Source organism: Anolis carolinensis, unplaced genomic scaffold (genome assembly GCF_035594765.1).
Source record: "Anolis carolinensis isolate JA03-04 unplaced genomic scaffold, rAnoCar3.1.pri scaffold_17, whole genome shotgun sequence".
Classification (NCBI taxonomy): domain Eukaryota; kingdom Metazoa; phylum Chordata; class Lepidosauria; order Squamata; family Dactyloidae; genus Anolis; species Anolis carolinensis.
The window spans coordinates 4,266,384-4,328,407 of NW_026943827.1; the positions used below are offsets into that span (position 1 = coordinate 4,266,384).

Below are 62,024 nucleotides of genomic sequence, written 5' to 3' on the forward strand. Positions count from 1 at the left end.
CCAGCCCGTTTAGCTTGGATAAGTGAGACTCTACTGTATTACTATACTGAACTATACCACTATACTGTAATATTATATGTAATATATAACATATAATTAATATTATTATATGGTACTAGCTGTGCCCGGCCACGTGTTGCTGTGGCAAAGTGGTGGTGGTATTGGTTAAAAATTGTTGTGTAATTTTTATTTGACGTTATTTGCATTTTTTATTAATTTTATTGTAAGTTATATTTTTATTTATTATATTTTATTATTTTCTTGTATTATTTTTAGTTATTTTCTGTTATTATAGTATTTTATTGTATTAATTTTTAGTGTTTTTTATTATTTTTATTGGGTTGCTAGGAGACCAAGTTGGAGGAGCTTAGCCTTCTAACTGGCAGCAATTGGATAAAAGCAATTATTCCTCTCTCTCTAATTAGGACTTTATTTTTCTTTTCTTTTTGTTGTATCAACCTAGAGGCGTGGATGATGGGTCGTGTTGTCAAATTTCGAGGTTGGGGGGCCTGTAGTTTTGTTGTTTTGTGGGTCGCCGTGATGCCATCACTCTTTTATATATATAGATAATTATTAGTATTGTATAAAATGATAATATTATTATCAATATCATATGTATATACAATATATTATATTATTAAAACTGTTATAAAAATATTATATTATAAATGAGGGCGGGGGCCAGGTAAATGACCTTGGAGGGCCGCATCCGGCCCCTGGGCCTTAGTTTGGGGACCCCTGGCATAGAACAATATTAGCATTATATATTACTATATTGAACTATACCACTATACTGTAATATTATATGTAATATATATCATATAATTAATATTATTATATGGTATTATTAATATTATATTGTATAACATTATAATATTATTATCAATATTATATGTATATACAATATATTATATTATTTAAAATGATATAAAAATATTACATTATAAAACTGAATATATATTATAAATTATAAATTATCATTTATATCATAAATGATCTTGGAGGGCTGCATCCGGCCCCTGGGCCTTAGTTTGGGGACCCCTGCTCTAGACTGTGCCCTGACTTACAAGAAGCACTGCTTGAATATCAAGCAAAAAGTGGTGCTGGAAAGAATATCATATGAAAGCTGACTGACACAACCTGGGGATCACAACGAGACACAGTGAAGACCTCGGCCCTTGCACTCTGCTACTCTGCTCCTGAATACGCGTGCCCAGTGTGGAACACATCTCACCATACTAAAACAGGGGATGTGGCCCTTGGTGAGACATGCCGCATTATCACAGGATATCTACCCCAACACCACTGGAGAAGTTATACTGTTTAGCTGGTACTGCACCACCTGACATCCGTCGGGAAGTAGCAGCCAGCAATGAAAGGACCGAGGCAGTGACATCTCTGGCCCATCCTCTGTTTGGATATCAGTCAGTACGCCAACACCTTAAATCAAGAAAGAGCTTTCTAAAATCTACAGAGATTCTCACAGGAACACCTCAGCAAGCGAGAGTCCAAAAGTGGCAGGGCAGAACCCATAACCTCAGTCCATGGCTGATACCAGATGAGGGACTCCCTCCTGGGCACGTAGAAGACGCTGAACAGATTGCGTTCTGGCACCACGAGATCCAGAGCTGATCTTAAGAAATGGGGCTAGGAAGTGGAGTCCGCGACATGCGAGTGTGGAGAAGAGCCAACCACAGACCCCTTACTACAATGCAGCCACAAGCACATTGGGGGGTGCAAGGCTCACTTCCAAAAAAGGCACAAGAGTGGCTTCTCAAACAGGCAGGGGGAAATCTCTCTTTCAAGATCCCAACCACTGCCACCATTAAATGTGGGACACCCTGCCCACAGCTCTTTCCATTTAGGCCAAGGGAATCTTCCTCTTAATATCCCACGCCTTTTCAAGATGGGATCTCTCAAATCCCACCATGGCAGGGGGCCATCCTTCTTTCAGGATCCCAGCCACTGCCAGCTAGAAACCCTTGAGTCTGTGCTGTGCGTGTATGAGAGGATGTGACACGGAGGGGAAGGATGAGAGACAAATCTTCCGCTGACTCTAAGTAGAGCAATTCACCACTCAGGAACACTGTCTTTATTACAAACAAAGAATTATTTATTTATGGTTTCTTTAGTCCAAAAAGCGTAACTGGTTGCAAAGGTTTACTTCTTCCGTTTCATTTGTACATCATATAGATAATATCTTTCATTCTGTAACATCAACCACTTGACTGGAACTTTGTCTCAACAGTATTCCTTTTCCTCAGCTCTATCTCACTGGAAACTTAAACCTAACTGACTTCAGACATCTTCTTTCTAGCTCACTGGCTAGAGAACTTCACTAACTCACTCTTTTTAAAACATTCCCTCCTTTTTCATCCAGCTAGCTCCGCCCCTTTCGTGCTAGCTTCGAAATAGTTGCATTTCTACGTTACCATGGTGACACATAGCCAATCAGCAGTAGCCAACTCCTGCCCACCTTGACCACTGAATCAACATTACATAACATAGACAAAAATCCCCAATAAAATAGGGCTTTCCGTTACAGGGGACCTTCTCACAGCGACACCAGAGGCACTCCAAGCGGCCACCTTCTAGTCAAAGGAAATCTAGTATCATGCCAAGTTTTAACTTTGTGTTATTTTATTTTCCGTGTCAGGAGCAGCTTGAGTCGCTTCTGGGGAGAGTGCGGATGAGCTCCCTCTATCAGCTCCAGCTCCATGCGGGGAAATGAGAGAAGCCTCCCACAAGGATGGTGAAACGTCAAAACATCCGGGCAACGTCCCCTGGGCAACGTCGTTGCAGACAGCCAATTCTCTCACTCCAGAAGCAACTCAGGTTGCTCCTGACACGAAAAAACAAAAACTTTGTGTTATTAAAATACATTATAACTGTACTCTCAATTAGTTTCTGACATGATAGATCAAATAAAATCACTGGGCTTCCACCGTTACTGAGGCTCAACCAACTCAGATGCTCCACCATCCTGTGCTTTCCAAATTTTATCTTCTATTTTTAAAGGTTATTAACTTAAAATCTGCATGAACCAAATCTTCTAACCTTCCCATTTGTGTGAACATGTTTGTACGATTTCCCAGCAAAGCGACCAGACGTGGTCTCTGAAAGCCTCATTCATCTAACAGACCTCACTCTTCCCTGAACACTCGGCATCAAAAGAATAGCAATCCTTTGGGTTCAGAACAAAACAAGCTGACGACCAAACTTGGAACACAGAACGTGGGAGTTGTAGTTCACCCTGCATCCAGAGAGCATTCGGAAGCCCACCAATGACGGATGTGGACCAAACTTAGCACACACAACCCTGATGACCAACAGAACACACTGGAGGGGTTTGCGGGATAGACAAGGCAGTGAAAAAGAATCAATGGTGATCAAAGCAGTGAATACATGTTGTATAAAGCATAATAGGAATAATAATGTCTGAATCAAGACAATTGAATCCAAACCCATGCCACCAACACAGAGGAAGGGAATGATGTTCAAAGGCGCCCTAAATTAAACATTAAACCCCATTTTGGGCTAAAACCAGGTCTACCAACCCCTCCAGTTTCAGCCGTTTTGACCCTTATAAATCCCCTTCTTTTTTTGCAAATAAAAAATAAAAAAGAGATTAAAAGCAAGAATACAAAAAGGCAGAAATTATATATAATGTTTCAACTACATTAAACTAACTACTAACTACATGAGATACAAACTAAATCAGAAACACGCACATTAACAAACAATTACCTACATAGACACACAACTGAACTAACAGACAGACAGGGATACATGCCTAAAAGCCACATTCTATCTGTTAATTTTTATCTCTCATTATTCTACTCCCTTTAGATAATATAATATAACCACACTTCTATTTCCGATTAACACTCTTCCAATGAATAAATATTACAACTGACATCTGCCCATCTTGTTTTGGCTAATTTGCAGGTCTTCATAAGCCATTCTTTTTTGCTTTGGAATAAAACATTCCTTCCATCCCTGTGTGGTGTTTCCTCACTTACCGCGGGGATTACGATCCGCAAAGTAGGAACAATATTTTAATTTTAATATTTATACAGTACATTATTTTATTTACCCCATTGCTGCTGCTTCTCCTCCTCCTCAGGGCTGCCCCCTTGTGGCTCTGGTTGCCTCTGCCAGGGAAAGAACGACGCTCTGTGAGGGAGCGAAGGAGGGTGGGCGGCAGTGGTGGCGGAAGGGCCTGGAAGAGGCGGCCACACTCCTCTCCTGCCACCGCTCCAGACGGCCGTGCCGCGAGACGTGGAGGACTCGGAAGAGGAGGGGACTTGTCCTCTTCCTCCTCCTCTCCTTCGAGAGTCAGGCTGCCGAGGGAGAAGAGGAAGAGGATCGCTAGGAACAAGCAGCGGGGCACCCTCCAAGCCTGGCTCGTCCCTCAGCCATGTGCCCTCCCTCCCTCCTTCCCAGAGCGACGTTCCTTCTTCCCTGGCAGAGGCAGCCAGAGCCGCATGGCAGGGCCAAAGCAAGGAGGCAGCCCTGAGGAGGAGAAGCAGCAGCAGAGGGCTAAATAAATAAATAAATTTCCTGCGAAACAGGGAGTCCGCAATAAGTCCACTGTATAGTCAATTCATATTTTAGTATCTCACAGTAACTATCCATGTTTTCATTCGAAATTGATCATCCAACATTCTCAACATATAAAACTATAGTTTCCTATAATCTTAATTACTTCCAGAATGGAAGGCATTTTAGTTCGATCTTTCTACAAAACATCACATGTGATGAAATGTCACAACTCTGAGCTTGCATTTCCAAAATTTGCAAGTCTTGCTTTTGACACTCTGGTGTCAATTAACAACATTCTCTCCAGGGTGAACTCTATGATGTCTATGTATAATGTTATTCCGTGAAAAGCTCTGTCCACACACCATGCATTTCTACGGTTTCACCCCATGTGAGTCCTATGATGTGAACGTAGACCTGAACTACGAGCGAAGCTCTGTCCACACTCCAGACATTTATAGGGTTTCTCCCCACTGTGGGTCCTTTGATGTGAACTTAGGTTTCCACTTTGAGCGAAGCTCTGTCCACACTCCAGGCATTTATAGGGTTTCTCCCCAGTGTGAGTCCTTTGATGTGAACGTAACTCTGAATTGTGAGTGAAGCTCAGTCCACACTCCAGGCATCTAAAGGGTTTCTCCCCAGTGTGAGTTCTTTGATGTGAATGTAAAGTTGCAATCTGAGCGAAGGTCTGTTCACATTCCAGGCATTTATAGGTTTTCTCCCCAGTGTGAGTTCTTTGATGTGAATGTAAAGTTGCAATCTGAGCGAAGCTCTGTCCACACTCCAGGCATTCATAGGGTTTCTCCCCAGTGTGAGTCCTTTGATGGGAACGTAAGTTTCCCTTCTGTGTAAAGCTCTGTCCACACTCCAAGCAGTTATAGGGTTTCTCCCCTGTGTGAGTCCTTTGATGTGAAACTAGATTTCCCCTACGAGCGAAGCTCTGTCCACACTCCAAGCATTTATAGGGTTTCTCCCCAGTGTGAGTCCTTTGATGGGAACGTAATCCTGAACTATGAGCAAAGCTCTGTCCACACTCCAGGCAATTATAGGTTTTCTCCCCAGTGTGAGTCCTTTGATGGGAACGTAGTCCTGAACTATGAGCAAAGCTCTGTCCACACTCCAGGCAGTTATAGGGTTTCTCCCCAGTGTGAGTCCTTTGATGTCTACGTAGAGTTGAACAATCACTGAAGCTCTGTCCACACTCCAAGCATTCATAGGGCTTCTCCCCAGTGTGAGTCCTTTGATGTAAACGTAGCCCTGAACTATGAGCAAAGCTCTTTCCACACTCCAGACAGTTATTGGGTTTCTCCCTAGTGTGAGTCCTATGATGTGAACGTAGACCTGAACTACGAGCGAAGCTCTGTCCACACTCCAGGCATTTATAGGGTTTCTCCCCTGTGTGGGTCCTTTGATGTGAACTTAGGTTTCCACTTTGAGCGAAGCTCTGTCCACACTCCAGGCATTTATAGGGTTTCTCCCCAGTGTGAGTCCTTTGATGTGAACGTAAGTCTGAACTGTGAGTGCAGCTCTGTCCACACTCCAGGCATTTAAAGGGTTTCTCCCCAGTGTGAGTTCTTTGATGTGAATGTAAAGTTGAAATCTGAGCGAAGGTCTGTTCACATTCCAGGCATTTATAGGGTTTCTCCCCAGTGTGAGTCCTTTGATGGGAACGTAGTCCTGAACTATGAGCAAAGCTCTGTCCACACTCCAGGCAGTTATAGGGTTTCTCCCCAGTGTGAGTCCTTTGATGGGAACGTAGTCCTGAACTATCAGCGAAGCTCTGTCCACACTCCAGGCAGTTATAGGGTTTCTCCCCAGTGTGAATCCTTTGATGTGTCTTCAGCTTTCCATGCTGACTAAAGCTCTTTCCACAATCGATACATTTATATGCTTTCTCCTCCATGTCAGCAGTGTTATGTATATTTAATTCCAATAAGAACACTTGATTCTTGTTTTTCCCTTTCTGATTACTCACAGCAGTGGGTTCAAATTACAGGAAAGTAGATTCCATCTGAACATTAAGAACTTCCTGACTGTTAGAGCTGTTCAGCGGTGGAACTCTCTGCCTCAAAATGTAGTGGAGGTTCCTCTGGAATCTTTTAAACAGACGCCAGATGCTCATCTGTCAGGGGTACTTTGGATTTTCCTGCACGGCAGAGGCCTGGACTGGGTGCCTCATGCAGTCTCTTCCGACTCTATGGTTCTACTCTATAATCTGAAGTGAATGTAGGAATTCAGCAAGATCAGACCCTTGAGAGGAATCCTTTTTCCTAGAGGACTGGTTTCCTTACTACACTTTGGTTTCCAAATGCCTTAATATCGACTAGAAGCTGGTTCGTTTCCCATCACGGCAGGGGTGGCTCCAGAGAACTCTCAAGTCCTGGTCAAGAAAGAAGAAGCCAAAGGTTAGACATGAAGCCGCATACCTCTGGCTCAAGGCAAACAAAGCGAAAAAGGAAAGAAGAAAAGGAAAGATGGAAGGGAGGAAACACAGAAGGACAGGATAAGAGAAGGAAGGAATCATAGAAGGAGAGAACTGAACCCTTTTCCAATATTGGAGGGCCACACCCATTTCATTGGGTCAAACTCAAACGTGGTTAAAGGAACACAAGGCAGGCAGGTAGAATCCCATCCAACATTCAAGGGTGTAACATATTCTGGATCATGGGTTTCCGTGAATTACCAGGATTGTGCTAAATGCTCAAAGGAACAAGGATTTCTTTATTGGTTGTGCCGTTATCTCCCCTGCCACAGGGACTCCCAACTCTGCTTCCTCAGCATCTCAAAGGGTCACTCCGGCCACATTTCCCAAATGAATCTTCCAAGCTAACAAGGACCTGCATTCCCAACTGGCTAATTCAAAGCCACGTTGAGATTGACAAGGAGGAGGAGCCGGGTGCTTCTCCCTCAGCGCATCTGCCAGTGGTGAAGCATGAGCTTGCCCTCCCTCAACTGCAGCCTTGTTGCCTCAAGGAAGCTTCTGGCCCTCCCCACCCCTGTGATCCCGGCCAGAAGGAGAAGGAGGAGGAGAAGAGAGAGGAGGGAACAGGGCAGCCTGAGAGGGAAGGAAGAAAGGAAAGAAATGGGGTTTTCATGCAGAAAGGCCTTTGAACCCTCTCCTGCCCAGCCCACATTCCTGGGACTAGTGCCCACCCTGCCCACTTTTTGTAAAGACCTAAAATCTTGTTTGTTCCAATGTGCCTTTGATTGATTCAGTTCACTAAATGACTGGATCTCTCTAGCCATAACTTAATTCTCGGCCCCTGCACTTTACTATTGTCCCTGCCCTGGATTTGTACTGTACTAATCTGATTGGCCCTTCCAGCCTTAACTTATCATCTGCTTTGCCATCAGCCCTGCCCTCTCAGCTGTATTGCACAGGCCTTTCCCTTGCCCCAGCTCGGAGTTTCAGGGCCAGAAAAGTAGATGGAGGAGGCAACAGAATGGTTTGCCCCAAGGCAGCATTCTTGCACCGACATTATTTAACATCTTCACGAACGATCAGCCACTACCACCACTCAAAAGGGTGCTGATGACCTCCAGCTACTACAAAGAGAACCACCTGAAGCCTAACCACCTGAAGCTTTCCACCTACGTAACCGTGAAGCCAACAGGATACTGAAAGAACTCGAACACTGTTTCCATCCTAAATATCTTGGTGACACCTCAGATCAAACACTAACATATAGGAAACACTGCATGAACACCAAGCGCAAAGTAGCTGCACGCAACAACATCATGTGGAAAAGTAAGTACTGTCAGTGCATGGGGTGCAGACCCACAAGTAATAAGAACATCAGCCCTGGCCTTGTCTTTCTCAACTGCTGAGTGAGCCTGTCCTGTCTGGAACAAGTCTGCCCATGCGAAGCAGGTGGACATAGCACTGAACGAAACATGCAGAATCATCACAGGATGCCTTAAACCAGGGGTCCTCAAACTTTTTAAGTGGAGGGCCAGTTCATGGTCCCTCAGATTGTTGAGGGGCCAAATTATCATTTGGAGAAAAAAAAAAACAAATTCCTATGCACACTGAACATATCTTATTTGTAGTGCAAACCCCACCTAACAACATTTATTTATTGATTTATTTGCTACATTTATACCCCCACCCTCTCTCAACTCAAAGGAGACTCAGAGTGGCTTACAAGTTGTATGTACATACAATATATTATTATTATTTTTTGTGTCAGGAGCAACCGGAGTTGCTTCTGGAGTGAGAGAATTGGCCGTCTGCAAGGACGTTGCCCAGGGGACGCCCGGATGTTTTTGATGTTTTTACCATCCTTGTGGGAGGCTTCTCTCATGTCCCCGTATGGAGCTAGAGCTGAAAGAGGGAGCTCATCCACACTCTCCCCGGGTGGGATTCGAACCTGGCAGCCTTCAGGTCAGCAACCCAACCTTCAAGTCACGAGGCTTTTATCCCCTAGGCCACCGGAGGCTCCTATATATTATATTATTAGCATAGTACAATATTAGCATTATATATGAATATATTGTACTATACCAATATACCATAATATTATTAGTAATATTACATTTAATATATAATATATAATTAATATTATTATATTATACAATATTATTATATTGTATTATTATTATTATTAGCCGCCCTGAGTCCCCTATTGGGTGAGAAGGGCGGGGGTAGAAATACTGTAATAAATAAATAAATATTATATTGGATTACATTATAACATTATTATCAAGATTATATGTATGCACAATATATTATATTATTACCATAGCACAATATTAGTAAATGAAAGAACAATACAATATTTAAAAATAAAAACAGTTTTAACCAACATACTGAAAACCTTTCAGGATTTCAATAGGAGGTTTGCCTGCTTCTGGGCAAAGTTAAGTAGGATTGTTGTTGTTGTGTGCCTTCAAGTCATTTCAGACTTTGGGCGAGCCTAAGTCTAAAACTGAGGGCAGGGGCCGGGTAAATGACCTTGGAGGGGCGCATCCGGCCCCCGGGCCTTAGTTTGGGGACCCCTGCAGTAGAGTCTCCCTTATCCAAGCTAAACGGGCCGGCAGAACGTTGCATAAGCAAATATGTTGGATAATAAGGAGGGGTTAAGGAAAAGCCTATTAAACATCAAATTAGGTTATGATTTTTCAAATGAAGCACCAAAACATCACGTTATACAACAAACTTGACAGAAAAAGTAGTTCAATACGAAATAATGCTATGTAGTAATTACTGTACAGTAGAGTCTTGCTTATCCAATGTTCTGGATTATCCAACACATTTTTGTAGTCAATGTTTTCAATACATCATGATATTTTGGTGCTAAATTCCTAAATACAGTAATTACAACATAACATGACTGCCCAGAGGACACCCGAGGGGGGTCGGGGAGGAGGGGGGAGGGACCGGGTTGTGGTGCAGATGGTTAAGAGCCAGACGCAAGAGATCCCTGCTGAGCGAAAGAAAGAAAGGCCGAGGGTTCGAAGCCCATGTCGGATCCACCTCCCTTGTCCTTGACCTTCATCCAGAGAGCACTGTCGACCCAACCAAGGATGGATCCGGATCAAACGTGTCGCTGATGATGGGACTTGCAGTACCTTCACTGACACTGTGACCCACACTGAGAATGCACTGGGACCAGACTTGGCCCAGAGAAGCCCCTTGACCAACAGAAGACACTGCAGGGGTCACTGGGAATGGGCCTTGGTTCTGGGAGTCATAGTCCACCCACATTCAGAGAAACTGTGACCCACATGGACAATGGACTGGGACCAGACTTGGCCCAGAGAAGCCCCTTGACCAACAGAAGACACTGCAGGGGTCTTAAAATCCCATAAACAACAGAGCAGATGGACAATGTAAACACAACGGGATAAACAGATGAAGAGAAACCACTGGAGCAGGCCTTCAGGCCCGTGAGGCGTCCCGTGGAGACCCGTCTGGGGAGGAGGGCATCCTGGGAGTTGTAGTCCTCCCTCCCTCCGCCAGCCGAGGACGGGCCTTGCCGACAGTCCCGCCGCCAACCGGGCCCCTCCGCCTCCCCCTCGGGCACCCCAGGCGAGCCCCCCTCCCTCCCTCCCTCTCCCCACAGACCTCTCTCTCTCTCTCTCGGCCTCTCCGTCCTCTTCCTTCCCGCCTCACAGACACAGACCAGGCCTCAGGCCAGGCCAGGCGCCGCCATCTTCCCCCTCTTCGTCTTCCTCCTTCCCCGGAGCCCGCCCCCGCCCCTCCCATTGGCTGAGCCCGGGACGCCCCGCCCACCGGAGGCCCCCATTGGCTGCGTGCCTCCCAACCCTCCTCTGATGGGCGGAGATGGAGAAAGATGGCGGCGGCCGAGAGAGAAGGCGGCGCCGTGAGGGAGGGAGGGAGGGAGGGCCGTGTTCTCGGAGGGCGGGCGGGCGGGCGGGCGAGCGAGGACTCCCAGGCCTTGGCCGGTCACCCCGGACCCCGCCAGGCAGGAGCTGCAAGGCCAAGAGCAAGCCAGGAGAGTCAAGACAAAGATCCACCCAGAGGAAAGGTGTTCTTACCAGACATCAAGGGAACCACTGACCGCATAGGCAAACTGATGAAGAAACACAACCTACAAACTATCTACAGACCCACAAAGAAAATTTTGTATCTCATGCAGTAGTTAGTTTCCTGTGTAGTTGAAGCATTATATATACAGTAGAGTCTCGCAGATCCAACCTCTGCTTATCCAACGTTCTGTATTATCCAACACAGTTTGCCTTTTAGTAGTCAATGTTTTTGTAGTCAATGTTTTCAATACATTGCGATGTTTTGGTGCTAAGTTCATTAATACAGCAATTACTACATAACGTTACTGTGTACTGAACTGCTTTTTTCTGCCAATTTGTTGTAAAACATGATGTTTTTATCAATGAATTCTCTGAGTGCCTTTTTCTCTGGCTCTGACATTACACATAGTTTTGGTTTTGGTAATTTGGCGTTTGGGTCTATTTCAATCGCACAGTCAGTTTTCCTATGGGGGGGGCGGGTAATTGGTGACTCTCTCTTTCGCTGAAAACATCTGCAAAATCCTGATAAACTTTGGGGATGTTCTCCATTGGCACATCTTGTTCTCCATTGGCACATTAGCACCCCTTCCGGCTTTAATTCTCTTATGCGCCTCAGAGAGCTCTCAAAGTTGCAAGTCCCATCCCAGAATGTGTTTACGGGCGTTCAAAACAGATCTTGGCCATTTCCCGATAGTTCCAGCCATTAAGGACAGTTTTGTACTTCCCTGCTACTTGTAGATACTAATTCAGTTACTACTGACAATGTTGCGAAGTTTTGTGCATCCAGGGGATGACTGGTCCCAAAAGTGACCAATGTATCCAGTAATCATCTCTCTTGATAGACCTCTGTGTTGTATGTTTTTGCCCTGTTTCCCTTTCCGATCCCCCCCCCTGTATTGTGCTTTTGTAACTTTATATTTTAAATGTACTAAATGTACCAAGTTTGTATGTAACTGTGACCTTTATTTCCTGTGCTGGTCTATGACCGAAATAAATGATTGGATTTGAAATTTGGTGCAGATCCATTGTTGTTCGCATTGACAGTGCTGTCTGGATGGAGGTGAACTATAATTCCTATAAATCAAGGTGACTTTCCCCCAAAGCCCTCCTGCATTTTTGTTGGTGATGGGGGTTCTGTGTGCTAAGTTAGGCTCAGGGCCATCCGTGGTGGAGTCCAGAGTGCCCTTTGGCTGCGGGTGAACTATAAATCCCAGTATCTACAACGGCTATAAATCAAGGGGAATTCCCCCACAAACCTCCCCAGTATTTTCCTTTGGTCATGAGGGTTCTGTGTGCCAGTTGTGGTCCAGGTCCGTTGTCAGTGGGGGTCACAGTGCTGTGTCTTGATGCAGGGTGAACTACAACTTCCCTCATGTGGAGTCAGTCCCAAACTGTGGACCTGTGTCTTCAGGCGAAGCGTAACCCCATCTAGCACAGACTGTAACCCTATAACCTCTTTGGCCTTCTGACTGACCAGGAGGACCTCCGTCTTGTCTGGATTCAGTTTCAGTCCATTCACCCTCATCCAGACCGTCAGAGCTGCCAATCACCAGTTCAGGACCTGAGCAGCCTCCTGAGCGGGAGGAGGAAAGGAGGAGCGGAGGTGAACGTCATCTGTGAACAGGTGACATTGAACTCCAGAACTCCGGATGATCTCTCCCAGCGGCTTCATGTAGATGTTCAACAACATGGGGACAAGACTGAACCCCACGGGACCCCACAAGAGAATGGCCGTGGGGCCGAGCAGGTGTCCCCCAGCAACACCTTCTGAGAGCGACCTTCCAGGAAGGAAAACTGCCTCCAAGCCCTATTCCCGTGAGGCATCCCAGAAGGAGACCGTGGTCTATGGTATGGAAGTCGGAAGTGAGGTCCAGGAGAACCAACGGGGACACCCTCCCCCCGTCCAGTTCCCTGCTGAGATCATCTGCTGAGGAGACAAAGACTGATTCAGTTCCATGACCAGGCCTGAAGCCAGACTGCGCCCGATCTAGACACTCACTGTCTTCCAAGAACAACGGGAGTTGCGAGGCCACCACACGTTCCGTGACTTTGCCCAAAAAGGGGAGATTGGAAACTGGCCGGAAGTTGACCAATTGAGTGGGGTCCAGGGATGGTTTGTCAACAGTGGTTTCATTACAGCTTCGTTTAAGCCATTGCAAGGAGAAGATGGGGTGATGGCGACAGGGGACAGGGAAAAGGCAGAACTACTTAATGCCTTCTTTACCTCAGTCTTCTCACAAAAAGAAAGCCATCTTCAACCTCAGCAACATGGAATGGACGAAGGATTGGGGGAAATCCAACCCCAAATAGGGAAACAAGTTGTCCAGGAACACTTGGCCTCTCTAAACGAATTCAAGTCCCCAGGGCCAGACCAGCTATATCCAAGAGTACTGAAGGAACTAGCGGAAGTTATTTCAGAACCACTGGCAATTATCTTCGAGAGTTCTTGGAGAACGGGAGAAGTCCCAGCAGATTGGAGGAGGGCGAATGTGGTCCCTATCTTCAAGAAGGGAAAAAAGAACGACCCAAACAATTACCGTCCGGTCAGCCTCACATCGATACCAGGCAAAATTCTGGAAAAGATCATTAAGGAAGTGGTCTGCGAACACTTAGAAACAAATGCGGTCATTGCTAATAGTCAACACGGATTTACCAACAACAAGTCATGACAGACTAATCTGATCTCTTTTTTCGATAGAGTTACGAGTTGGGTCGATACAGGGAATGCCGTGGATGTAGCGTACCTGGATTTCAGTAAGGCCTTCGACAAAGTCCCCCACGACCTTCTGGCAAACAAACTAGTAAAATGTGGGCTAGACAAAACTACGGTTAGGTGGATCTGTAATTGGCTAAGCGAACGAACCCAAAGGGTGCTCACCAATGCGTCGTCTTCATCATGGAAAGAAGTGACAAGTGGAGTGCCGCAGGGCTCCGTCCTGGGCCCGGTTCTGTTCAACATCTTTATTAACGACTTAGACGAAGGGTTAGAAGGCACGATCATCAAGTTTGCAGACGACACAAAACTGGGAGGGATAGCTAACACTCCAGAAGACAGGAGCAGAATTCAAAACGATCTTGACAGACTAGAGAGATGGGCCAAAACTAACAAAATGAAGTTCAACAGGGACAAATGCAAGATACTTCACTTCGGCAGAAAAAATGCAAATCTAAGATACAGAATGGGGGAAGCCTGGCTTGACAGCAGTGTGTGCGAAAAAGACCTTGGAGTCCTTGTGGACAACAAGTTAAACATGAGCCAACAATGTGATGCAGCAGCTAAAAAAGCCAATGGGATTCTGGCCTCATCAATAGGGGAATAGCGTCTAGATCCAGGGAAGTTATGCTCCCCCTTATTCTATTCTGCCTTGGTCAGACCACACCCGGAATACTGCGTCCAATTTTGGGCACCACAGTTGAAGGGAGATGTTGACAAGCTGGAAAGCGTCCAGAGGAGGGCGACTAAAATGATTAAGGGTCTGGAGAACAAGCCCTATGAGGAGCGGCTTAAAGAGCTGGGCATGTTTAGCCTGCAGAAGAGAAGGCTGAGAGGAGACATGATAGCCATGTACAAATATGTGAAGGGAAGTCATAGGGAGGAGGGAGCAAGCTTGTTTTCTGCTGCCCTGCAGACTAGGACGCAAGGGAACAAGGGCTTCAAACTACAGGAAAGGAGATTCCACCTGAACATCAGGAAGAACTTCCTCACTGTGAGAAGGGCTGTTCGGCAGTGGAACTCTCTCCCCGGGGCCGTGGTGGAGGCTCCTTCCTTGGAGGCTTTTAAGCAGAGGCTGGATGGCCATCTGTCGGGGGTGCTTTGAATGCGATTTCCTGCTTCTTAGCAGGGGGTTGGACTGGATGGCCCAAGTGGTCTCTTCCAACTCTACTATTCAATGATTCTATGATAATGCTAATATTGTGCTATGCTAATAATATAATACAATGTATGTACATACAGCTGCTCTGAGTTCCCTTCGGGATGATTAGGGTGGGATATAAATGTAGTAAATAAATGTAGTAAATGAATAAATAAATAATTTTGGTCTTAAGCTCGCCCAAAGTCTGAAATGACTTGAAAACACACAACAACAACAATCCTAATTAACCTGACTATCTCATTGGTCAGAAGCAGGCCCACACTACCTATTGAAATCCTGATAGGTTTATGTTGGTTAAAATTATTTTCATTTTTAAATATTGTATTGTTCTTTCATTGTTATTGTCGTTGTTTTGCACTGCAAATAAGGTATGACGCAATGGAACAATGGCTTCAAACTACAGGAAAGGAGATTCCACCTGAACCTCAGGAAGAACTTCCTCACTGTGAGAAGGGCTGTTCGGCAGTGGAACTCTCTCCCCGGGGCCGTGGTGGAGGCTCCTTCTTTGGAGGCTTTTAAGCAGAGGCTGGATGGCCATCTGTCGGGGGTGCTTTGAATGCGATTTCCTGCTTCTTGGCAGGGGGTTGGACTGGATGGCCCATGGGGTCTCTTCCAACTCTACTATTCTATGATTCTATGATAATCCTCCATGAAGTGTCTTACGTTTGTAATGAAATAAGACAGCTGTTTGGGGTCCCCGTTGAACTTCGCCCGAAATTCTCCCTTCCCAGGCATTTGGCTCCTTCCCGACAGGCCCGTGGGGAAAACTGATGTCCCCTGCCGAGGCATCTCGTCCTCATCGTCCTGTGGACCCTCCCCGGCCAAGGGACGGGGTTCAGTGCCTCTCCCGGGCAGCCCTCTCCTCTGCTCCCGTTGCTCGACTGTCGCCCTCCAGGACTCGTTTACCTGCCGCTGCATCAGATCCATCTGTCGAGAGAAAGTTTCTTTTTTTTTTTTTAAATGATTTTTATTGAGTTTCTACAACACATAACCATTAAAAACTACGACAACCAAAAAAAAAACCCCACACATACACATTTACATACTTATTGTACTTCCCTTCTTCCCTTTTGGGGATCCATTTAAGTCAACTTTATAATTGTTTTTCAGTCCTGATTGTATTGGTATATCCAAATTAATTCTTCCGTAACAAGGCTTGTTTCTTACTGCATGTCCATATACTTTTTATATTGGTCCCAGTCCGTCTTTTTTATTGGCTGTCCTCTATGCATCTTCAGTAAAAATGTTAGTTCATCCATGTCCCTTATATCTTCAATTTTCTCAAGCCATTCTTCCTTCCCCGGAATTAATTGTGATTTCCAATGTTTTGCATAGATAATCCTTGCAGCTGTATTAATATATGTAAATAATTTATCGTTGTTTGCATTAAATTTTGTTTCTGAGTCTGTCAAATTTAGTAAATAGTATTCTGGTTTCATTGGAAATTTTTTCCCTAATATTTTCTGAGATTCTGTATGTATCATTTTCCAGAATTTACCAACCTCGTTGCATGTCCACCAAACATGATAGTACGATCCAATGTGGTCTTTACATTTCCAGCAGAAAGTTTCAAACCTTTCCTCCATCGCATCTAATCTCCTCTCCATCCTTCTCGTCTCCGGGGCTCCCTCTCCGTCTCGCTGCCAATCGCCTCCCATCTGGATCTTCCGTCTCACCGTCACTCCCCTGCCTGCGGGTAACTGGGTGGAGGTCAGCGGCTTCCACGACGGGTCCGAGGGGTCTGTCCCCCCTTCGCTCAACGCGGGCGATGGGTTCCTTTCCTCTCTCAACTCCTCGGCACCTCGAGGGTTCGCCTGTTCTTCTTCCAGGAAGAGGAATTCCTTCATGGTTTCTCCTCCATCAGGGTTCATGCTCTCACCGGAGAGACCTTTCCTCACGGGATGAGCCGGAAAAAAAGGGAGTAAAAGCTTAATGTCCGTTCCTGGAAGGTGTAGGACCCAAGAAATAGGCTCACACCGCTGGTCGCAATGGAAAACTTTATTGAATCCGCCTTGCCAAGATGACTGCAAAAGCTTAATGTCCGTTCCTGGAAGGTGTAGGACCCAAGAAATAGGCTCACACCGCTGGTCGCAATGGAAAACTTTATTGAATCCGCCTTGCCAAGATGACTGCAAAAGCTTAATGTCCGTTCCTGGAAGGTGTAGGACCCAAGAAATAGGCTCACACCGCTGGTCGCAATGGAAAACTTTATTGAATCCGCCTTGCCAAGATGACTGCAAAAGCTTAATGTCCGTTCCTGGAAGGTGTAGGACCCAAGAAATAGGCTCACACCGCTGGTCGCAATGGAAAACTTTATTGAATCCGCCTTGCCAAGATGACTGCAAAAGCTTAATGTCCGTTCCTGGAAGGTGTAGGACCCAAGAAATAGGCTCACACCACTGGTCGCAATGGAAAACTTTATTGAATCCGCCTTGCCAAGATGACTGCAAAAGCTTAATGTCCGTTCCTGGAAGGTGTAGGACCCAAGAAATAGGCTCACACCGTTGCTTGCAATGGAAAACTTTATTGAATCCGCCTTGCCAAGATGACTGCAAAAGCTTAATGTCCGTTCCTGGAAGGTGTAGGACCCAAGAAATAGGCTCACACCGCTGGTCGCAATGGAAAACTTTATTGAATCCGCCTTGCCAAGATGACTGCAAAAGCTTAATGTCCGTTCCTGGAAGGTGTAGGACCCAAGAAATAGGCTCACACCGCTGGTCGCAATGGAAAACTTTATTGAATCCGCCTTGCCAAGATGACTGCAAAAGCTTTTACTGACCCTCTTCCGCTTTCCCCCTCAGTATATGGGGTTGTTGCCTCCCCCCCCTCCTTCTCCATCCACACCTCCCTTTCCTTTTGTCCTTTCCCACGTTTGAAGACCAGACCCTGTCATAAATCAGCCTATCCCGCCAAATGGTCTCCTTCCTCTGTCCTCTTGTAGTCAGGTTGCGAGAAGACCAGCTTTGAGGATGCTGTTCTTTATTGCACCCTGACATTGCGAAAGCCACCCACTGCACGACTATCAGATTCCGCCCAGTAGTCCCAGTAGTCAAGTCAAGGAAGGGCTTCATGAGGACCACCGCTCCTCTCGATGTTCCTAAACCAGGCAGTGCCAACTGGATGGCCCCCCACGAGGGTCAACCAAGAATGGGCCACTTGGAAGTCCCTGAACAGACTCAGAAGCGGAGTGGGCCGATCAAAGGACAAGGTGGCACGACCTGGAGGAATCCTCCACCTTGTGTGACTGTGGAGCAGAACTGTGATGACTCATGGGCCTTGTAGTCCCGTTCCTAGTACTATTGTGGCAGACGAAGAGGAAAACATGGGATTTCCGCCGTTTCAGCCAGAATCGGAGCCTCTCCACCTGGAGGATGTTTGTCCTCAAGAAGTCAGCCAAACAAGCCTTGGGCAGAATTCTCCCCCGTTTTCCCGAAAGGACAATTATAATAGAGATAGGGGAGCCAGGGAGGCAAATCGCCGGAGCCTCAGAATCGCTGCCAAACAATTAGCTGATTAGGTCTGCTTCCCTTGGGAAATTCTAAGGAGTCATGCATCTGGACAGAGTTGGGTTTCGCTTCTCGTTCTCTAGGGAAAGGGTTCTGTTGGCGGGAAAACGAGACCCAATATAGGTGCTGCTCGCAAGGGGAACTTTGCGGAGTCAATTGTTCAGCTTGAGGAGAGAGATCGTGTGTGGACTTCGTAACCCCAGTTCCTTGTTTCCCGGATCAAGTTTCCAGCCTTGCCTTGTTTTCACGGACTTCCTTGGACTCTGTTCATGTTTCGTGTTTGCCTCGTTCCAAGCCTTTGATCTAGCCAAGAATCAAGTTATTTTCTAGCCTAGTTGTCAACCTACATTGGACCTTAAAGACTCTGTCATTCCCCACACTATTGCTCGGCAAAGTGTGTGTTTCGGTCAAGTGGATTATAACTTTGGACTCTATATATATAAAAGAGTGATGGCATCACGGCGACCCACAAAACCACAAAACTACAGGCCCCCCAACCTCAAAATTTGACAACACAACCCATCATCCACGCCTCTAGGTTGATACAACAAAAAGAAAAGAAAAATGAAGTCCTAATTAGAGAGAGAGGAATAATTGCTTTTATCCAATTGCTGCCAGATAGAAGGCTAAGCTCCTCCAACTTGGTCTCCTAGCAACCCAATTGCTGTGGCAAAGTGGTGGTGGTATTGGTTAAAAATTGTTGTGTAATTTTTATTTGACGTTATTTGCATTTTTTATTAATTTTATTGTAAGTTATATTTTTATTTATTATATTTTATTATTTTCTTGTATTATTTTTACTTATTTTCTGTTATTATAGTATTTTATTGTATTAATTTTTTAGTGTTTTTTTATTATTTTTTAGTGTTTTTTATTATTTTTATTGGGTTACTAGGAGACCAAGTTGGAGGGGCTTAGCCTTCTAACTGGCAGCAATTGGATAAAAGCAATTATTCCTCTCTCTCTAATTAGGACTTTATTTTTCTTTTCTTTTTGTTGTATCAACCTAGAGGCGTGGATGATGGGTTGTGTTGTCAAATTTCGAGGTTGGGGGGCCTGTAGTTTTGTTGTTTTGTCGGTCGCTGTGATGCCATCACCAACAAAAAAGAAAAGAAAAATAAAGTCCTAATTACAGGGAGAGGAATAATAGTTTTATCCAATTGCTGCCAGTTTGAAGGCTAAGTTCTGCCCTCTTGGTCTCCTAGCAACCCATTCAGCCCAGTGTTAATAAAATAATAAAAAATAAAATAAATACAAATAATACAATAAAATAATAAAAAACACTAAAATAATTAATACAATAAAATACTATAACAAAATAAATAAAAATAATACAACAAAATAATAAAATATAATAAATAAAAAAGATAAGTTACAATAAAATTAATTTTAAAAATACAAATAACGTCAAATAAAAATTCCACAACAACTTTTCACCAATACCACCACCACTTTGCCACAGCAACGCGTGGCCGGGCACAGCTAGTCTCTATATATAAAAGAGTGATGGCATCAGGGCAGCGGACAAAACAACAAAACTACAGGCCCCCCCAACCTCGAAATTTGACAACACAACCCATCATTCACGGCTCTAGGTTGATACAACAAAAAGGAAAAGAAAAATAGAGTCCTAATTACAGGGAGAGGAATAATAGTTTTTATCCAATTGCTGCCAGTTTGAAGGCTAAGCTCCACCCACTTGGAGCCCAATGTGGATGAGCTCCCTCTATCAGCTCCAGCTCCATGCGGGGACACGAGAGAAGCCTCCCACAAGGATGGTAAAAACATCAAAACATCCGGGCGTCCCCTGGGCAACGTCCTTGCAGACGGCCAATTCTCTCACTCCAGAAGCAACTCGGGTTGCTCCTGACATGGAAAAAAAACCCTTGGTCTCCTAGCAACCTCCTCAGCCCAGGGGACAGGCAGATTTAGGCCTCACTTAGGCCTCTTCCACAGATTATCTAATTTGCACTGGATTATATGGCAGCGTAGACTCAAGGCCCTTCCACACAGCTATATAACCCATTTGTAATCTTATATTATCTGCTTTGAACTGGATTATCTTTACCTTAACTACCACCAATTTCTCAATACTTTATTTCCCATACCACCATACTTTGCCACAGCAACAGCTAGTAAAATAATAAAATGGAAAGTAGATGAAGATCAAGGAACCGTGGGATGCATTTACAAAACAATCACAGGAAATCTATACAATATATATATATAAAAAAATACCTTGACAGAAATGTGGAAGGAGGAACTAAGTTGTAATGAGAGAGAAATACAAAATTGGATAAGGGTTGTTGTCTGTCTTCCGGGCTGTGTGGCCATGTTCCAGAAGCATTCTCTCCTGACGTTTCGCCCACATCTATGGCAGGCATCCTCAGAGGTTGTGAGGAATATATGTCCATGTTCCAGAAGCATTCTCTCCTGACGTTTCGCCCACATCTATGGCAGGCATCCTCTGGGGTTGTGAGGAATATATGTCCATGTTTCAGAAGCATTCTCTCCTGACGTTTCGCCCACATCTATGGCAGGCATCCTCAGAGGTTGTGAGGAATATATGTCCATGTTCCAGAAGCATTCTCTCCTGACGTTTCGCCCACATCTATGGCAGGCATCCTCAGAGGTTGTGAGGAATATATGTCCATGTTCCAGAAGCATTCTCTCCTGACGTTTCGCCCACATCTATGGCAGGCATCCTCAGAGGTTGTGAGGAATATATGTCCATGTTCCAGAAGCATTCTCTCCTGACGTTTCGCCCACATCTATGGCAGGCATCCTCAGAGGTTGTGAGGAATATATGTCCATGTTCCAGAAGCATTCTCTCCTGACGTTTCGCCCACATCTATGGCAGGCATCCTCAGAGGTTGTGAGGAATATATCTCCATGTTCCAGCATTCTCTCCTGACGTTTCGCCCACATCTATGGCAGGCATCCTCAGAGGTTGTGAGGAATATATCTCCATGTTCCAGAAGCATTCTCTCCTGACGTTTCGCCCACATCTATGGCAGGCATCCTCAGAGGTTGTGAGGAATATATCTCCATGTTCCAGAAGCATTCTCTCCTGACGTTTCGCCCACATCTATGGCAGGCATCCTCAGAGGTTGTGAGGAATATATCACCATGTTCCAGAAGCATTCTCTCCTGACGTTTCGCCCAAATCTATGGCAGGCATCCTCAGAGGTTGTGAGGAATATATGTCCATGTTCCAGAAGCATTCTCTCCTGACGTTTCACCCACATCTATGGCAGGCATCCTCAGAGGTTGTGAGGAATATATGTCCATGTTCCAGAAGCATACTCTCCTGACGTTTCACCCACATCTATGGCAGGCATCCTCAGAGGTTGTGAGGAATATATCTCCATGTTCCAGAAGCATTCTCTCCTGACGTTTCGCCCACATCTATGGCAAGCCTCCTCAGAGGTTGTGAGGAATATATGTCCATGTTCCAGAAGCATTCTCTCCTGACGTTTCGCCCACATCTATGGCAGGCATCCTCAGAGGTTTGTGAGGATGCCTGCCATAGATGTGGGCGAAACGTCAGGAGAGAATGCTTCTGGAACATGGCCACACAGCCCGGAAGACATACAACAACCCTGTGATCCCGGCCATGAAAGCCTTCGACAACAAAATGGGATAAATTCCATTAATAAAATAAAAAACATTGAAAGATAAAGGAAATGCAACGTAAATGCAACCTTGGGGGCTCCGTGTGCCGAGGGCGGTCCGGGCCCATCCTGGGTAGGGGTCCCAGTGTCCCCGGTTGAGGGCGAACTACAACTCCCAGTCCGTGGCTTCACAGGCCTCAATAGGCCCACACAAGGCCCGTCAGTCAAAGGAGGGCTGAGCGGGACGCAGCCAATGGGGGGCCTCCGGTGGGCGGGGCATCCCGGGCTCAGCCAATGGGAGGGAGGGAGGGGGCGAGGGCGGGCTCCGAGGAAGGAGGACGAAGGAGAAGATGGCGGCCGGCTCGCCTCAGGCCTGGTCTGTGTTCGTGAGGCGGGAAGGAAGGCGGCGGAGGGAAGAGGACGGAGAGGCCGAGAGAGAGAGAGAGAGAGAGAGAGAGGTCTGTGGGGAGAGGGAGGGAGGCAGGGAGGGAGGCTCGCTCGCTCGCTGGGGTGCCCGGGGGGGAGGCGGAGGGCCCGGCCTGCCTCGGGCTGTGAGGGAAGGAGGGGGGACTACAACTCCCAGAATCCTCTCCGCCCAAGACGGGTCTCCACGGGACGCCTCACGGGCTTGGAGGTCTCCCCAGTGGGGTCCCTTCCTCTGTCCGCCCCGTTGTGTCTCTAGGATCCACCTGCTCTCTTGTTTCCCTCATGTTCAGACCTTCTCAGCCGCTTTGGGTCCCGAGAGGGATGGAAACACACATCTATTATTAGTGTTATTATTGTTATTATTATTGTATGACACAGCAAACAAGATAGACATGCTGGATTTCGTGTCACAAAATCACAAGTCGAACACTTCCCAAGTGTCTAGGACTGTGTGACGTATTATTATTATTATTATTATTATTATTATTATTATCATTTTATGACACAGCAAACAAGATAGACATGCTGGATTTCGTATCACAAAATCCCAAGTCAAACACTTCCCAAGTGTCTAGGACTGTGTGATGTATTATTATTATTATTATTATTATTATTATTATTATTATTATTATTATGACACAGCAAACAAGATAGACAGGACTGTGTGATGTATATTATTATTATTATTATTATTATTATTATGACACAGCAAACAAGATAGACATGCTGGATTTTGTGTCACAAAATCACAAGTCGAACACTTCCCAAGTGTCTAGGACTGTGTGATGTATTATTATTATTATTATTATTATTATTATTATTATTATTATTATTATTATTATATCTATTATTCTTACTAGCTGTGCCCGGCCACGCGTTGCTGTGGCGAAGTCTGCTGGTCTGGGAAATCAAGTATTGAGGAATTGGTGGTAGTTAAGGTCAAGGGTAAAGGTTTTCCCCAGACATTAAGTCCAGTCGTGTCTGACTCTGGGGGTTGGTGCTCATCTCCATTTCTAAGCCGAAGAGCCGGCGTTGTCCGTAGACTCCTCCAAGGTCATGTGGGATGACTACATGGAGCGGCGTTACCTTCCCGCCGGAGCAGTACCTATTGATGCACTCACATATGCATGTTTTCGAACTTCTGGGTTGGCAGAAGCTGGAGCTAACAGTGGGGGCTCTCTCCGCTCCCCCAATTCAAACCTGTGGCCTTTCGGTCCAGAAGTTCAGCAGCTCAGCGCTTTAACACGCTGCGCCATCAGGGGATATTATTTCCTAAAGGTTGTGAATATACAGTATTTCTGAATGGTTTTTTTTGTTTGTTGGAGGCAAGTATGAATGCTGCAATTAGGAAAAATGATTAGGATGTAATGGCCTAGCAGCTTTAAAGCCTGGCTGTTTCCTCCCTGAGTGAATTTTTTGTTGGGAGGTGTTAGCTGGCCCTGATTTTTTCCTGTCTGGAATTCCCTTGTTTTCAGAGTGGTGTTGTTTGCGATATTTTATGTGCTTCTACTGTCTGTGGCCCTGAGAAAACAGAGGATTGGCCAGACTTTGATGATGGGAATACTTTGTTGGGAGGTGTTAGCTGGCCCTGATTGTTTCTGTCTGGAATTCCCTTGTTTTCAGAGTGGTGTTGTTTGCGATATTTTATGTGCTTCTACTGTCTTTGCCAGAGGATTTGCCAGACTTTGATGATGGGAATACTTTGTTGGCCTGATTGTTTCCTGTGTGGAATTCCCCTGTTTATTTACTGTCCTGGTTTTAGAGATTATATTGTTCTGCATTATTCTATCCCAGTAATTATTTCATATTAAAGAAGAATCTCACTTATCCAACATTCGCTTATGTTCTGGATTATCCAACGCAGTCTGCCTTTTCATAATCAATGTTTTTGTAGTCAGTGTTTTAAATTCATTGTGATATTTTAGTGGTAAATTGGTAAATACAGTACAGTAGAGTCTCACTTATCCAACATAAACGGGCTGGCAGAATGTTGGATAAGCGAATATGTTGGATAATAAGGAGGGATTAAGGATAAGCCTATTAAACATCAAATTAAGTTATGATTTCACAAATTAAGGACCAAAACATCATGTTAGACAACAAATTTGGAAGAAAAAGTAGTTCAATACACAGTAATTCTATGTAGAAATTACTGGATTTATGAATTTAGCACCAAAATATCACGATATATTGAAAGCATTGACTACAAAAATGCGTTGGATAATCCAGAACGTTGGATAAGTGAGTGTTGGATAAGTGAGACTCTACTGTATATTAAAATGTATCATTTTAGGCTAGGGAAATCTTGTGCAATATATTTAGGCCCAGAAATCAGCAGTAGTCCAATGTAATTACTCAAAAACCTGCCGACAGCACCAGGTCTTCAGTTCCTTATGGAAATTGGATAATGTAGGGGATTGCCTGATCTCTTTTGGCAGTTAAGGTAAAGGGTCCCCTGGGCTGAGTGGGTTGCTAGGAGACCAAGTGAGCGGAGCTTAGCCTTCTAACTGGCAGCAATTGGATAAAAACTATTATTCCTCTCCTTCTAATTAGGACTTCATTTTTCTTTTCTTTTTGTTGTATCAACCTAGAGGCATGGATGAGGGGTTGTTCTGTCAATTTTCGAGGTTGTGGGGTAGTTACTTTTGTTGTTTTGTCCGCTGCCGTGATGCCATCACTCTTTTATATATATAGATTATGTCACAGCAAACAAGATAGACATGCTGGATTTCGTATCACAAAATCACAAGTCGAACTCTTCCCAAGTGTCTAGGACTGTGTGATGTATTTTCAGATGATGCGCGCAGATCCCAGTCGGGTGACCTTTTGCAGTTGGCAGATCGTGATTTTGTCAATGTCTATTGTTTCCAAATGCTGGCTGAGATCTTTTGGCACGGCACCCAGTGTGCCCATCACCACCGGGACCACCTGCACTGGTTTCTGCCAGAGTCTTTGCAGTTCAATCTTGAGTTTTTCCTGTTGTTTTTCGTCAATGCGACTGTCACCTGGGATGGCGACATCAATGATCCAAACCTTTTTCTTTTCCACAACTGTGATGTCTGGTGTGTTCTGTTCCAGAATTTTGTCAGTCTGGATTCGGAAGTTCCACAATCTCTTTGCGTGCTCATTCTCCAATACTTTTGCAGGTTTGTGATCCCACCAGTTCTTTGCTGCTGGCAGGTGGGACTTGAGGCATAAGTTCCAATGAATCATTTGGGCCACATAGTTGTGCCTCTGTTTGTAGTCTGTCTGTGCGATTTTCTTACAGCAGCTGAGGATATGATCCATGGTTTCGTCAGTTTCCTTGCAGAGTCTGCATTTTGGGTCATCAGCTGATTTTTGGATCTTGGCCTTAATTGCATTTGTTCTGATGGCTTGCTCCTGGGCTAATTATTATAATTATTATAATTATTATGAAACCAGGCCTGCATGCACAGCTGGCTATATTGGGTCTCTGTGCCAAGTCTGGTCCAGATCTGACCTCAGCTGGGTTCAGCGCTCTCGGCTACAGGTGAACTACAACTCCCAAAACCAAGGTCCGTTCCCCTCAATCCCTGCAGACTGTTCAGTGGGTGATGGGGCTTCTCTGGGCCAAGTCTGGTCCCAGTCCATGGTCAGTGGGGGTCCCAGTGTTGCTGGATGCAGGTGAACTACAACTCCCAAAACCAAGGTCCGTTCCCCTCAATCCCTGCAGACTGTTCAGTGGGTGATGGGGCTTCTCTGGGCCAAGTCTGGTCCCAGTCCATGGTCAGTGGGGGTCCCAGTGTTGCTGGATGCAGGTGAACTACAACTCCCAAAACCAAGGTCCGTTCCCCTCAATCCCTGCAGACTGTTCAGTGGGTGATGGGGCTTCTCTGGGCCAAGTCTGGTCCCAGTCCATGGTCAGTGGGGGTCCCAGTATTGCTGGAGGCAGGTGAACTACAACTCCCATCAAGGACACTTGTGCCAAGAGGACAGGGAACATGAAGAGGAAAACCAGAGGGAAGCGATTATGTAGTTTTATGTTTTTTTTTCTTTTTCTTGTTTCAGTTGTTCTCATTGTATTGTTTATTTGTTATATGTTTTTAATTGTGTTTTAATAATAATAATAATAATAATAATAATAATAATAATAATAATAACAACTTTATTTTTATACCCCGCCTCCATTTCCCAGAAGGGACTCGGGGCAGCTTACACGGGCCCAAGCCCAAATGGTACAAACATTAAACCAATAAAACCAATAAATACAAAACAGATCTATTATTATTATTATTATTATTATTATTAAACTTATATACCGCTACTCCCGGTTTGGCTCGGAGCGGTTTACAAAAATAGATTAAAACAATACACTTTTGGCTTTAAAATAGCAATAAAAACAATAAAAGCAACAATAAAAGCAACAATAAAAACAGACATAGCCCTATATATCTATAAAACATAGTAAATCACATTACAAATAAAACATGGTTTGAAAAAACATCTGAGGACTCTCATAAAAGTGACCTGGAGTCCTTATTTATGCTGGGCTTGGTCTCCATGCAAGCTGCCCCGAGTCCCTTCGGGGAGAGAGATTGTGGTGGGAATAAAGTTGTTGTTGTTATTATTATTATTATTATTATTATTATTATTATTATTATTATTATGATGTACGCACAATATATAGGTGTCAATTTTCCAATTCCCGGTCACTTCCTCCCTCCCTCCCTTCCTTCCTTCCTTCCTCCCCCACCTCACTCCATTCTTCCTTCCCTTTCTTCCCCCTCCCTCCTTATTTATTTATTTAGGTATACGTGATCGGTCCTCCCCCCCGGTGGCGCAGCGGATTAAACTGCTGAACTTGCTGACCAAAAGGTTGGCAGGTTCGAATCTAGGGAGCAGAGCGAGCTCCCGCTGTTAGCCCCAGCTTCTGCCATCCTGGCAGTTCGAAACTACTTAGCTACTTGTGATTCCTTTATTTTATCACTTTTAAACTTATTTATTGTGCAATGCTTTTGACATGAAATAAATTAATAAGCAGTCCGAGAACATGCAAATGCGAGTAGATCAATAGGTACCTCTTCTGCGGGAAGGTAACAGCTCTCCATGCAGTCATGCCAGTGGCCACATGACCTAGGAGGTGTCTACGGACAATGCCGGCTCTTTGTCTTAGAAATGGAGATGAGCCCCAACCCCAGAGTCGGGCAGGACTGGACTTCATGTCACGGGAAAATCCTGACCTTACTGTGTGTTCTGCACAATTGTGTGCTTTTGTGAACCGCTCCAAGTCCCTTCGGGGAGATGGTGGCGGGGTACAAATGAATAATAACAACAATAATAAAACTTTGTTCATATACCGCCCTATTTATCTCCTCAAGGGACTCAGGGCAGTTTCCAATAAGGACACCATACCACAACTTAAAACCAGGCAACAACAAAACGTAATACAATCATGAGCATAAGTATAGTGCAAATCAATCAATGAACCACAGGCTTAGGAACCAATGACAAGATACTTCACAACAGGCCAGGAGACAGTGGCCAAGGGTTCAGTGTTGGGGTTCAACTAGAAGGTGCCAGGCGGGTCCAGTGCAACAGTATGGCATGGCCAATAAAGTTTAGGTATAAAGTTTATCTATATATATAAAAGAGTGATGGCATCACGGCGACCCACAAAACAACAAAACTACAGACCCCCCAACCTTGAAATTTGACAACACAACCCCTCATCCATGCCTCTAGGTTGATACAACAAAAAGAAAAGAAAAATATCCTAATTAGAGAGAGAGGAATAATTGTTTTTATCCAATTGCTGCCAGTTAGAAGGCTAAGCTCCGCCCACTTGGTCTCTTAGCAACCCACTCAGCCCAGTGTTAATAAAAGAATAAAAAATAAAATAAATACAAATAATACAATAAAATAATTAAAAACACTAAAAAATTAATACAAGAAAATACTATAACAAAAAAACTAAAAATAATACAACAAAATAATAAAATATAATAAATAAAAAAGATAAGTTACAATAAAATTAATTTAAAAAATACAAATAACGTCAAATAAAAATTCCACAAGAACTTTTAACCAATACCACCACCACTTTGCCACAGCAACGCGTGGCCGGGCACAGCTAGTATTTATATAAGGGAGTTACTCTGTTCATTATACCAATTCTTTTCAGACTTTCCTTTACTTTGTATCAATGCTATCCTTCCAAACCATGATAATTTGAGTTTAGCGTATTCTAAATTTTTTATATTTATTTCCTTTCTTCATTTAATAAAATTATTAGTCTCTATAACTTTTAATTTTTGCTACATTTATTCCCAAATATTTAATTGAGTAAATATTTAACAGGAGGGGGAAAATTAATTAAAGACTCATTTTTAAAATTTCTTTTCCTGATAATTAAATAATTTATGAAGTATATTTAGAACCCTACCCATTAAACTGACATTTGTCTCCCTGCTATGAAACCACATTGATCTTCATTGATATACTTATATATAAATTCATTCATTCTTTTTGCCATAATTGCTGTTGAAATTTTAGCATCTTGATTTATTAACTAAATGGGTCTATGTGATCCGGGTTCTGTTGGGTCCTTGTTAGGTTTCAAAATTAACATAATCAGAGACTGTTCCCGAGATGGTGGGATCTTCTCTCCTGTTATTATTATATCATTCTTTTAATTTAGGTATTAATATGGTTTTAATTTTTCTATAATATTCCGGTCCCAGCCCATCCATTTCTGGAGTCTTCCCGGCTTTTAAATTATCTATAATTTTTCCAGTCTCTTTTTCTGGAATTAATTGTTCCATAACTAATGTATCTGTTTCCTAGATCTTTATTTTTCCAATATTTTTCAATATATTCCTCTATTTTACTTTTGGAGTTTTCTTTTGCCGAGTATAGTTCTTGGCAAGATCTTGGAAAAGCTAATATTTTGTCTTCCATTCTTGTATGATTCTTTCCTTCCTTGTCTTTAATGGATGTTATTATTTTCTTCCCTTTCTCACGTGTGCTGCTTTGGCTCATAATCTAGAGTTTCTGTATTACTGTATTCAAAGTATTCTCTATTTAAAAACTTCAAATTTCTTTGAGTCCTTTCTAACTCATGTTTTGCTAGCTGTTTTCTCATTGCTAATGCTTTTATATAGCTTTGTTTATCCTTTTCATCTCTAATTCCTTAATATCCAATTCTAATCTTTTTTCTTGTTATTTTCTTTAAATTACGTTGTTCTTCATTAAAATTCCTCTGGCTACTGCTTTCATTGTATCCCATACCATCATAGTGGAGCAATTGATGTGATGATGATGATGATGATGATAAATCTTTGTTTGTACCCCGCCACCATCTCTCCTAAGGGACTCGGGGCGGCCCACAGAAGCACTCCACGTGCCGCATTTAAACAACAATACACAAGTATAAATACAAAGGCATAAGTGAAATCAACAGCGTGTATAAAATCCCACTAATAAAATTGTAAGAGTATGAAATTATAACAATTCCTGAAACGCAATAGAACCTGCAGAAGGCCGGCTATCTGCCGTAACCATGCAACTGCGGAGCAGTGGTTCATCAAGCTGACCAGAGATTGCTCAGGATCAAAGGACTGTCTGAAGAGCCATGTTTTAAACTCACCCAAAAGACTTGAAGTGTGGGGCTAATCTGATTTCTTTAGAGCCGGGGAGCCACCTCCGCAGCCCCCCCCCCTTTCTCTTGTATTTGAGATGGTGATGGACCTAGAAGGAGATGCGGTCTCGAAGACAGGTTGGATCCGAAGCATATAGGGCTTTATAGGCAATCACCTGCATCCGGGGTTTTGGGGTTCGGTGCCATCTCTATGCAGATGACACTCAACTCTACTACTCTTTTCCACCAGACTCCAAGGAAGCCCCCCGTGTCCTGACTCAGTGTCTGGCCGCTGTGATGGGCTGGATGAGGGCAAACAAGCTGAAGCTTAATCCTGACAAGACAGAGGTCCTCCAGGCCAGTCGCACGTCGGATCGGGGTGTAGGGTGGCCACCTGTTCTCCCCCTGAAGACACAGCTCCACAGTCTGGGGGTCCTCCTGGGATCAGCGCTGGCGCTTGATTCTCAGGTGTCGGCGGTGGCTGGGAGGGCCTTTGCACAATTAAAGCTTGTGCACCAGCTGTGACCGTACCTCGAGAAGTCTGACTTGGCCACGGTGGTCCACGCATTGGTTACCTCAAGACTGGACTACTGCAATGCACTCTATGTGGGACTGCCTTTGAAAACAGCCCAGAAAATGCTGCTGATACAAAGGTCGGCAGCCAGATTGTTAACAGGAGCTAGTTACAGGGAGCGTACTACGCCTCTCCTGAAGCAGCTCCATTGGCTGCCAATAAGTTTCCAGTCCCGATTCAAAGTGCAGGTCATGACCTGCAAAGCCCTAAATGGTTCGGGTCCTGTCTATCTTCGTGACCGCGTTTCTCCCTATAAACCAGCGCGGGCTCGCAGATCTTCCGGGGAGGCCCTCCTTTCACTCCCGCCACCATCTGAAACGTGGTTGGTGGGAACGAGGGAGAGGGCCTTCTCCGTGGTGGCCCCCCGGCTCTGGAACTCTCTCCCCAGGGAGCTCAGACTAGCACCCACCCTAACCACATTCCAAAAAAGCTTGAATGTGCCTTTGAATAATCAGCTGGACTCATCATACAGTCCAAATTGTCTTGCTGTCTCCTACCCTGTTTCCCTGAAAATAAGACATCCCCTGAAAGTAATACCTAGTAGAGGTTTTGCTAAATTGCTCAATATAAGGCCTCCCGCGAAAGTAAGATCTATCAAAGTTATTGTTTGGAAGCATGCCCACCAAACAGAACACCAGAGCATGCAGGATTGGTAAATGGACGTACCATAGATTGTTGTACATGGAAATAACGGTCGTAACAAGAAATTCTTGATAGAATTCAGAGTTTGGTTATGCTGGTTTGTAATGACAGCTACTGTACAGTATATAATAAATGTTCATTTTTTTTGTTCAACAATAAATGTGCATTCTTCTCTGTGGAAAAATAAGATGTCCCCTGAAAATAAGACCTAGCACATCTTTGAGAGCAAAAATTAATATAAGACACTGTCTTATTTTCGGGAAAACAGGGTAACACTTTACCCCACTCTGGTTCCACTATTCATGTTTCACTATTCACTATTCAAGTCAGCCCCTCCCATGTAATCCTAAATAGCCCCACTCCCCTGTCTAATTAATATGGTATGTGTTTTATCTTAAAGTTTTAAAATGGTTTGGTTCTTGTTATGTATTTTAATTTTGTAACTTATACTCTTTTTATGCATATGTCAACCTCGTAATACAGTAAAGCAATAAAATAGTAACAATAGCATCATAAAACATGGTATAAAAACAGTACAAAGGAATTGAACAAGAGTGAACTGGGCCAAAGGGTTATAATTTCCTCGCAGTGAAAATTATAAAGTGACAGAATAAAAGAATAGAATAATATGAAAATGGAATAATAGAACATGACAGTATAATTACACAATAACGCAATAATAGAATAATAATAATAGCAATAGAATAATATGAATATGCAATAATGTAATATATTTAAGGGTAAAGGTTTTCCCCTGGCGTTGAGCCCAGTTGTGTCCGGCTCTGGGGGTGGGGGGTGGGGGGGCTCGCCTCCATTTCTGAGCCGAAGAAAGAGCCGGCGTTGTCCGTGCCTCCAAGAGTCATGTGGCCACACGCAGCAGTACCTATTGATTTACTCACATTTCCATGTTTTCAAAGTGCTAGGTTGGCAGAAGCTGGGGCTAACAGCGGGAGCTCACCTCACTCCCCGGATTCAAACCGCTCACCTTTCAGTCCGGAAGTTTAGCAGCTCAGCGGTTTAACCCACTGCACCACCAGGGGCTTCTTCATTATAATATATTACAATTACCATACTATAGTTTATTATGTATTCTTTTTATTATTATAACTAGCTTGGGGGCCCGGCGGTGCCCGGGTTATTTGAGAATGGAATTGTTTGCCTTTGTTCCAAGTTTAGTCTCGATCCAGTGTCAGTTGTCTTCAATTGGTATGGGTGAACTACAACTCCCATATGTAAGTCCATGGTCCATCCCCCTCCAAATAGCGCCAGGATGTAAAGTAGGTCATGGGGACGCAATGTGTCAAGTTTGATCTTGATCAGTCATTGGTGTGGGTTGCAGTGGTCTGAGGAAGTGAGTGAAGGTACTGTAAATCCCATCTTCCCTGGTCAGTTGTTTCCTCAAACGGCAGGAGGACTTAAAGCTGGCCACATTGCACTTGTGTGTCAAGTTTGGTACAGTTTCATCATTCATGGGCATCACAGTGGTCTGTGGGAGGTGAATTGGATGAAGGTACTGGAAATCCCATCATCCTTGGTGCATTCTCCTGCAAACCACACCAGGACATAAATTGTGTCACATTGCACCTGTGTGTCAAGTATGGTATTGTTTCATCTTTCATGGGTATCACAGTGGTCCATGGGAGGTGAATTGGGTGAGGGTACTGCAAATCCCATCATCCATGGCCCACCCTGCAGCAAACTGGACCAGGGCGTAAAGGGGGCCACATTGCACCTGTGTGTCAAGTATGGTACAGTTTCATCATTCATGGGAATCACAGTGGCCTGTGGGAGGTGAATTGGATGAAGGTACTGCAAATCCCATCGTCCTTGGTCCATCCTCCCCCAAACTGCTGCAACATATAAAGTGTGTCATTTGGGATATATATACCAGATTTGGTTCAGTTCTGTCATATGTAGCAGTTGCTGTGGTCTCAAGAAGCGAGTGAAGGTACTGCATGTCCCATCTGTGTGCCAAGTTTGGTCCAGTTCCGTCACTGATGGGCATCGCAGTGGTCTGTGGGAATCGTAGCGATTGAAAGTACTACATATCCCATCACCCATGGCCCATCATCCTGCAAACGGCACCAGGACATAAAGCGCATCATGGGGTAGGCTCTCTGGAATTGTGGGAGTTGGAGTCCAAAACACCTGCCCAAGTTGGCCCATGCCTGGTTTAAAGGCTTCCATACAATCCTAGAGTTAGAAGGGGGCCCCAAAGGCCATCTAGTCGAACCCCTTTCTGCCATGGAGGAAGACACCATCCAAGCCTTCCCGACAGATGGCCATCCAGTCATAAATACGATTGGGAGATAGAGTCCTAGATTTGAAAGGGGTCTCTGAAGGTCATCCAGTCCAGCCCCTTCTGCTGTAAAGGAAGACACCATCCAAGCCCTCCTGACAGATGGCCATCCAGTCATACGATTGGGAGATAGATAGAGTCCTAGATTTGAAAGGGGTCTCTGAAGGTCATCCAGTCCAGCCCCTTCTGCTGTAAAGGAAGACACCATCCAAGCCCTCCTGACAGATGGCCATCCAGTCATACATACGATTGGGAGATAGAGAGAGTCCTAGATTTGAAAGGGGTCTTTGAAGGTCATCCAGTCCAGCCCCTTCTGCTGTAAAGGAAGACACCATCCAAGCCCTCCTGACAGATGGCCATCCAGTCATACATACGATTGGGAGATAGATAGAGTCCTAGATTTGAAAGGGGTCTTTGAAGGTCATCCAGTCCAGCCCCTTCTGCCACAAAGGAAGACACCATCCAAGCCCTCCTGACAGATGGCCATCCAGTCATACATACGATTGGGAGATAGAGAGAGTCCTAGATTTGAAAGGGGTCTTTGAAGGTCATCCAGTCCAGCCCCTTCTGCTGTAAAGGAAGACACCATCCAAGCCCTCCTGACAGATGGCCATCCAGTCATACATACGATTGGGAGATAGAGTCCTAGATTTGAAAGGGGTCTTTGAAGGTCATCCAGTCCAGCCCCTTCTGCCACAAAGGAAGAGACCATTCAAGCCCTCCCGACAGAAGGTCATTCCAACCATACATACCATTGAGACATTTATTTATTTATTTATGTATTTATTTAATTCTGATATTTCTCCCCCGCCTTTCTGCAATGGACCCAAAGTGGCTTGCAAGGTCATTCAGCCACGTGCTAACATCCACCATATAAATAAAACATAAAAGTAATGTCAAGCAATAGTAGTATAAATAAGAAATAGCAGGGTTCAGTGGGGCAGGTGAACTACAACTCCCATAGGCAAGTCCATCATCCATGGTCCATCCCACTCCAAACAGGGCCCGGATGTATAGTAGGCCATGGGGACTGTATGTGTCAGGCCTGTTAGAGTGAGTAGGCCAAAGCCTGCTCTGTGGTAGTTTTTTGCCTCAGTAAAAACTGGGGGGGGGGGGGGGAGTAAACGATAGTCTTGATCGATCCACGAAAAATTTGATTCTAAACTCGTTTCAAAACTAGAGGGGGTCAGCTTTTCGTTTTTGAAGGTATTTCCAAATTTTGCCCCCCAAAATTTTCGAAATTAACGAAAATTCGTTATCTTCAAAATTAATTCGTTAATGGCGGACGCGCATGCGCAGTTGCCCAAAAACAGCCCCAGAGGGGGGGGGGGGTCGGGGGCTCTCCTGCTCTCATTTTTTCAGCTATACTGATCAAATTTGGTACAGTGGGAGAACACAATCCACCCTGCTTGTTCGCTAAATTGCAGAGCGTTTGCCCTTTCCTAAGATTTATTGCACAATTTTATATTTCATATAGAAAAACTTTACCAATTGCAAAAAATCTGTTCCTGCTTTTGAATTGTTATTTCCTGTTCATTCAATAGGGGTTCCATCACTGTGAAAGTTCTTGCTTCTACTAATGTGTATCATTGTTTCAGTGCCCGTAAATCTGTCAAAATTTTAGGGCATTGGGGGACATTGGCCAAGAGACACATTTTGCTGCCTGCCACTATGCGCAATGACTTTCCCCAGGCATCAATATTGGAGGCCATTATACCCCAGTGGTCAAGCCCCTCCCCCTCCCAAGAAATGTAAGATTTCTGCGACGTTGGTTTGATTTATTGCCTGATGGCAAAATGGGTAAAGAACGACAGCCGCGAGACAAGAGAGATGCGGCGCATCGTGGGAAACACGACCACGTAGGCCGACAGGCAGCTAAAACCAAAGAAAAGAAAAGAAAGAAAAAGCCACAGGTGGCAAGGCCCATATGTTAAAATGGGCTGGCCACCGTTGGCCGGCATGCTTCCCAGAGAGGGAATAAATTGTGGCCCACACTTTAAAATACTGCCCAGGGGGGCCGGCCACCGTTGGCCGGCACGCTTCCCAGAGAGGGAATAAGAGTGGCCCACACTTAAAAATACTAGGCCGGCCACCGTTGGCTGGCACGCTTCCCAGAGAGGGAATAAATTGTGGCCCACACTTTAAAATACTCGGCCAGCCACCGTTGGCCGGCACGCTTCCCAGAGAGGGAAAAAGAGTGGCCCACACTTTAAAATACTGCCCAGGGGGGCCGGCCACCGTTGGCCGGCACGCTTCACAGAGAGGGAATAAATTGTGGCCCACACTTTAAAATACTAGGCCGGCCACCGTTGGCCGGCACGCATCCCAGAGACAGAGAGAGAAGTAAAAAACCAGGAAATGTGGGCCCAAGCCCCTCAGACCCGGGGGGCTGGCCACCGTTGGCCGGCCCCACGCCCACACCACAGAACCCACATGGGGAAGGGCGTGTATTCTTCACGTCTGCTAGTGAACTGTGGGCCCAAACCCCACTGCCCAGGGGGGCCGGCCACCGTTGGCCGGCCCCACGCCACCTCCCCACCACCCAAGGGGAAGGGCGTGTATTCTTCACGTCTGCTAGTGAACTGTGGGCCCAAGCCCCACTGCCCAGGGGGGCCGGCCACCGTTGGGCGGCCCCACGCCACCTCCTCACCACCCAAGGGGAAGGGCGTGTATTCTTCACGTCTGCTAGTGAACTGTGGGCCCAAGCCCCACTGCCCAGGGGGGCCGGCCACCGTTGGGCGGCCCCACGCCACCTCCTCACCACCCAAGGGGAAGGGCGTGTATTCTTCACGTCTGCTAGTGAAATGTGGGCCCAAGCCCCACTGACTAATGTGTCAACCAGACCAGAGCAACAAAGTCTGTAGCCGCCACAAAGGCACACTCCCTGACAGCAAACCGTCAGCGGCCCTGGCCGCACCCTTACCGGGTGGACACAAGCTAGCTGGCAGTCCACAGGGTAGTCGTGGCCAACATCACATCAATAATGATTGTAATAATAACAACAGTCAGATCTTAATTGTTATTACCCGCCCCATCTTCCCGGAGGGACTCTGAGCGGCTTCCATGGGGCATGCCCGTCAACAATACAATGTGAACAATTAAACCCCAAAATTTTATATTTATTAAAGGAAATGTTGCATCAATAACACATAAAATAAAAAAGCTGTCACAGTCAGCATACAGCATTACCTGCTTAAAAAACAGAGGTGTAAAAACACGGCTCTGTGGCCGAGGGCTGAATACTTCCACATAGATGAGGTAGTTTGAGAGTTAAAAATCAATAAAGTGCGAAATACTCTTGGCCTGGAAACCAATTCTTCATCTGGCAGCGATCCACCCCATAGTCCTCGAAGGCTTTTTGGAAGAGGAAGGTTTTACGGCTCTGATGTAAGGTTAATGTTTCTATGGCGTTGAACTAGAGGGAAGACTTGTGTGTGTGTCTGGTGTTATTAAAGTTCTCTAGCAGCTGATCTGGAAAGAGGGAAATGACTTCTGTTGATATACATTTTCAGTAAAGTTGTGGATGTAAAATAATGAAAGATATTGTCTTTATGGAGTAGAAATGAATCCAAAGAACTAAAACATAGCACAACTGTGGAGACAAAAGAAACCATGAAGACATAACTCATTGCTTTCAACAGCAATACAGAGTTCCTGAGAGGTTTTTTCTCTCTACTTATGGGTCTGCGGAAGATTAGCATCACATACCTTCTGTGTCTTATCCTCTCAGACACACGCATAGAGATAAAACTTGTGTCAGGCAATGGCTGGGATCCATTAAAAAAAGGTTTATCCCTGCCATTGTGGGATTTCACTTATCCCATATTTTAAAAGCATTGTAAAGGGGTGGGAGATAAATAAAATGTTTTCGTTATCCTAAACCACAAGAGGCTTCGGCCAGGGTGTCCCACCTTTAACGATGGCTGTGTTTAAAAATTTGGCTTGTAAACCGCCTTTTGTATCATCCGTCAAAACACAGTCCTCATTTTCGAATACCAAACGCAAAGAATTGTCCTGGACTGCTTCAGCAAAAGTGTTGGAAAAGTGCACCTGATACTTTAGCACAGCAGACATTTTTGCAATTACCGTAATATTTTATGATGTCAAGACATAAAATTATTTTATTACTTTCATTAAAAAGAAATTAATTCTAAATGATGTTTTTTCATTTTGTACTCATGTTGCTTGGGCCGCTGCCCCAAGTAATCCGCACCGAGTCCACGCAGGGAGATGTTGGCGGGAAATATTAAATTTTGTATTCATTTAACATTGATCGTTTTATATACTCTCTGAGAGTCCTCCTCGTTTCAAAGGTATTTCTTGATATTCCAGGACCGGGAGTTTGGCCTCGAGGAAGAGTATTCTCAGATAGGTCACTCGGCAAGCTGCTGAAAGGGGTCACACCATCGTCGGCCATGTTGAATACTCTCTTCAAAGCCTTAAACTGCTAGGAGGATAATAAATGGAATGTGCTGGGTTATTTGGGAATTCCAAGTCACATAGTCTGTCCCACGGAAAGTGTTAGTTGACATGCTGGGAACAGAAAACGGATCAACCGCCGTTTTCATGCTTGGGAACGGGTTGCGGCAGGGCCGCAGAAGTTCAGCCTCTGGAATCATCTAGCCGTTTGTCTGGAACATTAAATGCGACATGCTTGGCTAGAGGACCTGTAGGCAGGATTTGAAATATATGGAAGGCACGTTTACAACCTATGGTATGAGATAACAGTCTGCTGGCTGAAAGAGAGTAGGGGCAGAGGAGCCTTCTCTCAAAGGTGAAAGAAGAAATGACCAAAGCTGAGTTGTAAGAGAAGGAAGCCAAAGGGAACCACACAGATTTATAACTGTCAACAACATGGATTGGATGTGGAGGGTTTGACAGACGTTTAATTTATTCTTGCGACATCTCACTGTAGGTGTGGACTGTGGCCTGCAAGTTAGTAGAGGTTTTGCAGAGCTATGTCCACACTAGACAAAAAAAGAAAAGAGACTTCATGCAAACATTGGAGGACCGCATACTCGCATTGTCATCGCAATGCCGTAGTCCAGAAACCTGCGGATGTGAGAGCTTGACCGTAAGGAAGGCAGAGCGTGGGAAAAATGGCACTTTTGAAAAGAATTGCTTTTTGAAAAACAAGACAGTGCCTGGGAGTGTAAGAAGATCCAACTGGTCCATCCTCCATGTTTTATTGCCCGTCCGATTCAAGGAGGTAGTGAAATTACAGGCATAGCATCAGGATGGCATGGACTTGAAGGAAATGACGCCATTGATGTCCAACAGGAAATTCTTTTCTGAATCCGTCCGAGAGTTCTCCATTGATCGTAGAAGACTACAAGTCTTATTTCTGAGTGTAAGACTTTCTGCGGTGTGATTCCACCCTCTTCTATCGTCCTACCAACAAACAGAACCTGCGCCCAGAGGTCACTAGCAGCCGCAAAGGCACACGCCCTGACGGGCAAACGCCACCGTCCTCGGGCGCGGACAGAGGGCGAGGGGACCCTAAGGCGTCCGTCCCTCGGCAACAGCGTCGACAACCGCCTCTCAAGGTGATGGGACAGTGGAAGAAGAAAATTTTGAAAAGTGGTGGACAAGGCCGAGGTGTCCCGCTTTCTGCGGTGCGGTGATTCCACCCTCTTCTATCGTCCCTGCCAACAAGCCAGCAAACTGAAGTTCCCACGCCACAGAACCTGCGCCCAGAGGTCACTAGCAGCCGCAAAGGCACACGCCCTGACGGGCAAAGGGCACCGTCCTCGGGCGCGGACAGAGGGCGAGGGATCCCTAAGGCGGCCGTCCCTCGGCAACAGCGTCGACCACAGCCTCTCAAGGCGATGGGACAGTGGAAGAAGAAGATTTTGAAAAGTGGTGGACAAGGCCGAGGTGTCCTGCTTTCTGCGGTGCGGTGATTCCACCCTCTTCTGTCGTCCCTGCCAACAAGCCAGCAAATTGAAGTTCCCACGCCACAGAACCTGCGCCCAGAGGTCACTAGCAGCCGCAAAGGCACACGCCCTGACGGGCAAACGCCGCCGTCCGCGTGCGCGGCCAGAGGGCAAGAACAACCAAAGGCGGCCGTTCCGCAGCAACACTGTCAATCACAGCCTTTCAGGGTGATGGGACACAAGGTTTGCATTTGGAGTAATTTGGGCAAAATCGAAGGTGTTCCACTGTCTTTGATGATTCGACCCTCTGAGTTATACCAACAAGCCAGCAAAATGCGGTTCGCACTCGACGTAACCTGCGCCCACACCTCGAAAGCAGCCGCAAAGGCACACGCCCTGACGGGCAAACGGCGCCGTCCGCGTGCGCGGCCAGAGGGAAAGGGGAACCAAAGGCGGTCGTCCCGCGGCCACTGCATCGACCACACCCGCTCAAGCCGATGGGACAGTGAAAGATGAAAATTAAGAGAAGTGCTGGCCAAAGTCGAGGTGTTGTATTAATCCCTGCGGCAAAACACATCCTCAAAGGTTCAGATGGACAGATATCTCAGAAAAGTGTGAGTCTGGCGTATTCCTTCACCTAAAATGATTATCCGAAGTATCCTCATCAAATGTAACACTGCTCTTTCTGTACAGGAACTCCGAGGATCTGGAGAAGACCAAACAGTCCCGGCTCGTGTGGGAAATAATTTTTGACCAAAAAAAAGAAAAAAAGGGAATTGAATGAAATCCGAACTGAACCCTAAAAGGAAGCATTTCCTACCTTGGTTTTTATGGACTAATTTCCCAAGAAAATCCTTCTACCTCTAGAGCATCAGTATTACAGGAGAGAAAAAGTTTTGTAACTTCAGACTACAGAGATGGGCCAAAAGTAACTTTATTAAGTTCAACAGGGACAAATGAAAGCAACTTCACTTCGGTAAAGATAATGGAAATCCAAGCGACATTTTTTTGGACACCTAGCTTGACAGCAGTGTGTGAGAAAAACGTCTTGGAGTCCTCGTGGACAGCAACATAACAATGAGCCTACTATGGTTTGCGGCAGAGCAAATATCCAATGGGCTTTAGGCCTGCATCAACAGGGGAATAGCGTCTAGATCCAAGGCAGTCATGCTCCCCCTCTACTCTGCCGTGGTCAGACCGCACCTGGAATAATGTGTCCAACTTAGGGCACCGCAGATAAATGGAGATGCGGGCAAGCTTGAAAGTGTCAAGAGGAGTGCGACTAAAATGAATAAGGGTCTGGAGAACAAGCAGTATGAGGAGAGGCTTTATTAGCTGGCCATCATAGTTTAGCATGCAGAAGAGAAGGCTGATAGGAGACATGTTAGCAATGTACAAATATGTGAGGGGAAGTCATAGGGAGGAGGGAGCAAGCTTATTTTCTGCTGCCCTGAAGACAACGGGACGGAGCAGTGGCTTCCAACATCAGGAATGGAGATTCCACCTGAACATCAGGAAGAACTTCCTCACTGTGATGGATGTTCGTTAGTGGAACTGTCTCCCCCGGACTGTGTTGGGGGCTCCTTCTTTTGAAGCTTTTAAGCAGAGCCTCGATGGCCATCTGTCGGGGATGCTTTGAATGAAACTTCCTGCGTTTTTGTTGGGGGAGAACTCGATGGCCCATGAGTTCTATTCCAACTCTACTTTTCTATGATTCCATGATTCAATGATTCAGGAAACGGCCCCTTGTGATTGATGAACCCAAAAACAACAGTGGGCAACGGTGAGTGATGATAAAGACGAGAAAGGAAGGGAAAAGAGAGAGGAAAGCATTGTAGGTTAGAGGAGAGAGTTGTTGGACAGAGTCCAAAGGGGCAACCCCCCCCCCCCCCCCGGCCACCCACAAAATTAGCCAAAGTTACTCTGAAGCATAGTTGATTAAAGGAGAACTATAGCTCTATGACCCATCGGTGTCAAAATCCAAATCTGGGAAATTCAACACGGGAAGGCTGGCCTTCAGGAAAACCAGTTTCTCAACTGTTTGCGGGTCCAGCAAGCTGCGGTGGGGCGTGACTACATCTCCCGCTAGGCTGAAGACCCTTTCGCTCTGCACGCTCGTGGGAGGACAGCTGAGGAACTGGCGGGCTACGTGTGACAGATCCGGCCACATGTGTTCGCGTGAAGCCCAATAGGCCAATGGATCACAAGATATTATCTCAGGAGGCTCCTCAAAGTACCTGTTGACCGAGCGTTCGGCCGAGTCTACCTTCTGAGCAGAAGCCAGCAAAGAGGATTCTTCAGAGCAGGCTAGTATGGCCACCGTCTCCGCAAAAAAAAGTTTCCTGGTCGCTGCTGGAGATCCGTATCCCTACGGCAAACCCCTACCGGCTCCCCGGGACTTTCAGTCTCGCCACTAGCGCTAGTGCTGGGGGTGACAGGCATTTCCGGAAGAGGGGCCGCTGTGCCCGTTTCCTCCACCCTGGCAGCAAAGACCTCCCTTACAAGGTTAACTAGTTGGGCCTTCCACACGGTAAAGTCTTTTGGGCAGACGTTGTACTTTAGCCGGGGATCACACAAGGCCGCCAGCATATGGACCTTGCTGGAAAGAAGTGGCTCAAGGCGTTTCCGTACAGTAAAGGACAACCTCCTCACCACCTCCTGGGCCGGCGGTGTCAGCGGTCCAGCCAGGGAGTCCAGTGTTCGACCGGCCCCAAGCCTTTCTATGTGCCTCCTTAGCCTCAAGACCATGGGCACTGCCTGGCTAAGAAGGGCTTTTGAGTCCGAAAGGGTGTCAGTGGCATGTTTGAATGGCTTTAGTATGTCTACTAGCTGGGAGATGGTGTCCCACTCTTGCTTATTTGGAACAAGTTTGCTAACTGGCGCAACCAATGTGAGGGAGATGCCGTGTACCGCCTTCTGCTGCTCGACCATGCGTTCAAGCATTTTAAAGGTTGAATTCCACCGAGTTGAGACGTCCTGGAGCAGCTTGTGCTGCGGGAGGCCTTCAAGGCTCTGCCTCTCTCTCAGCTGCCGGGCTGCCTTGATGCTCCTGTGGAAGTAGCCCGCGATCTTTCTACAGCGCTCGATCAGCAGGGAGATGTTTGCGTTGCTGGCCGGCTGCTCTTCCGGGCTCTTTAAACCTTCCTTGACGGTATTGTGAAGCATGTGGGCCATGCAGGACACATTCTGAAACCCGGCACTTTCAACCGCTTTGATCATATTTTTCCCAGCGTCAGTCACCATAAAGCCCCTCCTCATTTCTTCCGGCCTATACTGCATCCACTCCCCCATAATGTTTTCCAGATAGCTGCAGATGGTCTCTGCCTTGTGATCACGATCAACTACCTCCAACGCGAGGAGTGCCCAACGATGGGATGTATCCATACTGCCTTCCTTCTCCCACCAATGTGCCGTGAGAGAGAGGTAGGAATGGCCTCCTCCCAAGCTTGACCAAATGTCAGAGGTAAAATGGATGTGTCCTCCCATGGCGCTACGCAACATCTGGGAAATGCGTTCCTTACAGCCCTCGTACAAGTCGGGAATAACTTTTCTGGAAAAGGTGTGACGGGAGGGGATTTTGTATCGGGGGCACAGTCGTTTCATAAGGCGTACGAAGCCTTCTTGTTCAACCAGGCGGAAGGGATGGTGATCAAGGGCAATCATCTCTCCCACACTTTGGGTTATCTGCTGGGGTGTGAGTAATGTTTCCCCCGTTTTCTTTCTGGGTAATGGAATGGCCCAATCCTCCAAGGTGGACTGTGTCTGCCTTCCACCATCTACACCAGGAGAACTTTGTGTGCTAAGGCTGCCACTGGAAGGGCTTGCAGTTCCCCCTCCTACCGATATGGAGGGATGGTGTCGCTTCAAGTGAGAACTCAACCCCGAGGTCGCAAGATGTCTCAGGTCTCTGCCTCTGCTGATATTTGCCCCACAGTGCCTACAAACTGCCAAAGTGGCACACTGAGAGTGGACATGGAAATGGTCCCAAATGTAAGACCTTGGCCTCCCCACAGCCACTGTGGCGACACCCACTGAGATTGGAGTTGTGGGCACCCTTTCGTCAGCTAGAGAAAGTTTTTGTTTGGATGGTACAACCTCCTCTACCTCCTCCTCACTGTCAGTAGCGGGTGGAGGGGTGGGGTTATCTATATCCTCACTATCCACCACCTGTAGTTCCAGGACGGCTACACCTGTATGTTCCATTGATCGTCCTGTGGTCTCAGCTCCATAAGACAACTGGCTCGGTGTGGAGGGCTGTGAACTTTCTGCATGCGAGCAGCCGGCTTCTTCATCAAGTCCACCCACTCCCATACTTCGGCATTCCAGACGGATGGGACCCACCCTAAGTTTTTTGGCCCCCCACAGTGTCCTGGCTGTGGCTTTACCACTAGCAGGACTTGCTCCCCCAGACCCGCGTACTGCTGAACGCTTCATGATAACAGGAGTGTTTTCAGGAGACAGATGGGGGGATGGAAAGGTGTTGTGTAAGTGGTGGAAAATATTTCTTGTTTCTTGATTGGCAACGTGTTCTGTTTAGGGTATATTAACTGCCGCAAAACCGTCTATTTCTGTTTTAGTTATTTTTGTTCTTTTACAAGGGGATACCTGTACTTTCCAGTTCTACAAAGGAGTATGGGAGGTGCAATCCTTTGGCCAAACTTGGCTTTTGATTCACAGAAAGCGACCCTGGCACAAACAAACAGCCCTGCTAGAGCAGGCAAGGGGCAAAAGTGGGTCCCTTGTTTCCCAAAAAGGAGGTTTAGTTCTACAAAGGACAATGGGAGGTGCAATCCTTTGGCCAAACTTGGCTTTTGATTCACAGAAAGCGTCCCTGGCACGGACAAACAGCCCTGGCAAAGGGCAAAACTGGGTCCCTTGTTTCCCAAAAAGGAGGTTTAGTTCTACAAAGGACAATGGGAGGTGCAATCCTTTGGCCAAACTTGGCAGTTTATTCACAGAAAGCGTCCCTGGCACGGACAAACTGCCCTGCATGAGGCAAGGGCCAAATCGGCTCCCTTGTTTCCAAAAACCCTTTAGCGTTTAAAAGAAAGAAGAAAGCCCACCGCAACAGAAAAAATGGCGCAGCAGAAAAATTGCTGGCCGGGTGGGAAAATGGAAAACGCCAATCTCGGGAGGAAAAAAACACCCACAGGCCCTTCCCAAAAAATTAAAAAAGCAACAGCCAACAGTTTCCCTCCCAAACTCACCCACCCAACCTTTTCTCCAGGTCTTCTGTAGCCTTAGCCTAGCTCTAGCTCAGACACAGCCAAGGCTGTGACGCAGCAATGTTTCCTGCCTGCCTGCCTGCCTGCCCCCAGAATCTCCCTTCCACCCTCTCCAGGTTCCCGGTGCAAATGAGCCACGAGGCTCCCTGCTCGCTCTTTTCATTCAGGACGTCCTACCAGCCCCTCCCCCTGGTTAAACGTCCTCTCTGATTGGCCACAAGGTGCAAACAACACGCTAGGTTGCCCCAGTGCACTTAAACAAGTTTGGGTGATTTGCAAAAGCATTTTTTAAAAACGAAAAAAAAGACGCCATAACGGAAAACGGCCAATCGCGGTTCGAAACCGCGATATCCAGACGTGTGGACAACCAATGCCGTATATTGCTTCAAAACAAACGAAAATAACGACTTAATAACGGTTAACGGGGAAAACGAATTATTTGAGCAAGCCTAATGGACACCACAGTTCAAGAAGGATATTGACAATCTAGAATGGCCACCAAAATGATCAAAGGTTTGGAAGTGAAGCCCTATGAGGAGCAGCTTAAGGAGCTGGATATGTTTAGTTTTGAGAAAAGGAGGGTGATTGGCAATATGACAGCCACACTTAAATATTTGAAAGGATGAAATATTGAGGAGGGGGCAAGCTTGTTTTCTGATGCTATAGACACTAGGACACAATGAAGCAATGTCTTCAAATGGCAGGAAAACATATTCCACCTAAAGATTAGGAAGATTTTTCTGATGGTAAGACAGTGATTCCCAACCCAGGATCCCCAGATGTTTTTGGCCTACAACTGCCAGAAATTCCAGCCAGTTTACCAGTTGTTAGGATTTCTGGGAGTTGAAGGCCAAAATCATCTGGAGACCCCAGAACCACTGTGGTAAGAGCTGTTTGTCAGTGCCTTGGAGTCTGGTGGAGTCTCCTTCTCTGGGGGTTTTTAAGTCTTGAAGTCTTCATATATTTTGTTCTTCTGCTTTCCTATCCCAGGTTCCTTGCTCCCTTGTTTTTGTTTTTCTACATCTAGGTCTCTTCAATGCTTCAGTCTACACCTCTTCCACTAGCAATAGTTGACTGCTTGCAAATGATCTTTGAAGTCACAATGACCCAGTCATTAAACCCGGGTGGTTCACAAATTTTGGGGGATGACTGGGATGTCTTTGGTTCATCCCACTCAGAACAAAACAGAGGCCTTGGATGTTCCCTTTGTTATTAGCACTGGAAATCCTTTCAAGACAAAGTAAGGGATTACTGTTGATGCTTTGGCGGAAAATGGCAGCTAATCCATTTAGCATGGTTTCTCTCTTTATGCAGTTCTATGACATCTATGCCAACTACCTGAACTATATTCCAGGAATCTACAGTAAGCTCTATGATTCCAAGGATTTGAGGCTCTTCGTTGCCAAGAGAATCAAGAAGAACCAAGAAACCCTTGACCCTAACTTCCCACGTGACTATATCGATTGCTTCCTTGTCCAGATGGAAAAGGTACCTTGTTGACCCATGAAGGTAGAAGGGCTCTGCATTAACTATCCAATAATCCTTCTCACTTTGGGAAATGCAATAAGACAGCCTTAATCTATCCCACTTTGTTCCAATTTGAGTGTGGATGCAGAGCAGAATAGATGAGAATTGATACCACAAAGTAGAAAGCATACATGGAGTCCAAGGAGAGCCTTTGCAAGCTGTAGTAGCATGTTTGGTGAGAAGCAGACCTTCTCAGTAGCTACTCCCAAGCTTGGAAACTTCCTTCATAGGGAGCAAAGGTGGCTCTTTGAATATTTTAATTGCATACATTGTTTGCTATAAAAAAAAACTGTCACATTGACGGAGAGCTGCTTTGCTGATGATCAGGGCCTTTGGATGACATGTCCTTGGACCAGGAGTCCTCTTTCAGATCATTACAACTTCTCTTGCAGAAGGGACCTGTCAGAAATGTCATTCTGAGCTGCAGTCAAATTCAGAACAGACCTCCATTCCTTGGAGTGTCTTCTGCTTAGTAAAGTAGAGGAAGGGGAGCATTGTGAATATGGAGTCATTATGGATCCGGAACTCTTGGTTAAGATTCTATAACTGTATCTTATAGACAGTGTGAAAGAGGCCTAAGTGAGGCCTGATTCTGCCTGTCCCCTGGGCTGAGTGGGTTGCTAGGAAACCAAGTGGGCAGAGCTTAGCCCTCTAAACTGGCAGCAATTGGATAAAAACAATTATTGCCCTCCCTCTAATTAGGACTTTATTTTTCTTTTCTTTTTGTTGTATCAACCTAGAGGCGTGGATGATGGATTGTGTTGTCAAATTTCGAGGTTGGGGGGCCTGTAGTTTTGTTGTTTTGTGGGTCGCCATGATGCCATCACTCACTTATATATATAGAAGATGTAGACTCATATAATCCAGTTCAAAGCAGGTAATGTGGACTATCTGATTTGATAATCTGGATTATATGGCAATGTAGAAGGGGCCAAAGATGCTATGGCAAGAAAAGGTGACTTGAAGTGAAAAGACTCTTTGGTTGCATCTCAGGAGGCATCTGATCAGAAAGCTTGATGTGTTTCTCCTTGCCTGCAGAGAAATTCTGTTGTTGTTGTTGTTGTTGTTGTTGTTCTTCTTCTTCTTCTTCTTCTTCTTCTTCTTCTTCGTCTTCTTCTTCTTCTTCTTCTTCTTTTTCAGGGAAACGGAACTGCTTGGGCGAATCCTTGGCCCGCATGGAGCTTTTCCTCTTCTTCTCCACCATCCTGCAGAGTTTCCAACTGAAGTCCCCTGTGCCTCCTGAAGATATTGACCTCACTCCTCAGAAAAGCGGTTTTACCAACATCCCGCCCTTTTGCCATCTCTCCGTCATCCCACGCTGACCCCATGGTCCCTTTCTCCCTCAGAAGCTGCATTGACAGACACCACAAGAAGAATCATAGAATCGTAGAGTTGGAAGAGACCTCATGGGCCATCCAGTCCAACCCACTGCAAGAAGCAGGAAAAAGTAGAAAGAAGGGGATTTTCTCTGTTTCCTGGCTCTCATAAAAAGGACTGATTTTTTTTAAAGATATATGGCTTCTGAATTTCACCCCCTTGTTAGGACTTGTTGTCTTGAGGCATTCCCAGTGCGGTAACAAGGATGCTTTTGACCCATTCTAGCACTTGAATCCCACCCAAGGGAGAAAGGTAAAGGTCAAGGTTTCCCCTGACGTTAAGTCCAGTCGTGTCCAACTCTGGGAGTTGGTGCTCATCTCCATTTCTAAGCCGAAGAGCCGGCGTTGTCCGTAGACACCTCCAAGGTGGCCAGCTTGACTGCATGATAGAAATAATCAAACGGTTATGCACTCATAACTGTTCTCACAAATTCCAAATTAGATAATTTCAAGGCAACTTCAATACTTTATAAGCAATGGATATAGAGACATAATTAAAATTTAAGAGGCATCACCTTCTTCTGATTCTTCAGGAAATAGGAGTAATAATAATAATAATAATAATAATAATAATAATAATAATAATAAAGTCACAATATGGCCCATATATCTAACAGAGTTTACCCTGAACTGGATCTTTTCTTTGTTAAACTTGATGCTTTTGACACGTGCTGTTTCCATTATCTGATGTAAAATCTATTGCGCCAAATCGCTATGTGTGTGTGTGTAAAGAAATCCTTGCAAAGTTGCTTGCAAAAGATCTCTGTAAAAAGGGAGCTGAGTTTTTGTAGAGGCAAGCCACGCCTCAAACAATGTATCAGTTTGCTGGCAGATGGCTGGGTTTGTCAGTTGGTAATCTGAGCTTGCGGGGAGAGCACAGAAATGGAGAAGTTCTCTAGCTACGGTCAAGTAGCAGTTTGAATATGCTATGCTGTAAATAGAATGCTGATGTTATTGATCTTATGCAACTACATGGACATTGTACGATTGCAGAACTGTGATGACTCATGGGCCTTGTAGTCCTGTTCCTAGTACTATTGTGACAGACGAAGAGGAAAACATGGGATTTTTGCCGGTTCAGCCAGAGCCGGAGTCTCCTCACCTGCAGGATGTTGATGTTTGTCCTCAAGAATTCAGCCAAACAGGCCTTGGGCAGAACTCCCCCCCGTTTCCCAGAAAAGAATCTTATTCCCAGGAAAGGGGAAACAGAGAGGCTCAGCGGAGGAGTTTACGCATTGCTGCCAGAAATCAAGCTGATTAGGCTTGCTTCCCTTGGGAAATTCTAAGGAGTCACACATCTGGATAGAGTTGGGTTTCGCTTCTCGTTCTCTAGGGAAAGAGTTCTGTTGGCGGGAAAACGAGACCCAATATAGGTGCTTAGCGCCAGGGATACTTTGCGGAGTCAATTGTTCAGCTTGAGGAGAGAGATTGTGTGTGGACTTCGTATATAACATTCGATATCAAAAACAGTGTAGAAATGCAGGACTGGAGCCAGAGTGGGCCTTCGTTGGGAGCAATAGCTAGCTGGATAATGTCTGGATGGTGCTGCTTAACTTGGGTGAGAAAGCCAAGCTGAGACCACTGGGGTCCCAAAGGATGGAGACCACCTTGGTCATGAAGGGTGGAGAATGCCCGTGGTGACTTCTCTTTAGCGGCCCTTCCCTCCTTGGTGTGCCTTGGCAGGCCCCAGCCCCTGGCTTCAGTGCCCCTCCTTGCCAGCGCCATCCCTTTCAATGCCCTTCCTTCCCTTTCAGGCGCAGCTGTGATGACCATTGTGAGTCCCTGCCGGAGTCAGCAGGTGTCCAGCCAATCAGCAAGTGGCTTGAGCCACAGGAAGGAAGGTGCATAGGGCATGATGAAAGCACAGGCAGCTGGAGGAAGGCAAGAGAGACAATGGGAGGAACACTCAAGGCAAACAGACCTAGAAGAAGAGCAACGCAAAGACTGCAGCTGGAGCTCCTATGAATCAAAAGCAGAAGGTATGAGGAGCCAGCCTTGTTCCTGTTGTAGCTCAGCAAGCGGCAGAGGATTTTTCTGACATGTCTGAGGATGAGGGTTTTGATGGGTTTCAAAGTGATGACTATGTCAGTGCTAGGAGAGAATTGCTGGCAGTTGAGGCCGATGTTTTGCATTCCTATGATTGTTCAAGTGAAACCCGTTTTCTGGAAAATGGCCGTCGCTCAATGGGGAGTTTTCCCGAGGAGCCAGATTAGGTTTGAGAACAGAGGGAGTGAAAAATAAACTAATTAGACATTCGGAGAGAGTCCGTGAGAAGACCTTGAAGTCCAGGTGCATTCGGCATGATCTCATGACTACTTGGTTGGGCTTATTTTAAATGTTGTTGGCTTTATGCCTCTCAGAGGAGACAACGTTGCCAAGGGATGGGATGGCTCTCCTGTCTTCCACTGCTCTCAAGTTCATGTTTCAAGTATCAACAAGTCCCTGCTCTCGTTCATGCCTTTGTTCGTTGAAGGGTTTAGCTTTGAGAAGTTCCTGTTGCCTTGTTCATGGACTTAAGTTTGAAGTATTGCTGTGGATTTTGGCACTTTTGACTTGGGTTATTGCTATTTTGTATTTGCTATTCTTGACCCTTTTGGAATTGCTCTTTTCCCCCTTTTTACCTGCTTTCTTCAATAAACATTCTTAGATAGAACTATTGGACTTGTGTGTGGTGCTGAGTGAAAAGGCGTTTCAGTGCTAGAGCGCAACACTTCCTGCCTCCTGTCCTCTGTTCGGTTGATTTCCCGAAGCAGTCCCTCAATGTTTCCCTTGTTGTATCCCAGCCACAGGCTGGCCAGATTCAGGATGAAGATGAAGGGGATTCTGGTTTTGGGATTCAAGATCAGCAGTCTGAGGCTGAAGTCAGCTCAGAGATGCAGTTTCAGTTTGAGCAGGATGAACTGCTGATTCCAGGAGAAACAGATAACGGTCAGGCTGACATTCTTCTCTTGAGAAATGATGAGGGAGAAACTTCAGCCTTGGAAAATAATGAGGGTGACGGTTTAGCTCCTGACCAGGTGCAAGAAAACGGTAGCACAAGCAATGAGTTATCTAGAGAGGACCGTTTGTCTTGGATGGGTTCCCAGGTCCGTAGAAGTGAGCGTTTAGCTCGCAAACGAGAGTCTAGCTATGGGAAGAGAAATGCATTCCTGAGTTGTTATTAAAGTATGCTTTCATAGATTATTCTTTGTCAGAGCAATTCATCGCTTTATCTGTGTGGATGTTTTACCTTGCCAGCATTCTTGGATCCTTGGGCCTTGTTCTCCGGACTCTATGGACTAATACCATGCCTTGTGGATTATCTTGGATTCTTGGACCTTGTTCTTTGAACTCTATGGACTAATTCTTTGCCTTATGGATTATTGTACTTGCCATGCTGTTTGAACCTATGGACCTAGCCTTTTTGGATCATTAGACATTTAGATACATTGTGCCTCTATTGGAGCTATTGACTCTTTCACTACAACTTTGAATTACCTTTTGATTGATTGCTTGATTTATATTCTGCTTTGCTTAATAAAAAATGGGCTGTTTGCATCCAGAACCCTTGTGGAGCAACTGGTTGTTGTTTGTTGGGACCATCCAATGCTGGGAATGAATAGGCAGGAAGAGAGGACGGGTGGGAAGCAGGGCCTCTGTCCTCCTTTGTTGGGTTGCCTTCATGGGTGTCTCTGACTTTCTCTTCCTTCCAGCCATGGCTTCCAAGGCAAAGGCACTGGCCAAGCCAGCAGTGGCCAAGACAGCAGCGGCCAAGCCAGCAGTGGACAAGCCAGCAGCGGACGAGCCAGCAGCAGACAAGCCAGCAGTGGACAAACCAGCAGTGGCCAAGACAGCATTGGCCAAGACAGCATTGGCCAAGCCAGCAGCAGCCAAGCCAGCAGTGGACAAGCCAGCAGCAGACGAGCCAGCAGCAGACAAGCCAGCAGTGGACAAGCCAGCAATGGACAAACCAGCAGCAGTCGAGCCAGCAGCGGCCAAACCAGCAGCAATGGCAGACACAAAGGGCAAAGGTGGCAAAGCAAGAGCTAAAGAAACTGCCCAAAAGATCCACCAGCGGACATCAGCCATGGCCACTAACTTCCCTTTCAACATGGCTTCTCCCAAGAAACTGTGGACCGGTCTTCAGGTCGCTGCAGCCATCGGTGTTATCGTCTTTATCATCTCGATCTCCATCTGTGAGTCTCACTCTCAGTTTAGGGCAGTGGTTCCCAACCAGTGGTTCATAGACTACCATTGGTCTGCAAGAACTAAAATAGAGTCTGCGAAACATTTAAAATTGTAAACCTTTATTCATTTTAATGAATCCTTTTCTATGTGGGCAGCGCAGGAGGCCGGGAGGAGGGCAAGCGATCGGTGTCAGGTGTCACGTTCTCACACCACCCAACGTCAGTCAGTCACACACATCCTTTTGTCTTGCTTGGCTGTGTCAGTACTAATTTGCTGTTTGGTGATTTGATGGCTCCAGTAGTTTTACTGACCGTGAGTCATAGAATCATAGAATAGTAGAGTTGGAAGAGACCTCCTGGGCCATCCAGGCCAACCCCATTCTGCCAAGTAGCAGGAAATCGCATTCAAAGCACCCCCGACAGATGGCCATCCAGCCTCTGCTTAAAAGCCTCCAAAGAAGGAGCCTCCACAACGGCCCGGGGGAGAGAGTTCCACTGCCGAACAGCCCTTCTCACAGGGAGGAAGTTCTTCCTGATGTTCAGGTGGAATCTCCTTTCCTGTAGTTTGAAGCCATTGTTCCATTGCATCCAAATCTGCAGGGCAGCAGAAAACAAGCTCCCTCCCTCCTCCCTATGACTTCCCCTCACATATTTATACATGGCTACCATGTCTCCTCTCAGCCTTCTCTTTTGCAGGCTAAACATGCCCAGTTCTTTAAGCTGCTCCTCATAGGGCTTGTTCCCCAGACCCTTAATCATTTTAGTCGCCCTCCTCTGGACGCTTTCCAGCTTGTCAACATCTCCCTTCAACTGCGTTGCCCAGAATTGGACACAGTGTGATTCCAGGTGTGGTCTGACCAAGGCAGAATAGAATAAGGGGGAGCAGGACTTCCCTGGATCTAGACGCTATTCCCCTATTGATGCAGGCCAGAATCCCGTTGGCTTTTTTAGCTGCCTCATCACATTGTTGGCTCATGTTCATCTTCCTCCCCACGAGGACTCCAAGGTCTTTTTCACACGTACTGCTGTCTAGCCAGGCATCGTCCTCCATTCTGTATCTTTGATTTCCATTTTTTCTGCCGAAGTGAAGTATCTTGCATTTGTCCCTGTTGAACTTCATTTTGTTAGTTTCGGTCCATTTCTCTAGTCTGTCAAGATCGTTTTGAATTCTGCTCCTTTCTTCTGGAGTGTTAGCTATCCCTCCCAGTTTGGTGTCATCTGCAAACTTGATGATCATGCCTTCTAACCCTTCGTCTAAGAACAGAACCGGGCCCAGGATGGCCCTGCTGATGGTACTCCACTCTTGACTTCTTTCCAGGATTAACATGACATTAACATAAAGGTGAGCACCCTTTGGGTTCGTTCGCTTAGCCAATTACAGATCCACCTAACCGTAGTTTTGTCTAGTCCTCATTTTACTAGTTTGTTTGCCAGAAGGTCGTGGGGGACTTTGTCGAAGGCCTTACTGAAATCCAGGTACGCTAAATCTACGGCGTTTCCTTTATCTGTATATAAATAATATAAAACAGATAAAGGAAATCTTTTTGATACATCACAACAATTAACTGAAGCTGGTGCAAAATGCGGCCAGCGAGGTGGCGTATCATCCCAATTCTACAACAGCTGCACTGGCTACCGATTGAGTACCAGATTACTTTCAAGGTGCTGGTACTAACTTTTAAGGCCTTACATGGTTTGGGGCAGGCATACCTGAGGGCCCGCTTATGCCCCTACCAACCCCAGAGATTACTTCGGTCCAAATACCAAAATTTGTTTGAAGTCCCTAACATCCGGACTTATCGTTTGTCTTCCACTAGGCAGAGAGCCTTCTCGATTGTAGCCCCTCATTTATGGAATGCCTTGCCAGTTGAAACTCGAACTATCCGAGACCTACTTGCCTTTCAGAAAGCTTGTAAAACCTTTCTCTTCCGACAAGCTTTCAATGGGTGAAAACTCAGGGCTATGTCTGTTCTTATTGTTATTTTAAAGCTAATTGTATTGTTTTAATCTACTTCTGTAAACCGCTCCGAGCCAAATTGGGAGTAGCGGTATACAAGTCCAATAAATAAATAAATATCCTGGGTCTGTCTATTTTGGATTTGACCTCCCCCCCCCCCCCCCCCCCCCCCCGCACCTTCTATCTATATATATAAAAGAGTGATGGCATCACGGTGACCCACAAAACAACAAAACTACAGGCCCCCCAACCTCGAAATTTGACGACACAACCCATCTTCCACGGCTCTAGGTTGATACAACAAAAAGAAAAGAAAAATAAAGTCCTAATTAGAGGGAGAGGAATAATTGCTTTTATCCAATTGCTGCCAGTTAGAAGCCTAAGCTCCTCCAACTTGGTCTCCTAGCAACCCAATAAAAAATAATAAAAAACACTAAAAATAATTAAAAATGCTAAAAAAAATTAATACAATAAAATACTATAATAACAGAAAATAACTAAAAATAATACAAGAAAACAATAAAATATAATAAATAAAGAGATAACTTACAATAAAATTAATTTAAAAATACAAATAACGTCAAATAAAAATTACACAACAATTTTTAACCAATACCACCACCACTTTGCCACAGCAACGCGTGGCCGGGCACAGCTAGTTTTTTATATTCTTCTCTCAATAAACATTTTATTCCTGGACTACTGGCCTCTGGTGTGGTACTGGGTGAACGGGTGCCTCAGTGCTAGGGTGCAACAATGCCAAAGGGCCACATATATGATCTCAGTGCTGAAAGGGGGATCCTTGGGGCCATCTAGTTCAACGCCAGGACTCCCTTCTAACAGGCAGTTCTTGTCATGACAACAAGAATTCATCCTTTTCTCTCATCAACTTTAGATATCTTTTTGACAAGTGCAAACAAACTACGCTCCATTGAAAAACCTATGAATCACCTGAAGCATACGATGTCAATTGGAATGAGAAATAGAAATATGAACTATGCAAACTGTAAGTAGACAATGGCCCACAGTTCTTCTTTTCAGGTTGGTTTAGGGAAGGGAATTGCCTTTGTCTCCGAGGGGAGATCAGGTGTCCCTTGTTTTAAGGGATGGCCCTTGTATTGGAGCGGGTTTTGGGCAGTTTCTGGACTGCCATTCACTGCTTTTCTTGCTTTGGGCCTGACTTTGCAGCCTCCTCCCCAATTATCATCTTCTTTCTCAATAAAACGCAATGTATATATGTATGTATGTGGTTTGTACCACAAGGGCTCCACTGTGGCTTGATGGGTCTGGATCAAACTTACTCTTTGTTATCTGACTTAAAATAATTAAGGGGACTGAATTAAAAGAACTACCCTTTTTGGGCCCAGAGCAGAGGGAAAGGAAAGGAATGAAGCGGATTGGCTGTGGCCAGGTGAAGTGGCCCTGTGTCATGTAACTAAGAACGAAAGGGGGCAAAGCAGATTGGCTGCTGCTAGGTGATGTGTGTATAAGGGGAAAGAAGGAAGCAAGGAAATACTCATCTTTCTTTTGTTCCCCTCAAACGCCTTATCGAGAACATGAGAAATTTCCACCATGTTTTTGAATATCAACATCTACAATGTGTAATGGCAGCAATTTCCCAGTGTGTGGTGTATATCACTATACATTCCAATTAGAACCAACTGCTCCCCACTTAAAACCTATATTAACAAAATGAAAAATTTAAAATCATAATGAACTTCCCATGGCCTCCTTAAAGGCACACGATGGAAATATTGTTGTCCTTCCACTAATGTTGTCGAGCAAATCCCCCTCCCAGACGTTTCTCCTGAGAGACCTTGCTCAAAGCCTCTAGACCAGGAAGCAGCTTGGGATTTTGGAGTTAAATTTGGTTTTTGGGACCCCAAGCTTGTCCCTTCGTGGTCGCCAAAATGTTGTCGAGCAAATTTAGGGCGATGCCCTCTGACCGCAGGATTCGATCCTGGCCAGCGTGGGCACTGCGAATTAAAACCCTATTTCCCACAATAATCTCACCCAGATCTTGAAGAGAGAGAACCGAGTTGTCTTTATTTCAAATCAGCTGACGTGGATGTCAAGACGCAATCGTTCGCAGTGATGACATGTCACATAATACAGTGCAGCAATTTTTATAAGCAAAAAGACAGGCGGAGCAATTCAAATCTCCCTCCCCGCCTTTCCCCGCCCAGTTCCACTCTGATTGGCTCTTTGACTGGGTGGCTCGAAATCCCCCCAATCAGATAGCTTCCTACAGTCTACCAATCAGGGACAAGGGGCGGGCTGAGCAGCGATTAATGGACAGCCAAGCAGATTATGAAAAGGATGGATGAGTCAATATGTCCAATCTACATATGTGTCTGACACGCTGCTCTGGTTTATTGACAAAGGGAGAGCTGTTTCCTGAATAATTGTGTGGATGAAGGGTGAGCTATTCTTCCTTCTGATGGCCTGCTCCGAACTCAGAAGGGGGAACAGCCCGAATAATTGTCCATGCAAGGGTAGGTGATAATCTCCTCTGGGCAGGGTACTCCAGCCCATCTGGGGGGGGGGGGGGCTGTCTGCACATAGCTGAGTCAAACCTCAGTCACTCTATTTTTTCATATATGAGGCATTTTGGGAAGGGAGACATATAGGAATACATTCACAGAATCAGAAATCATTTTGCCCACTCCCAGCCACCCAAAGGTCTAGAGTTCATAAAGTTTCATAGGAAAGTCCAGAATCCAAGGGAAAAGATTGTAAAGCATGTGGTTTAAAACTGGCTTTTTTCCTTTGCTAACTCCTTTGTCTGGGTAAACAAAAGGGAGTGCTTTTGTCACTGGTTAAGGAAAGGATTAAGGAAGTTGTTATCTCTTGCCTCAGGCTAAAAGGTCAAACACCTTTTGTGCAGAGATTTTTAGTAAACCACAGTAAACTCCAGTAAAAAATCTCAATCACCTTCTGCTATAAATATATGAAATATAGGACATAAAGTCTTGATTTTTGAACCATCTTTTACAAAGTCCTGGGGGGGGGGGGGGTCACCTCGATCACACTAACACAGACATGGGCAAACTTGGGCCCTCCAGATGTTTTGGACTCCAACTCCCAGAATTCCTAACAGCCTCAGGCCCTTTCCTTTTGCCCCTCAGCCGCTTAAGTCACTGAATTCTTGGCAGCAGATGTTCCCACCTCAACATCTTTAAACTTACTCACCCAACGACGCACAGGACTCACATCAACACAATCCCCATAAACAGCTTTGCATTCTCTGAGGAATCTTCTTTGGGGTGACACCTTCTGCTGTCAAGAATTTAATGATTGCATGTTGTTTACGTCTCATTGACCGCCCGTCTGCGCAGGGTTCCATACTTCACGCTTTAACAACACAACTGTTCAATGCTAAGGCTTCCCGGCAAATGGAACTAACTGTAGACGAGAGTCTGCTGAACAAGCCAGGACCTGCCGCAGACCAGGACTGCCATCTGTTGAGGAGTTATGAAGGTGGAGGCATTACTTTTCATTCAACCCTCATAGAGAAACTATCACATACCTACCCCCGTGGGTTCTGTTTGGTGTTTTATCCTGACAGGCCTTTTGGGGGACATTTCCGAAGGGAGAAAAGTGGTCCAGGCGCCTCTCGCAATCCACGGGCCACCTGCTTCGGGTTCTTGGTGGACAAATATTTTGGAAAATGCCATTCATAACCTTTTGGAAAAACTCCTTTTGGAAATCATAACTTTTAGAAAAGCATGACCTTTCAGAGAAGAACTGAAAACCCTTTAGAGTATAACCTTTTCTTGTGGAATACAACCTGATTTAATTATGCAAGGCAGTGGTTTCAGTTGTTAGACTGAATAACTTGTTATCTCTGATCAGTTAGGAAAACAGAGATTTGCCAGTGCATAAAACAGCAGAGCTTTAGAAGCGTTTTTCAGTGCAAAATATATATCTACTCTCCCATAAAACAATTTGTTTTATATCATGCACTCAAGAGACAAAAATGAAGTTGACTTTGGTAAAAATAACATATTTGGTTTACTCACAACCTTCATGTGTTCAGCATACAGAGGTACACAGTCCAGCTTCAGATGTTTTTGAGATGGTTGTCAATGTAAGATCGCACTAAAAAGAGTAATAAGATATCTTATGGGCACCATTGATTATTGTTTACTATTTGGAAACAATGAAGAAGATATTGATTGCTTTTCTGACAGATCTGTCTCAGGCATAATTGTGAAATTTGCTGGCAATATGTTAGTATGGCGATCCCGTAAGCAGAATAGTGTAGCATGTAGTACCACTGAATCAGAGTATGCTGCTTTGTGCGAAGTCATAAATGAGATTCAATGGTTACAACAAGTGTCAGATGTTGGAGAGCAATGTAAAATTCCTATCGGGATTAAAGAGGATTCACAAGCCTGTATTGCAATGACAGAAACTGAAAATCTGAAAAACAGAACCAAGTATATAGGAGTTAAATTGTCAGAGTAATGCGCACAGCGTAGCAGCAGATGAATGATGTCAGTGGAGCGCAGAACGAAGGAACGTCAGAGACGATGTAAAAAGTATGTACAAAGTTTACTGGACAAAACAAACACTCCTCTCTGGCTCCAGCCACACATCCAAGGTCAATACAGCTTCTTACCAAATTAACTCTTTACACACTATACCATTTCCTGGATGATGCAATACATGCTAGACACAAATTTCATTTAAACACTACTAATACACACAAAAAAGTGAGTTCCTTCCTCTTGCTTCAGCTACCAGCTACCAGCGACCAGTTATCAGTCATCAGTCATTGGTTGTTAGTTGTCTGTCTGCCTAGTCTGTATGTGCTGTATTTGCTGCTCTACATAGTAAAACTGTGTGCATTGATTTTACTGACATCTCCCAGTGTCCGTTCTTCTACGCTTCAGAGCTTCCCAGCTCCAAAAGCTTCTTCACCATGAGATCGAAGGTGACCGATGATTTAAGGAATTCATAGTTTTGACAAGGACATCAGGCTGGATGTCTTGGTCAATTTGCAAAGACCACAATAACCATAACAAGGACCCTTCCCATGTTAGATAGTGTGTACATTTTAATCAAGGCTTATGTCCGACATTTCCTATATTTATAGCAGAAGGTAACTGAGATCCAGTTTTAAACCACATGTTTGCACTGCTTATCTTTCTGCTTTTCCTGTATTGACACACATTTCCCAGTATTCTTTATTCTTGTGAAAAATGTCTTATATTGAAGAATGACCGAGACCTGAGCTAGGAATGAACAAGTTGCAGCACCTCAGAAGGAAATCCCTTCCACCAGGAAACTGTCAGACACCCATTTCTTGCATGGACAATAGATTTGGTCTCCCCCCTTTCATTGAACGTCGGAGCAGCCCATTTAATGCAAAGGGTGACCATCTGGTTCTCGGTTCACTTACAAAAAGTCTACGATGGCCTCAGCTGTCAACATGGACATGACACCTTTCAAAAACAAATACAGCCCATCACCAGAATTTGGCAAAGCCTGCCAGACCAAAATGTATATTTACACCCCAAGAAGCAGTCTAGAAACCCCTCCTGGACATTTACTCCATGACTCAATCATAATTCCTCGTTAATCCCCAGCCAGTCCATTGTTCCTAGATAAACCCGCCTCCTCATCCCTGATTGGTGGGGGAAGGACCCATCAGCGCATAGGAAGGCGGGGAAAAGGTGTAGCGCGGAATTCAATCCACGCCTCCCATATTTTTGTTATAAAATGGTTGATCTGTAAATGTATGTCATGACTCTTGACGAACCATCGCAGATGTCATCCTTTTCCAGCTGAAACTGAATAAAAGTCGGAGTTCTTTCTTCAACATCCTGAGGGTGAGAAATTCTTTGGCTAAACCTTGATTGATCCATAGCGGCTCCCCCTCTTGCCAGGATCCTCGGACTCACGCCCGAGAGAGGAGCGGGGGATCCCCTTCAAGAAGGAAATCCCTAACGAAAAGAGCTCGATATCAACAACGCTGATAATGGTTCCCTGTCCCATCCGGCCATGGTACCTCTCTTGTAACAAAACAGCTCTCAACAGGTGACATAGTCAAAAGGAGAGAGAGGGAAGGAGAGGAGCATGTGGTCTGCTGCAGCCTCTTTTATCACTTCTCAGAAAACACAGAGTAAAGGAAGCTGCATACCAGAACATACATACAGGAAGCAGGAAGCAGCAGGGTCATAGACATACAGATTGCTAGAGAAGGCTTGAAGAAGGTTGTCATTTCCAACAAAAGAAAGGCAGAGAAGGGGGCATCCGGTTCTGTGATTCTGTGAGACGGACTCCAAAAACCCATCCTAACTCTAGAAATCTTTGCAGATGCCAGATTGTCAAACGAAGTGGTGAAGTTACCATCTCACATAGAAAACACTCAGAGGGAATACGGGGAACAGAAGAAAAAATATCGTAAGTATACGTAGCTCGAGATACGGCCCCACTTTGCCATTTGGGAAAGCATGGCTGAGCAAAGCCCTTTGACTCTTGACCCCGGTCATCCTGCTCACCCCAGTCTCTTCGTTCTGCGGTGGTGCAATGGGTTAAACACCTGTGCTGTTGAACTGCTGGCCTGAAGGTTGGCAGTTTGAATCCACGGGACAGGGCGAGTTCCTGCTGTCAGCCCTAGCTCCTGCCAACTTAGCGGTTTGAAAACAAGCAAAAGTGAGTAGATAATAGATACCGCTTAAGTGGGAAAAGGCAAAAAGACGCTCCAAGCCATCCTGCTGGCCACACGACCAGGAGGTGTCTATAGACAACGCAGGCTCCTCAGCTTGAAAGGGAGACGAGCGCCTCCCCCAGAGCCAGAGATGAGCACCGCCTCCAGAGCCGGAAATGAAAGGAGAAGCCTTTGCCTTTGTCTGTGTTTGTGTGTCTCATTGTGGTCGTAATCAAGGCACTGAATGTCTGCCTGTGTCTGTTTATAGGCTGTGATCCGCTCTGAGTCCTCCTGGGGAGAGGGGTGGAATATACATAAAGTGTATTATTATTATTACTATTATTATTCTTAGGAGCCTTGTTCAACAAAGAGACCAAGTCTGTGAATGGCTGGGACATCTTTGGGAACAATCTCTACTATATTTCCAAAAGCAAAAAGTCCTGGTTTGATGCTGAGAACTTCTGCCAGTCCAGAGACTCCCACTTGGCCTCCATCCTGACCAACGAGGAACAGGTTCCGTATCTCCTTCCTTCTTCCTTCCTTCCTTCCTTCCTCCCTTCCTTCCTTCCTTCCTTCCTTCCTTCCTTCCTTCCTTCCTTCTTCCTTCCTTCCTTCCTTCCTCCCTTCCTTCCTTCCTTCCTTCTTCCTTCCTTCCTTCTTCCTTCCTTCCCTCCCTCTCTCCCTCCCTCCCTCCCTCCCTCCCTCTCTCCTTCCTTCCTTCTTCCTTCCTTCTTCCTCCCTCCCTTCCTTCCTTCCTTCCTTCCTTCCTCCTTCCTTCCTTCCTTCCTTCCTTCCTTCCTTCCTCCCTCCTTCCTTCCTTCCTTCCTTCCTCCTTCCTTCCTTCTTCCTTCCTTCCTTCCTTCTTTCCTTCCTTCCTTCCTTCCTTCCCTACCTCTCTCCCTCCCTCCCTCTCTCCTTCCTTCCTTCCTTCCTTCCTTCCTTCCTTCCTTCCTTCCTTCCTTCCTCCCTCCCTCCCTCCCTTCCTTCCTTCCTTCCCTCCCTCTCTCCCTCCCTCCCTCCCTCCCTCCCTCCCTCCTTCCTTCCTTCCTTCCTTCCTTCCTTCCTTCCTTCCTTCCCTCCCTCTCTCCCTCCCTCCCTCCCTCCCTCTCTCCCTCCCTCCCTCCCTCCTTCCTTCCTTCCTTCCTTCCTTCTTCCTTCCTTCCTTCCTTCTCTCCCTCTCTCCCTCCCTCCCTCCCTCTCTCCATCCTTCCTTCCTTCCTCCTTCCTTCCTTCCTCCTTCCTTCCTTCCTTCCTTCCTTCCTTCCTTCCTTCCTCCTTCCTTCCTTCCTCCCTCCCTCCCTCCTTCCTTCCTTCCTCCTTCCTTCCTTCCTTCCTCCTTCCTTCCTTCCTCCTTCCTTCCTCCCTCCTCCTTCCTTCCTTCCTTCCTTCTCTCCCTCTCCTCCCTCCCTCCTCTCCATCCTTCCTTCCTTCCTCCTTCCTTCCTTCCTCCCTCCCTCCCTCCTTCCTTCCTTCCTCCTTCCTTCCTTCCTTCCTCCTTCCTTCCTTCCTCCTTCCTGCCTTCCTTCCTTCCTCCCTCCCTCCCTCCCTTCCTTCCTTCCTTCCTTCCCTCCCTCTCTCCCTCCTCCCTCCCTCCCTCCCTCCCTCCCTCCTTCCTTCCTTCCTTCCTTCCTTCCTTCCTTCCTTCCTTCCCTCCCTCTCTCCCTCCCTCCCT

General features: G+C 45.7%; 1 protein-coding gene across 2 annotated transcripts; it reads right to left on the reverse strand.

Moving 5' to 3' along the window:
* Window positions 1–2,091: 2,091 nt before the first annotated feature.
* LOC134294561 (zinc finger protein 658B-like) lies at window positions 2,092–22,887 on the reverse strand. Of its 2 annotated transcripts, none has more exons than XM_062966100.1 (2): window positions 22,120–22,887; window positions 2,092–6,922 (listed from the first exon to the last, which is right to left on the reverse strand). In XM_062966100.1, exon 2 carries the CDS (start codon window positions 6,443–6,445, stop codon window positions 4,925–4,927), a length of 1,521 nt encoding a protein of 506 aa, XP_062822170.1. In that variant the 5' UTR covers window positions 6,446–6,922; window positions 22,120–22,887; the 3' UTR covers window positions 2,092–4,924. The 2 variants fall into 2 exon arrangements, with proteins under 2 accessions (XP_062822170.1, XP_062822169.1); XM_062966099.1 differs by lacking the exon at window positions 22,120–22,887 and adding an exon at window positions 10,610–10,727.
* Between the last annotated feature and the right edge of the window lie 39,137 nt (window positions 22,888–62,024).

What these genes read in the sequence shown, in the direction of transcription:
- LOC134294561 (XM_062966100.1), bottom strand. Translation starts at nt 6,445, where the DNA reads ATGGAGGAGAAAGCATATAAATGTATCGATTGTGGAAAGAGCTTTAGT.